Source organism: Mercenaria mercenaria, chromosome 7 (genome assembly GCF_021730395.1).
Source record: "Mercenaria mercenaria strain notata chromosome 7, MADL_Memer_1, whole genome shotgun sequence".
NCBI lineage: Eukaryota > Metazoa > Mollusca > Bivalvia > Venerida > Veneridae > Mercenaria > Mercenaria mercenaria.
In genome coordinates, this window is record NC_069367.1 from 87,931,148 (window position 1) to 87,998,325 (window position 67,178).

A 67,178-nucleotide genomic window follows, 5' to 3' on the forward strand; every position below is an offset into this window, starting at 1 on the left:
CCCTTTGGCCAAAAAACAAATTTATTGCGCTTTGTTTTTATGATTGGCAGGTTACCAAGTTGCGTAACATCCACAAAAGGACAAATATATTTCCCAGAACTATGCTAGTATTTTTTGATCGGGTCCTCCGAAAGCTTCCCAATGCCCTTTAAAAAGATTTTACCACATCGATGAAATTAAATTTGACATTTTCTTTTTAAATGACCAAAAGATAGGCAGACTTTAAATTTTTCCCGCGGGGATTCGGGATGTCCTAATACTTCTGGAATTTTTGGCGAACCGCCTGACCTTTTTTCCCAAAAACGTTCAGTTTTGCGGGGGTTTAATTTTTTGCAGTCATAAGGTAAATTAGGGAAGAAGAGCTTTTACTGGTTTGCTTATTATTTTTTTATTTTAAAAATATTTTATTTCTTTTTTTTCGAAAATAAACAAATCGGCGAAACTTTAAATTTTGTATTTTTTGTATTTTAAAAAATCGAAAGTGGGAATTTTTTTTTTTCCCTGTTTTCCCCCCCCCCCCCGAAACCCCCCTTTTTTAGAAAGATTTAAAAAGGTAATTAACCAAAAATTCAATGTCGATACTCCCAAATTGCTGTAAAGCTTTGTACCACCCAATTTTTGTAAAACATATTGTTGAAACTGGAGATTTGAAAATGAATGTATCCAAATATAATTTTTTGGGTTTCGATGTGAAAGGATTTTTTAAAAAATTTCAAGTAACAGACATGAAGATATTATTGAAAAACTTTTCCCAGAATTTATTTTTAAACACCTAATAGAACTTATCAGATCATATTTGCCTGAGGCTGTCTGAGAAAAAAAGATGAAGTGAAGTCATTTTTTTGGATATTGTAATAAAAAAGAATCAAAGTAATATTTAGAAATTGAAACAAAAATTTCTTTAAAATCGCACCAAAGGCTGTTCAAGGGTCTACTATTCAAAAATTTCTTTGTGTCCCCAAAACCCTTTTCTTGCAGGAGGAGGTTTCCCCCCACCCCCCTTTCCCCCCATTTTGCCTTTTTCTTTTGATACTTTCCCCCTTTTCCCACCGCCCAATGCGTTTTCAAAATTGACTGCTTTTTAAAGCGGGAAGAAAACCCCTCTCCCAACCCATGCTACCGCCCCACAAAAAAAGGGCTCAAAATTTTTCAGTCCAGACTGGGCCTGTTTTCTCATAAATAAAAAAGGGAAAATTTAAAGTGGGGACTTGGGGATTACAGACTGTTTTTAAAGGGGGTACCAGGTCTGAAATAGAATAAAGAGGGTTTTTAACAAAAAAGAACTGCATTTATTTATCGGTTACACTATATTTTGACATCAGAACTTTTAATACATTTTTTAAACGCAAAAGAAAGTATACTTTAAATTGAATCACTTATTATTTTGAACAATCCCTAATATAGAAGGGTTTTATCCCCAGGTTATTTTTTAAAATATCTGAAAGTTCTTTCGCCCCAACCCCGTTCAAATGTATGTGGAACCCCTGAAAATTTTTAATATATAAATTTTATTCAAATTTTTCATGTGGAATAATCACCCGAAAATTCCCTTTTTGGCAATGCCGGGGGCAGATTTTTATGGAAAAATATATAGTCGGGAGTATCTTAGTGTAGCTGTCAAATTTTTAGTTTTTTTCTTTCAAAAAATTTTGGTCGGGTAACATGAAATCGTTTTGCGAGTCCTTTTATCCCAGCGATTCTCTAATCTAAATGGACCAAATAACACAGTAAAGGGGAGTTCCATTTGATTTCTCAAAAATTCAAAAAAGTTCACTGCATAATGAGTTTAAATTGTGTGAATTCCCCTTTTCTATACCAAATCATGTAATCTGTCTATTTATGCTTGTAATTGTTTTCAATACCGAAGTACTCTTTGCTAAATGTGCTTTTTGAATTGGCAGGCTTTCAAAACTTGGTAACATCCAGCGAAGAAAAAAATAGTTCCACGGGGTCCAAAAAGTGCGTATTTGCGTAATTTTTTATAGAAATAAAGCAAATACGATGTCTAAAAAATTCAAGCGTATAAAACGATATTTAAAAAATTTAAAAAATGCCCAATGCTTTTTTAAAAAAAAATTGAATCGTCTTGGTGCGTTAAAGGAAAAAGCCCCCCCCGAAACAGCTTAAGTCCCCAATTTAACGTTTAAAGCCCCCGTTTTTTTTTATAAACTTTGCGTGGGTTTTTAAAACCAACAGAATTTTTCGTCAGTAAAAAGGATAATTATCGGGAAAAAAAGCTCTTACGGTTGTTTTGTTTTACAGTATAAAAAAGATTTTAAATTTTTATTTTTCGAGAATAAAAAAATCGGCGAAACATTAAAATTTTATTTTCGTAGTTTTTGAAATCAAGTGTCGCTATTTGGTGCTTCCGAAACGAAACATTTTTACGCAAAAATTTAAATAAAAGGGAAATTTTCGGGGAAAAATTCAAAGTCAGTATGCCAAAATTTCTGTAATGTCTTGTATCATCACAATTTTTAAATATATTGTTGAAATGGAGAAAAAGTGAAAGTATCCGGATTAATATTTTGGGAAATATCGAGCTGTGTTTTGAAATTTTAAATTTCATGTCTCAGGTAGTATTATGTAAAGAAACATTTTAGAATTAATTTTATTTCACCCACTTAAATTTTTCGATGGTTTTTAGTCCCTGGGATGACTGAAAGTAAAAGATGAAGTGAGTATACTTGGATATGTTTAATTTTTTTTTTAAAAAATTAACGTAACCTTCTGGATTTTGATGGTTTGGATAAATTTTCTTACGATTTGGTTTCGCAAAAAAAAGAAACCGTCACCCATTGCTTTTCATGATGAACCTGCTTTTGATTTTTTCGTCAGTAAACGGAAAAATTTCCCGGAAAAAAGAGCTCTTTTACTGATTTTGTTTAATTATACTATTTTAAAAAAAGATTTTTTTTCTTTTTTTTCGAGAAATAAACAAATCGGCAAAAATTAAATTTTATTTTCTTTTAGTTTTGAAAACGAAAATAGATCGTCTAGTAGAGTGTTTGGGGAAAGAAACAATTTTTTTATGAAAGATTTAAATAAATTTCCCGAAATTCAATGTAGATCTCCCAATTGCTGCTAAACGTCTTCATACATCACATTTGTAAAAAAATTGTTTAAAAAAGGAGTTTTGGCGGATAAAAGAAAGGTAAAACTATCCGGGTATAAAATTTTGGGTAAAATGGGGTGTGTATGAATTTAAACCTTAAAGTAACAGACTGTAGATTTATTGAACGAAAGATTCAGTTTATTTTTATAACATACTAGAAAACAAAATAGATTATATTTTTATTTCGAGGATGACCTGAAAGTAAAAATTTAAAGGCGTCATTCTCTTGAATCTGTAAAACTAAAAAGAATTGAGGTTAATTTAGAAAATTTTTAGTTGAAATCACCCAAAGGGGTGTTCAAGGGGCCATTTTTAAAATTTTTCCCTTTTGTGATACCCCAAAACCCTAATTGCGGAGGGGGTTTCCCCCCAACCTCCCCATATTTCCACTTTTCGTTTGATACATTTGCCCTTTTTTCCCCCGCCACAAGCCCCTTTCAAAATCTGACTGCGTTCAAACGGGAAGGAAAAACCTCCCCAAACCCACCCCGTCCGCCCACGAAAAGGGCCAAAATTTTTTCAGGCCCCCTCTGGGGTCTTCAATGAATCAAAACGGTAATTGAAAAACATGACACTATATTTGACCTCAGAAAAAATTTTCATATCTTTTTAAAAGCAAAAATAAAATTTTAAATTACACCCTTTTAATATGATTGAAAATACCTAGGTGTGCACGGTTATTGCGGCCCCATCTTTAAATATCTACGTTCTTTGCCCTCCCTTCAAAGTATTTGACAATCCGCCTATAAAATTTTCAGTAATAAATTTTTTATTAAATTTTATCATGTGCGAAAATATACCAGCCCCAAAATTGATGTTTTGGTAATGCCGGGGGCAAAAGTTTTCTGAAAATATTTTTGTCATGGGCAGTAAACTTTGTGTAAAGTCAAATTGTAGTTTAACTTTCAAATTTTTTTTTTTGCGAAAACCACTCTTCTTTTTTGAGAATTTAAATTTGGGGTTTTTAAAACTTTTATATGTCAACAAATTTTTTTCAGGATCGATTGAATTCATTATTATTTTAACAAAATCTCTGTTCAGTTGGGGAAAAAAACAAAACCAACCGAAACTGGTGCTTACTACCATCCAATCATTGCCGCTCTAGGCCTTAGGCTTTGATTATTTCTGCGAACCATCCCTTTAATTTTTTGAGAAAATATTGGGTTTAAATATTGTTTTGATGGCAAACAAAAATTTGTAGGCATGACTGAATGTTTATTTTTTTTATTTTAACAAAATCTTTGTTTTGTTGGGGGAAAAAAAACTAAAAAAAAAAGAAAATGGTAAATCACCCGACACAATCAGCCCACTCTCAGGCCTTCAGGCTTTGATTTTTACTTACAAGCTATGGAATTTAAAGTAAATAAAGTTCAAATAGAAAATAATGGGTTTTTGGAAAATGTTAAGTGTAAAGGGGTTGATTTATTTGTTTTATAACTAAAAGCAAGGAATGGGACTGGGATGTTTATCAGTTTCTTTGATATCCAAGATGCAGTTTGGGTTTCAAAACTTACATAAATGTGTGGGCAATAGATGTAGTCTATGTAGTTTTTTATAGGTTTCCGGGAGTGAACAGAGTTTTTCGTAAGTCGAAACCGTGCTAAAAAATGGTAGTTTCACTGCAAAAATTTTCCAAATAAAATGTGAAGGGGTTTATGGAGTCTGCATGTTCACCTGTTGGTCCCTGCTCAGCGGCCATCCTTCGTTTTAGTTTTGCTCCTATTTTCTTAAAAACAGGGAAGAAATTTTTTAAAAAGTAGCATCATTTGCCTTGGTGTGCGACGTGGAAAATTTGGCCCTAGGTAAAGGGCTGGTCAACTTGGAAGTAAATTAAAAAAACTTAATTTGTTTTGCCCTTTTTTTCTTAACCGCTACAAGATTTTCATTAAAATAATATAAATTGTTTTAATCATCTGAGAGTCAAAAAGCACAAACCAGGTTAAATATCTGAAAAAATTGAAATGTCCCAAAGCAATTAAGAAAATAATGATGGATCAAATTGAAAATATTCAAAACAAAACTACTGGTTAGAACTGGTGATTGCAACGGAACGAAACTGGTATTTTTCCGTTTCAGCTTTTTTTTGTTGGGCCTTTTTTGCAAATGCGTGGGTTGAGGCTGTGTTTGTGGTGTTGTGTTCCGAAAATCTACCCCCACCTATATCTTTGAAGTCACTTGGGAAAAGGCGAAAAAATTAGCATACCCTCCTTTAAAGGCAGCTATTTATTTTTTTTACATGGTTTTGTCGCTATGAAAAGAATTGCGGGGAAAAAAATATTGGAAAAACCCAGTAAGGTTTTCCCCCATTTTGAGGTAAAAAAAGGGATGAAGGTAGATAAAAATGAGTTGGGGGAGAGTTGGGGGGAGGGCATTGGGGTAGCGGGGCAGCGGGGGGGCAGCGGGCGGGGGCATAATCCGAAATTTAAACCAATCCGGTTAATCCCCCGATCGGGGGGGGCAGGGGGGGGGTTTGGGGCAGCAGAAGGGTTTAGTTTAGGCATCGGAAGGGGGATTTGGGGTCACCACTTCGTTTGGGTCAACCTACTAATCCCCGGAAACCCCATCCGGGGGAAAAGCAAAAGCTTGAAGCGAAGACCAACAAAAATTTTTCCAAGACGAAAAGACCAAAACCTTTCTTTTAGTTATACGGATTTAGAGGACTAAATGGAATTCAGAAAACAAAAAAGTTTTTGCAAAGCTCGAAAACCGTTTTTTGAAGACAGATTGAAACTTTTTAAGTGGGCTAAGCAATCGACCGGTAAGTATTCTTTTTTTCAAAAGGTGGATTTTATTATTTTGGAATTCCGACAAAGTGTTTTGTTTTAGTCGGCTAAATTTTGGGGGGTTGGGAGTCTAAAGCGACCCTTGGGGGCACAAAGTGGTCTCCGGACCTTTTAATACTTGAAAATCATAACTGAGTTGGGGGGTTGGGTTGGGGGCATTGGTGGCATTGGGCAGCGGGGCCGGGGGGGATTTTAATCCGAATTTAAACCCTAAAAGAATAATCCCTAATCCGGTAAACCCCTTCAATGCGTAATCGTTGTGGAGTGTGGTCCGAATTCAAGATCTATATAGCAATAATATAGAATATGTTTAATTCTTGCAAAATTGTCTAAACTACAACCTAAGGTGCTGCGACCCTTTGTTCCATTATAATAAACTTATACGTCACCTTATATAATGCTAACAAAGTAATGTTATCCACTATGATTCATTTTAGGGAGATTAAAATTATCTACGACCGTTCTTAATTTCATTTTCAGTTCTGATTTGTGTGAAGACAGCGCGGTCTTAAAAATTATTTGAAAATTAGAAAAAAAATACAAAACGGAATATTCTGTATAATATAAACGAAAGCGATAAGCGCATTTTACTTTATTATTATTTGCACGTTTATCATTATCTTATTTATTTCCCATTATTTTAAGTGACTGAAAATAACACCCGCAGCCGGTTTTACAAATGCAATGATTATATCTTTTTCTTTTCATTTTATGACTATGATACAGAGCACAAACATATGCGCTTAGTCTTCAACAATATCCAGTCAACCGGAGCATTTAAAAAATTAATTTGAAAGTTAAATGTTTAAAAATCAGATAAAGCAAATGTCTGTTTAGATGTTATACATAATTACACGAACAGAAAATCTCTACCTTCAATATCACACATGAACTTTTTAGTAATAGCGATAAAGGGCGGTAATCACAAACAATAAATTCACTAATATTTTCCACTTTTGTAAATAACATTCAAGTCTTTGGCTGCTTCATCAGAAAAGTAAACATTTGACTTTCCATGTACATATTTTTCATTATTTTCAACCGACACTTTATTGATCTTTCTATGGCTATAGTAGACAACGGAAATCTTCCTAATTCACCATAAACTGCACAAGTCGGCGTTTGTTTCCGGTCCCCTCATGCATATTTGCAAAATCTTAGATGTAGTTTAACAAAAACTTTATGACTATAGATACCCAATATTTCAGATCCGTACAATAATAAGGAAACATCCAGAAAGACAAACAGTAAAAGTTTTGTTTTCATATTCAGTTTTATAAATACAAGGGGTTTTGTTTTATTTGCTTTTATTCTATGATACTTAATCCCCTTCAATGCGCAATCGTCGACAATCGGGATTAAAGTACAAAACGCCACCGAAGTACCGAAAACTAATCTCTATTGTAGAAAAAATAAAACAATAAGTAACATTCTATTGTAGGATGATACACTACCTCTATTGTAACGTTAATCGTAAGGAATAACACCGGCATTTATGGGCAAATAAGTGCAATATAAGCAATAAGTATTTACAGGATTATAATGATAGAACGAATATTGTTGGAATCCTTGTTTTTTTTTTCATCCCACACTGTCCGTCGGATAGGAAAAAAAGCCCAAACAACTTGTGTTACACAGGCGGGTATTTAAGATCCTCATAGTCACTATCTTCTCAATATTCTCTGTCTATATACAACAAAAATATTTTTAAAATCATCGCATGATCCTTTATCGAAATTGTATAATTTTCCCACAGGAATGGTCAAATGTCTTAAGTGTGTACCCATCTGTAAGCAAAGGTTCCTAATTGATTTGCCTCTATTGCTTTTCAATTAATTGCAGGAGCTGTTTTATTAAAGTTTTCTCATGACAAGGCACAAAAAAAATTCACAAATTAAATGACGCACCGCTTATCAGAATAGCAAGTTACAACGACCTGCCATTGTGCTGTTTAAGTCATTTCAGGATATAGTTTCTTACATTCGCATTACTAGGCAGAAACAAAATGGCGTGTATAATCACTTGATGTTTTTATATTTAATAATGTAATGATAGTTAAACAAATTGAAGGTATTGCATTATCCACTTTTTCTACATTTATTGAAACAATTAGACGGACGTTCTGGAGGACGGACATTAAGCCACCTAACAGAAGTTTTAGTCACAGATTAATAATTAACAACTTATGTACCGATTCATATTAAAGCATGGGCTATAAAACCCTCTGGTACAACGTTTAATCTTATCAAATAAGCATTTATGAACAGAACCTTAAATTGATCACTTTTGCATATATATTAAGAAAATTATACGCATGAGTAACAGCATCCAAACGGGGTTAATCTGCTCCATTCCAGTCTGGGGATTACAGTGAAATGACTGCGGGGCCCCCTTGAAACCCGATTCTGGATGAGTGTAATCAAAGACCTATAATATACAAAGAAATGCAGCTTTTCTAAATCTTACCAACTCACGCGGCAGATGGGCCAAATCTCACAAAGTCACGTTTGCAAATATCTCGTGTTTTATTAAAGATAGAAAAAATGAAAAATATCATGCAATAGATCAGGAATTTATCTACAAAATGATACCTTACTTTTCAAAATCCGACAACAAACAAAAAAAAAAGTTTTTATGCAAAATACAAAAGCCCTTACATTAACAGCAGTATATATAATTTGCCATTAAATCGCTATACTGGCAAAGTTTAAGTGCACATTTCTTAAATTAATCACTTTTGCATATATCAAGAAAATTATACTCATGAATAACAACATTCAAACGCAGTTAATCTGTTCCATTCCAGTCTGGGGATTACAGTGGAATGACTGTGGGGTCCCTTGAAACCCTATTCCGGATGAGTGCAATCAAAGACCTATAATATACAAAGATTTATGATTATAGATACCCAATATCTCAGATTCGTACAATAATACTGAAACATCCAGAGGGTCAAACAATTAATGTTTTGTTTTCATATTCAATTTTACTTATACACGGATTTTTGTTTTATTTGCTTTTATTCTAAGATACTTAATCCACTTTAATGCGCAGTCGTTGACAATCGGGTTTAAAGTAAAACCTGCCACCGGAGTAACGTAAAACTAATCTCTATTGTAAAAAACAGTAAGTGGCATTCTATATATATAGGATAATACACTACCTCTATTGTAACGTTAACCCGATATATATGGGAGAAAAGTGTAAACATAAGTAAAAAACATTATAAAGTTGTTACTGTAGAACGAAATTATGTATTAGTATTATAAAAACAAAACGAAAAGTTTAATAATAAAAGCGTTGAAGGGTACTAAATTAACTGAAAATGTTATACGTTAAAAATCAAAGCGCTAAACGTACTGAAGAAATTTAAAGGTACGTTAAAATTAATGTTCTTAAAATTGTAAAACTAAAACGGTGGCTGGTTGTAATCAAAGAGTTGAAAGTACTTTTATCATTTCAGACGGAGAAGACCTTCCTCGTTATTCAGGGGAAGATCATTATAACCAGATACCAAAGGTTTTAACGCGTTATACTAGACAATTTTATAACAAGTTAATTCAATCTCTCAATGATTGTATCATAAAGAAGGAAAGTCTTCTATCAAACTAACTTTAATTTCTGTCATTTCTGCCAAAGAGATTATGTATAAAGAAGAAGAAATTATCATAAAAGTCACATTAAACATCTCCTCCTTTATAAATTAGCATAAATTACTAAAACTGAAGAAAACTATTAGCCCGTCTTAATATTTAATCTGACAATCGGAATTAAGTTAAAAAGAGTCAGCGGAGTAACAAAGACTTATCTCTATTGTAGAAAGACAACACGTGACATTCCATTATAGGATGATACATACCTCTATTGTTGTTACTTTAATTGTGAAGAATAACACCGACGTTTGTAAACTAAAACTTTGAGTGGTTTTAATCAAAGCGTTGAAAGTACTTTATTATTTCAGTCGGAGAACACAAAAACTTCCTGAGAGTTTACAAAAACTGACTCGATTAATACGAAAAAATCGATCGACATTGACAAAAACTTACCAGAATGCAACAAAAACTCGATTTTTTACACTATATAATTTAACGGGATTTAACATTTTTTGAGGCTGTGTAGTATATAAATAACTATTTATCTCTTAATTTAAAATACGAACGTATATTATAATGGACGAAGCAAATGTTTTGTCTCGACAACATCAAAGTGTGTGTATACTCGAGTTCTCTTTACAATTAAAGTATGCTAGGTACGTCGTAGATACGCTAGAATCTGTCGCATTTCATCACACTTGTCTCGGGTGTAGCAGAGGTTGGCTGTCACAAAGGGATCATACTTGTTTGAATAATAAACCGAGCGTGCAAGCCAAAGACGCTTATATCGATAACAAAATTTGTACTCAGAAGAGAGTAAGTAAGCTGTTTACTTATTATGGCGATATCATAGATGGTATTGACGACGAAAAGCTGTTGTTTGACTGGGGGACGGAAATGAGAGGTTTTGGACATGTATGCACGAGCATTATAGACATGTTCATGTTACAAGTGAAATGTAAAGACTATCCAGAATCTCGCATGAAAAACAATCCCGCCTGAAGGAGAAACGTTTTGAGGGCAGCCAGAAGCATTCTAACGCAGCACGCATGCTAAAAATAAACGAACACGTAAATTAACTACCATGTTGACAATTTTCTTTCCTCACTGGCGAAAATGACGGAGGAACTTCAGTTTAAAAGTAGAAAAATTGATCAACCTATCTACGAAGTTTAAAAACGAAGATTGTCATTTATAGAATCATGTAATTGTACTTGGAAAATGAAAAGCTGTTGTTTGCCTGGGAGACGGAAATGAAAGGTTTTGGACATGTATGCACGAGCATTATAGACATGTTCATGTTACAAGTGAAATGTAAAGACTATCGAGAATCTCGCATGAAAAACAATCAATCCCGCCTGGAGGAGAAGCGTTTTGAGGGTAGCCAGAAGCGTTCTAACGCAGCACGCATGCTTAAAATAGACGAATACGTAAATAAACTAATACGTAGACATTTTTTTTCTCACTGGCAAAAATGACGGAGAAACTTCAGTTTAAAAGTAGAAAGAGTGATCACCACACGGAGGAAGAAGAGATCTATCAAGTAGAACCTTTTACCTAACAATTCAGGGCAGACTCCTCCAACAATTTTTTTTTATCCAATATGGTCTTTTACCTTCATTCATACTAGTATACATCATTTACAGTTTCCATATAAACGCATTTACTTGAACACGAAGATACAACTGTGTCTTTCTATCAATATATCTGTAACGAAATTTGAATTATAGCCCAGATTTTTATAGAGTTACATATGCATGTGGAGTTAAATGATACTGAAAAAAAATATAAAAAATAGTGTCGATCTAAATATCAGATAGATCTATATAGAACCTGTTCGTTCTAATGTAGCGATATATTTTGGGTCGTTAATGTTAAAAGTATTTTCAACTTATTTTCTTTTCATGCAAAATTTATATAAGAAACAAGTAAATAGTTTGAATTTAGGATCGCTAAACAGCTTTCTGTAATATTTTAATGAACCGTATTTCTTTAACTGGACATTCATGGTTGACAAAATGCGCAAGCTAATTCTATATTGATACATATTTGTAAAAGTTTGAATGGTTTTAGTCAAAAGCGTTGAAATTACTTTTTTTATTATTTATTTCAGTCGGAGAAGATCTTTCTTGTTATTTGAAGAACATTAATATACCTTTGTGTTATAAAACCCATAAATTTGAATTTGTTTTGACAGAAACGATGAATCTTTGGTTGACGTATTGGTGTACACAAATAAAATAATCGTATTCCTTTATCGTATTTTATTTCTTCAACATCGTTTTACAAATTGATATCATGCTTTTCAATAAGCGTCTCTAACAGTTCTAAATGAAGAATTGCATCAACGATATCTACAGTTTTCGTAAGCAGAATAAGATTTTGTTTATTATCCTTCTCTAAGACTGGAAACCAATTATATTGAAGTTCTTGGCCACCACCTCGTATCACATCTTTGACATAAAGCGCTATTTCCTCATTCTCAGGAATATAAGTCATCCAGTCACTTTCACTGATTGCCTCAATATTCAAATTCATCTTATGAAAACGAATCATATCGATCAAAGTGTCTTTAAAAGATATAAAAGTGCTCTTTTTCTTAAGCCACTGTTTTATGCTTCCGTGGGAAAATGTTTGTGGCGTTATTTTGCCAAGAGCCAGTTTATACGGCTCATAGTCCAACACGTAATATAACGGTATGTATGGTCTTTCAACACAGTCAGAAAATATTTTTCCACATAAGGTTTTTCTTTGATTTGACCTAGTGACCTAGTTTTTGACCCCAGACTACCCATATTCGAAATTGACCTAGATTTCATCAAGGCAACCATTCTGACCAAATTTTATGAAATCCAGTGTAAAATGCAGTCCCTATTGCATACACAAGGTTTTTCCTCGATTTGACTTAGTGACCTAGTTTTTAATCCCAGATGACCCATATTCAAACTTGACCTAGATTTCATTAAGGCTATCATTCTGACAAAATTTCATGAAGATCAGTTGAAAAATACAGCCTCTATCGCATACACAAGGTTTTTCTTTGATTTAACCTAGTGACCTACTTTTTGACCCAGATGAACCATATTTAAACTTGACCTAGATTTCATCAAGGTTATCATTCTGACCAAATTTCATGAAGATTAACTGAAAAATACAGCCTCTATCGCATACAGAAGGGTTTTCTTTGATTTGACCTAGTGACCTACTTTTTTAGTCCAATGACCAATAATCAAACTCAACGTAGATTTTATCAAGGCAATCATTCTGAGGAAATTTCATGAATATGAATTGAAAAATACAGCCTCTATCGCATACATAAGGTTTTTCTTTAATTTGACCTAGTGACCTAGTTTTTGACCTCAGATGACCCATATTCAAACTTGACCTATATTTCATCATTGCAATCATTTTGACCAAATGTCATGAAGATCAATTGAAAAATACAGCCTCTATCGCATACACAAGGTTTTTCTTTGATTTGACCTGGTGACCTAGTTTTTGACCCCAGATAACCCATTTTCGAACTCGGCCTAGATTTCATCAAGGCAATCATTTTGACTAATATTCATGAAGATCAATTGAAAAATACAGCCTCTATCGCATACACAAGGTTTTTCTTTGATTTGACCTAGTGACTTAGTTTTTGACCCGAGATGATCCATTTTCAAACTCGGCCTAGATTTCATCAAGGTTATCATTCTGACCAATATTCATGAAGATTAATTGAAAAATACAGCCTCTATCGCATACACAAAGTTTTTCTTTGATTTGACCTAGTGACATAGTTTTTGACCCGAGATGACCCATTTTCAAACTCGGCCTAGATTTCATCAAGGTAATCATTCTGACCAAATTTCATGAAGATCAGTTGAAAAAAATACAGCCTCCATCGCATACACGAGCTAAATGTTGACCGACAGACGACAGACGCCGGACATCGAGCGATCAGAAAATCTCACCTGAGCATAAAAAGAAGTCTTTGTTTTTGAGAGCTAGTACAAATGATCACAAGTTTTGGCTCAACAAGAAAGCATCGTGACAACAATACAGATGTACTTTGATTTTTTTCTTCAGAATTTTTTTTAATTTTAATGTTGGAGTATCAAAATGAAACTCTTGCAACTAACATCTATTATTGACAAGAACTGAAATACCAGCTAAGCGAATTGTGTTAACGAGAAAAGGGCATATTGAGTAAAAAATCACAAGCAATAAGATATTGCACTTCATTAATAAAATTTATTTGTTTTATTTTGTTGGGTTTAACGCTGCACCAACACAGTTATAGGTCATATGGTGACTTTTCAGCTTTGATGGTGACGGAAGACCCAGGGTGCCCATCCTTTTATTATTATATCACAAGCATGCAGCCAGTTGGGATGGCTTCCTCACATGTAGAATTCACCGCGGGGGGTTACGCCTCGAGTGAGGCTCGAACCAACATCGGTGAGGGGCAAGTGATTTGAAGTCAGCGACCTTAACCAGTTGGCCACGGAGGCCCTCTCATTAATAACAAGAGGACCATGATGGTCCTGAATTGCTCACCTCTTCCCACATGACCCAGTTTTGAGTATGACGTCGTTTTTTCTATTATTTGACATAGTAACCTGTTTTTGAGCTCATGTGACCCAGTTTTGAACTTGACCTATATATTATCAAGATAAAAATGCTGACCAATTTTCATGAAGATCCATTGAAAAATATGGTCTCTAAAGAGGTCACAAGGTTTTTCTATTATCTGACCTATTGACCTAGTTTTCGAAGGTACGTGACCCTGTTTTAAATTTTACCTAGATATCATCAAGGTGAACATTCTCACTAATTTTCATGAAGATCTCATAAAAAATATGGCCTCTAGAGAGGTCACAAGGTTTTTCTATTTTTATACCTACTGGCCTAGTTTTTGACTGCAGGTGACCAAGTTTCTAAACTGACCTAGATATCATCAAAGTGAACATTCAGATCAATTTTTATGAAGATCCATTGAAAAATATGGCCTCTAGAGAGGTCAAAAGATTTTTCTAATTTTAGACCTACTGACCTAGTTTTTGACAGCAGTTGACCCAATTTCAAACTTGGCCTAGATATCATCAAGAAGAACATTCAGACCAACTTTCATACAGATCCCATGAAAGGTATGGCCTCTAGAGAGGTCACAAGGTTTTTTTATTATTTGACCTACTGACCTAGTTTTTTAAGGCACGTGACTCATTTCAGACTTGACCAAGACATCATCAAGGTGAACATTCTGACCAATTTTCATGAAGATCCATTCAAGGGTATGGCCTCTAAAGAGGTCACAAGGTTTTTCTATTTCAAGACCTACCGACCTAGTTTTTGATCACAGTTGACCCAGTTTCAAACTTGACCTATATATCATCAAGATCAACATTCAGACCGACTTTCATACAGATCCCATGAAAAATATGGCCTCTAGAGAGGTCACAACGTTTTTTCATTACTTGACCTACTGACCTACTTTTTGATGGCACATGACCCACTTTCAAACTTGACCTAGATATCATCAAGATGAACATTCTGACCAATTTTTATGGAGATCCATTCACAAGTATGGCCTCTAGAGAAGTCACAAGGTTTTTCTATTTTTATACCTACTGACCTAGTTTTTGACTGCACATGACCCTGTTTCGAACCTGACCTAGATATCATCAAGATGAACATTCAGACCAACTTTCATACAGATCCCATGTAAATATAGCCTCTAGAGAGGTCATAAGGTTTTTCTATTATTTGACCTACTGTCCTAGTTTTTAAAGGCACGTGCCCCACTTTCGAACTTGACCTAGACATCATCAAGATGAATATTCAGACAAAATTTCATACAGATCCCATGAAAAATATGGCCTCTAGAGAGGTCACAATGTTTTTCTATTATTTGACCTACTGACCTAGTTTTTGATGGCACGTGACCCATTTTTGAACTTGATCTAGATAAAATCAAGGTGAACATTCTGACCAATTTTCATGAAGATCTCATGAAATATGTGGCCTCTAGAGAGGTCACAAGGTTTTTCTATTTTTAGACCTACTGACCTAGTTTTTGAAGGCACGTGACCCAGTTTCGAACTTGACCTAGATATCATCAAGGTGAACATTCAGACCAACTTTCATACAGATCCCATGAAAAATATGGCCTTTAGAGGGGTCACAAGGTTTTTCTATTATTTGCCCTACTGACCGAGTTTTTGATGCCATGTGACCCAGTTTCGAACTTGACCTAGATATCATCAAGGTGAACGTTCGGACCAATTTTCATGAAGATCTTGTGAAATATATGGCCTCTAGAGAGGTCACAAGGTTTTTCTAATTTAAGACCTACTGACCTAGTTTTTGATGGCACGTGACCCAGTTTCGAACTTGACCTAGATATCATCAAGGTGAACATTCTGACCAATTTTCATGAAGATCTTGTGAAATATATGGCCTCTAGAGAGGTCAAAAGGTTTTTCTATTTTTAGACCTACTGACCTCGTTTTTGATGGCACGTGACCCAGTTTCGAACTTGACCTAGATATCATCAAGATGAACATTCTGACCAATTTTCATAAAGATCCCACAAAAAATGTGACCTCTAGAGTGGTCACAAGCAAAAGTTTATGGACGCACGGACTGACGGACGACGGACACCGCGCGATCACAAAAGCTCACCTTGTCACTTTGTGACAGGTGAGCTTAAAAGTAAAGCAACTAAGGGAACATGAACTGGCTTGAGAAACTGATGTAGGATAACAGAATGTTACTTTCTAATCATGTGTTTTCTCTTTCATGATTTATGAAAAGACTCGCGTTTTTTCTGTAGTTTTTTGTCTCTATGTGCCACATAATCTTTCCTGACTGGGCTAAGCCTAATATATTGTTCATCTTATGTACTATCTCATTACACATATCCGTGTCAGCCTCGAAGTCATGATGTTTGTAGTCGTGCCCAAAATAGGTCAGCTGGAATACAGATTTACCTGTAAAATATGGGAAAATTTAGTTAGTTTACAAAGTGTGTACAAAGTTTTTGAACTTTATCAGGATGTTTTAAAATTTATGGCAGAATCCATTATATATGACTTAATGACAAATAACAGATGGACAAAGTCAAACTGAGAAATGGAATAACACACATATTCTCTTCTACATATATTGCAAGGTTTAGGAAACAAGAGCTGTCACAGGAGACAACAAGCTGGACTATTTCGATGCTGGATACTGAAATTGGGCACATCTGAGGAAGCTGAAGCTGTCATTGGAGTGTTTAATGACTCAAATGTGGATGAAGATATTGGACAATAGCTTAAGTCTAAAAACATTAAATCAGTTTATTAAAAGGAACATAATTTGTGGAAATCTTCTGCAAAAGTAATGTACCATGTGTCATACCATAACCAGAAATTCTAAGTAAAAAGAGGACATAATTCATGAAATATTGATGCAAGAGTTATGGCCCTTGTATCATATAATGATGGTGATGATGTGGTACAACTATTTTAAGTTTAAATCAAATCAATTTGGTAATAACAGAGATAAAGTGAAAGTGCATCAACAAGTTAACCAGAAATTTAAAGCAAAAATGGGGGATAATAAAAAAAATATTGTGCAAGAGTTATTGTCCTTGTGTCATATGATGTGGATGATGACGTGGTAAACTGTTTAAAGTTTGAATCAAATCTGTTTCGTAATAACACAGATAGAGTGAAAGTGCATACAAGAGGGCCATGATGGCCCTATATCGCTCACCTGTTATCATTGGTCCTCAGAAAAAATATCTAAGTCCACAAAGGACAGGAACAACAAAGAGAAGAAATTTAACCAAAAAGAAAAAAAATTCTTACAAGGTACAGATATGTCAAAATACACCTAAAATTGGAGGTACCATCCATGTTGTACCACAGAAAAGTGGTCTCGGTTTTTCCCTACGACCAATAATAAAAAAGTTACTAAAAATAAGCTATTTATAGTAACGTAAAAGGGAAGTAATTAAAAAAAAAAATTATTGTAAGTGAACAAAAGAAGGATCTGCCAAATAAATCTGTTGACATAAATGAAATTTCAGATCAGTATCTTCATTAGTTACGGAGATATACCCATTTTAATTTGAAATAAAGGGAGGTAATTTGACATAAAATCAGTCCATAGTTACCTACCCTGATTGGCTCAGTCCAACTGATGACAATAATGAAATTTCAAATAAGTCCTATAAGTACTTACTGATATAAATCCATTTTGATTACAATCAGGGGAGGTAATCAGATATAAAATAACTCTGGAACCTACGATTGGATCTGATTTGTCATGGAATCCAAGATTTATTGTTGTTGAAGATATTTTGGAAGTTTGTATCAAATAAAACCATAAATGAAGTATCTATATGGCTGCAAAAGCCAAAATAGCCAATTTTGGACCTTTAAGGGGCCATAACTCTGGAACCCATGATGGAATCTGGCCAGTTCAAGAAAGAAACCAAGATCTTGTGGAGATACAAGTTGTGTGCAAGTTTGGTTAAAATCAAATCATAAATGAAGCTGCTATTGTGCAGACAAGGTCAAAATAGCTAATTTTGGCCCTTTCTGGGGCCATAACTCTGGAACCCATTAAGGGATCTGGCCAGTTTAAAAAAGGAACCGAGATCTTATGATGAACAAGTTTTGTGCAAGTTTGATTAAATTCAAATCATAAATGAAGCTGCTATTGCGCAGACAAGATCAAAATAGCTAATTCTGGCCCTTTCAGGGGCCATAACTCTGGAACCCATAATGGAATTTCACCAGTTCAAGAAAGGAACCAAGATCTTATAGTGATACAAGTTGTGTGCAAGTTTGGTTAAAATAAAATCATAAATGAAGCTGCTATTGTGCAGACAAGGTTAAAATAGCTAATTTTGGCCCTTTCAGGGGCCATAACTCTGGAGCCCATAATGGGATCTGGCTGGTTCAAGAAAGGAACCAAGATCTTATGGTGACACAAGTTTTGTGTAAGTTTGATTAAATTCAAATCATAAATGAAGCTGCTATTGTGCAGACAAGGTCAAAATAGCTAATTTTGGCCCTTTCAGGGGCCATAACTCTGGAACCCATAATGGGATCTAGCCAGTTCAAGAAAGGAACCGAGATCTCATGGAGATACAAGTTGTGTGCAAGTTTGGTTACAATAAAATCATAAATGAAACCACTATCGTGCAGACACGAAATTGTTGACGGACGCACGGACTGACGACGGACGACGGACGAAGGGTGATCACAAAAGCTCACCTTGTCACTATGTGACAGGTGAGCTAAAAAACTACAACCTGAAATTTTAAGTAAAAAGGGGGATAACTCATAAAATACAGGCGTCATAGTTATGGTCCTTGTGTCAAATGATGTAGGCGATGATGATGAACAATAATTTTAAAAGTCTGAATCAAATCCCTTTGGAAATAAAAGAGATATAGTGAAAAATTAACATAAAATTCTAAGTAAAAAGGGGGCATAATTCATGAAAAATTGGTGCCAGACTTATGACCCTTAAGCCATATGATGTGGGTGATGATGAGGATTAACTATTTTAAGTTATAAGCAAATCCATCAAGTAAGAAATAAGATAAAGAGAAAGTGCATCAAAACTTTAACCAAGACAGGGACACAGAAAGACGCCAACCCTAGGTCAAGTAGGATAGCTCTCCATCCTTTGTACAGTCAAGCTAAAATTCGTTTGTACTTTGTACAAATTATCCAAGGATCTATGTTTGTTGCCATAGAAACAAAGTTTGTGTCCACAACAACAGAATAACAAGAGGGCCATGATGGCCCTATATCGCTCACCTGTTATCATTGCACTTGAGGACAAGAAGGTCCTCAGAAAAAGTATCTAAGTCCAAAGGACAGTAACAACAAAGGGAAGAAATTTAACCGAAAAGAAAAAAAAAATTCTTACAAGGTACAGATATGTCAAAATACACCTAACAATTGGAGGTACCATCCATAATGTACGACAGAAAAGTGGTCTCGGTTTTTCCCTACGGCCAATAATAAAAAAGTTACTAAAAATAAGCTATTTATAGTAATGTAAAAGGGAAGTAATAAAAAAAAAATTTAACTCTGGAACCCATTATGGGATCTGGCCGGTTTGACAAAAGAACCAAGATCTTATGGTGACACAAGTTTTGTGCAAGTTTCATTAAATTCAAATCATAAATGAAGCTGCTATTGTGCAGACAAGGACAAGGTCAAAATAGCTAATTTTGGCCCTTTCAGGGGCCATCACTCTGGAACCCATAATAGAATCTCGCCAGTTCAAGAAAGGAACCAAGATCTTATGGTGATGCAAGTTGTGTGCAAGTTTGGTTAAAATAAAATCATATATGAAGCTGCTATTGTGCAGACAAGGTAAAAATAGCTAATTCTGGCCCTTTCAGGGGCCATAACTCTGGAACCCATAATGGAATCTGACCAGTTTAAAAAAAGAACCAAGATCTTATGGTGATACAAGTTGTGTGCCAGTTTGGTAAAAATCAAATCATAAATAAAGCTGCTATTGTGCAGACAAGGTCAAAATAGCTAATTTTGGCCCTTTCAGGGGCCATAACTCTGGAACCAATAATGGGATCTGGCCAGTTCAAAAAAGGAACCGGGATCTTATGGTGATACAAGTTGTGTGCAAGTTTGGTTAAAATAAAATCATAAATGAAACCACTATCGTGCAGACAAAAAATTGTTGACGCACGGATGGACGCACGGACTGACGATGGATGAAGGGTGATCACAAAAGCTCACCTCGTTACTATGTGACAGGTGAGCTAAAAATATGTATATTTTCATCTTGTAATTTTCAAAGTTATGGCAGGATCTCAATTAGTGTGACAACTAAATGACTGACAGATGGGGATCAAACCAGAAGTCTCCTACAGTTGCAAGAGAAAGAGGCTTTGACTAAAATACCTATTCCAAGGGTACATAAATTTATAAATGTCCATTTTTAAAGATAAAATATTTCTTCCTCTAAACATAATTTCATGGATTGACACTGCTGTCACACAACCACAAAATTAATTAAGTCCGCCAGTATAATGACTTAACAGTAAAAGACCCTACTTAAAGAAATATAATTATGACCACAAAACAATTTTTAATACAGTCATGGAATAGTTCTTATGGATTTTGTTTTTGTTTCAATCCATGAAATTTCCTCCCATTAAACAAAGAAAATTCCTATTTATTTTTCAACTTTCAAATCCACAAATTTAAGCCCCTATGGCAAAACAGCACAATCTTGTACCACTTTTACTTGCCACTGGATCTATCTCAACCTTCTCTCCACTTATACCTGGTGCCAGTGTGGAAATAAAAACACATAACTTTCGGAAATTAAAGAACAATATGAAAATATAAAAAATACAACTTCGCACTTTAATGTCAAGTGACATAAAGGTCAAATTTCAGACTCGGGTTTCAGGTAAAATCAAAATGTGTGCAAATCTGACCAGTGTCAAAAAACAACAAGGAATGCATACTAAATGTAAAGTAAGAAATATATGGAATGTCCATCAAACAAAGTAAAAGTTATGGGGAAAAGTATGCAAAAGACCTGTCTAAAAACCACAGAATGAATAAGCAACCTGTAAAAATATTTACCTAACTGCACCTCTGTCTTAGTTCTAATTTTATATATCATGTTTACAATATAAGACTTGTACTGGTGACTTGTCAGAGATTCCGCCATATTGGAGGACTTGTTATCATCACTTTCAACAAAATCTCCATGGGAACCTACGATACAGAAGATTCACAATCATTTAATATCAGTAATAATTATTTAATACTCTAATACTAAAACTTCAATTTTCACATAAAACTATGCTGTTACTTTCAAATTTTAGAACCACATTCAGTTCAAATTTAAAAACTACATTCAGTATCATGCAGATCTGTTGTCCAGGAAACTGTAATTTAAACAGCAATATTTCATTTCCCACATAAAAACTGCAGAACCTGGTCAACCGAAATATATATACACTACATCCTGCTGCTGCTTATTCATTTGATTTATTGTATTGTTCATTCAGAATATAAATAACATGTTAATGCCAACTACAGCAAATAAGTCTTGTGTTTTATAAGATGTGCAATCATTATACATTCATTCCAAAATTTACATGAAATATTTGCCACTTTTATTCACAATCTAAATATAAAACACAGTATTTACTTTGCTGCAAGAAAAAAAAACTGACTAAAAATTTCCACATGTGAAATATCTGTTGTCAAGGCTTTCTGCAACAATAGCACTCAAATATAATCTATTCTAACACAACCCAATTTGTTTTACCATTAAACAAAGAAGGCCGAAAACTGTGTGTAATTATTCAATAATTAATTTTTCTGACGTCACAATTATTATGTCATATAGCATCAGATGGCAAAGCTGCGCATTGGAAAAAAGTCAACAAAAAAACAGGCAAATATTTGATGGATATCTTCAAGGACGTACATAATAATCCTTGATAACGTGTTAGAATCGTAATAATATATCTCAAACAGTGATTTGGTAAAATCATTGTTTGTCGTTTAGATGGGCATTATCATAACACGAGGGTGCAGCATCTCAACTCCAAACGATGACTTTATTCAATGACGAAGCACTGTTTGGGATTATATTATTTCAAACATAAATCAAACATATCCAGATAATAATAATTAAGTATACAAGCATTTGCAATAAAAACAAGAGCAGAGCAATATAGGCCTGGCAACAGCTCAGAAAGAGATGGTGATGAAGAAAACTCTCGAGAATTCAGCAGATATGACCTTCTATCTGACCTCTTGTCAAGACAGTAACCAAAACCTTTGACAAAGAAATCTCAAAATCAAGAATGGTTCATGGTAAATGTGTTTTTTGTGCTATATGGTTACTGTGCCCTTGACTTCTTACCCACCAACCGCAGAATCAATGGACATTCCATTTCATACATGCAATGTGCCTGCCATGTTTGAGACTCGAAGACATTCTGAAGATATTGAACAGTTACTAACAGTTACTGTGACCTTGACCTTATATCCACTGACCTCAAAATCATTAGGTGTTATCTACTGGAAACTAGAAATTGCTTTTGTAAACAAGAGCTGTCAGTGGACAGCGCGCTCGACTATTCTCAGTGCTTGATAGTATAATATAAGCTATGAGTAAAACTTTAACATTACAATAAGCATATTCTAAGTTGAAAAGGGGCCATAATTCAGTCAAAATGCTTAATAGAGTTGCCTCCTCCTTTTTACAGACTGGGGTCCAGTCATCCCGCTAACTTTCAACACTCTTGGCCTAGTGGTTCTCAAGTCACTGTTCAGGCTCCTGTGACCTTGACCTTTGATCAAGTGACCTCAAAATAAACAGGGGTCATCTACTCTGCATGTCCAATCATCCTATTAAGTTTCAACATTCTAGGTCAAGTGGTTCTCAAGTTATTTTCCAGAAATGATTTTACATGACCAGGCCCCTGTGACCTTGACCTTTAATAAACTGACCCCAAAATCAATAGGGTCATCTACTCTGCATGTTCAATCATCCTATTAAGTTTCAACATTCTGGGTCAAGTGGTTCTCAAGTTATTGATCGGAAATTGTTTTCCATGTTCAGGCTCCTGAGACCTTGACCTTTAACAGAGTGAACCCAAAATCGATAGGGGTCATCTACTCTGCATGTTCAATCATCCTATGAAGTTTCAACATTCTGGATCAAGAGGTTCTCAAATTATTGATCGGAAATGGTTATCAATGTTCAGGCCCCTGTGACCTTGACCTTTAACGGAGTGACCCCAAAAACAATAGGGGTCATTTACTCTGCAAGAACAACCATCCTATGAAGTTTCAACATTCTGGATCGAGAGATTCTCAGGTTATTGACTGGAACGGTTTTCCATGTTCAGGCCCCTGTGACCTTGACCTTTAATGGAGTGACCCAAAATCGATAGGGGTCATCTACTTTGCATGTACAATCATCCTATGAAGTTTCAACATTCTGGGTCAGGTGGTTCTCTAGTTATTGATCGGAAATGGTTTTCAATGTTCAGGCCCCTGTGACCTTGACCTTTGACGGAGTGACCCCAAAATCAATAGGGGTCATCTACTCTTCATGACCAATCATCCTATGAAGTTTCAACATTCTGGGTCAAGTGGTTCTCTAGTTATTGATCGGAAATGGTTTTTCAATGTTCAGGCCCCTGTGACCTTGACCTTTGACGGAGTGACCCCAAAAACTATAGGGGTCGTCTACTCCAGCAGCCCTACAATCCTATGAAGTTTGAAGGTTCTAGGTCAACTGGTTCTCCAGTTATTGCTCGGAAATGAAGTGTGACGTACGGACGGATGGACGGACCTGGCAAAAACAGTATGTCTCCCCCAGAGTGGGGAGACATAATAAGCAATGTGTCACATATACAACAATATTATATGAACCACGTCATGAGAAAACCAAAATAGTGCGTTTGAGACCAGCATGGATCCAGACCAGCCTACGCATCCGCGCAGTCTGGTCAGGATCCATGTTGTTTGCTAACACTTTCTCTAATTGCAATAAATAGGCTTTGAAAGCAAACAGCATGGATCCTGACCAGACTGCACAGATGCGCAGGCTGGTCTGGATCCATGCTGGTTGCAAATGCACTATGTTGGTTTTCTCATGGCGCTGCTCAATTATTACACTTACTATGTTCTCTGACCAGACAGAACTCTAGTGTATCCATGCTGGACAGATTGGCATCAAGGTCCACTGGTAACCCTGGTTCAACCTGCTTCTCTAAGTTGTACGACTGGCCTAAAACAATTAATTCACATTTGAAGTTCTACATTTTTTTCAAAACACAATTAAGTCTACTCCAGATGATGTGTGAGACAATTACACAATGAGAAATTTAAATACATTTCTATGATTTACATTTGAGTGCATTATGCCACAAAATTAGCACAGGAAAGTCAACAGTACTTTTAGCTAGTCCATTTTCCTTCAACTGCTTCAGTCCTACACCTGTTATCATTTTCCAACAAAATTCTAAAACATTCTATGATTCTTTTATCATTAACTTTAAAATTTGTGAATTACTCTTAAGTTTAATTTTATTTGTTTCTGCTGGATTCCAGGAAAAGCCAGTACTAAAGTTTAGTGTCATATGAGGTGTGACCATTATCCCAGTGGAGCTTGAACAAAATGTTTTAATGAACTCATGTTGAGCAGGTGGCTATTTTAATCTTTAGCCTGCTGCCGGCAAGTGATTCTGCCTTTGCGACCAGTGCAGACCAAGATCTGCCTGCACATCCGTGCAGTCTGATCATGGTCTGCACTGTTCGTTATTCTGTCAGTAAACTTTCATTGAACACCCCTTCGAATAATAAATGGTATCGCTGAAATTGAATGATGGACAAGTCCATTTAAGAAATTAAGCAGGCTAAGGGTTAACATCCGGACCACCACTCTCCTTTGTTTTCTGTAGTATTCACTGACAACTACATAAATTTTGTAAACCAAACAAGTACGGCTTCAATTTTCTGTCTATCTAATTGTAAACTTACCTGGCCTGACTTTGATTTTCCTTCTCTTGAGAACTTTATCAAGAATTTCCCTCATAGGAATGTTCATAGCTTCTACTTGAAACTTGTTTAAGCCTCGGTGTGGCACACTCCTGTCATTAAAATAAACAAGATGAATCAGTATATATATATATATATATATATATATATATATATATATATATATATATATAATAGAAAATATTAAAAGTTACTCCTGGACAAGTATATAATAAATAAAAAAGAAAAACATCCAATGGGTTTCCTCTATCTGTATTTCTGTCTACCTACCGGTTTCATGTCATAATCATCAGGGCAGACATATAAAAAATGTGTAGTTGCTACGCAACGTCACATGTGTACACATGTGTACGCAACGTTATTTTATGACGTCATCAATATTTGTTTAGTTTTGGCTTAAATATATCAAAAAAGTAACGTTCCTTAGACAACCTAGCTGAAACATTATTATTATGAAATTTATAAAAAGGAAAAATTAAATACTGTGGGTCCATTTTGGAGCATAGATCTAAATGTTCACTTACAGGCAATTGTCTTGTTGATGGGTCTCTTATTTGCTGATCATGAACTGTTCTTCTGTTTCTTAATTTATCACCTGTTTGACCAATATAAAACTCTTTGCACCCATTGCAAATCAAAACATACAGAACATTTTGAACAGTACAATCCATGTTTTCTTTTACATGAAAAATTGTGTTATTTAATTTTAAAGTAGAACCTTCTACAATGTGTTTACATAACCCGCAACGTGGCTCATTACATTTTTTAACTGAAGGTGGGGTGACATTTTCATTAAATTCTGATTTAACAAGAATACGTTTAAGGTTGGGTAATTGTCTTTTGCACTTAATTAATTTGGTATTATCTATTATTTTCTTCATGGTGGAATCAGAATTTAAAATTTCCATGTTATTTTTTATAATTCCAAATAATTCTCTATTTTTAGGATTAAATGTAGAAATATATGGCATGATTTTTTCTTCTTTATTTTCCTTTACTGATAATAAAGTACTTTTAGGTATTTGCATAGCTTTTATGATTCCTGTTTTTATAACTTGTACTGGGTATTTATTTTTAATCAGATTAGAAGCTAATTCTATTAATCTTGTGTTAAGTAAATTTTTGTCCGAAATAATAGTACACAGTCTACGAGCTAAAGAAAAAGGAATATTAGTTTTAGTGTGCTTAGGGTGACAAGACTTAAAATTTAAGAGTTGTTTAGAATCAGTAACTTTAAAGTAAATATCTGTGGAAATTACTGTCCCTTCTTTTATAACTAAAATATCTAGAAATGGCAGACTACCGGCACTCTGTTGCTTTATCAAGCCTGATAACTATCGTTCTTTTCTAGAGGCGGACCACAACTGGAGAAGCCAATCATAAAAGACGGTAACCTAGCTGAAACAAATAAAAGTTTTACAAAAATTTACAATCTTTCTAATCTTAAACTTAATGATGTTGAAAAAAGTGTCTTGTTGATGGGTCTTAAATTTACCCCTACATCTGAAAAACATAATTCTGCTGAATTAATTAATGACATGGAGGAATTTTTTCGTAAAATTAGATTAAATGAATATTTTGAGAATGAAGTATGTACAAACAATTCTTTAGTTAAAAATAAGTCAAATTTTATGCCTCCAAGTGGACGCAATGAAAAACTAGATACATATATAACAACAACCAAAACAATGTGTTTAAATATCTCTACCGAAAATAAACAAATCAAACATAACATTACTTTAGCCCAAAGAAAAGCAATTCAGTCATTAGCGCAAGATAAATCTATTATTATTAAAGAAGCTGATAAAGGAGGTGGTATTGTATTAATGAATATAGATTTTTATAAAAGCAAAATTATGGAAATGTTAACTGATGAGTCGTATTATAAATCTATACCAAGTGGTAATCAAAAAGAAATATTTTCTAAAATAAGAAGTCTTGTTAATAAAACTACAAATCTTACTAAACATGAAATTCATTTCCTATTAGATTTTGACTGCAGATCTAGCACATTTTATGGTTTACCAAAAATTCACAAAAGCACTTTAATTCAAAACATTTGTAAAAATATTAATTCTGAATACATTGAGGTGGTAGATCCTCAAGATTTAAAATTTCGTCCAATAGTAGCTGGCCCTAACTGTGAAACAAGTCGCCTTAGCTGCTTTTTAGATATTTTACTTAAACCATTTCTAAATAAAGTACAAAGTTATTTAAGGGATAATATAGAATTCCTTAATTTTTTACCTGAAACAGTGCCAAAAGACACTATATTAGTTTCATTCGATGTTGTTAGTTTATATACTAACATTCCACATGAATTAGGTCTAGAAGCCATATCATTTTGGTTGAATAAACACCCTCATTTACTCCATGAGAGGTTCAATAAACACTTTATTCTTGATGGTTTGAAAATTGTTTTAAGTAATAACAATTTTTCTTTTAATTCTTTGTTTTTTAATCAAACTAAAGGCACAGCTATGGGCACAAAAGTTGCACCTACATATGCCACTTTGGTCCTTGGTTTTTTGGAAGAACAATTATATGAAAAAGCGAAACAGGTAAAGGATGAACAATTTGCTTATTATATCATGGAACAGTGGAAAAGATACTTGGATGATTGTTTTATATTTTGGAAACTATCATTTGATGATTTAGAACTTTTTGAAAAAATGCTGAATTCACTTCATAAAGATATAAGTTTTAAAAAGCAACAGAGTGCCGGTAGTCTGCCATTTCTAGATATTTTAGTTATAAAAGAAGGGACAGTAATTTCCACAGATATTTACTTTAAAGTTACTGATTCTAAACAACTCTTAAATTTTAAGTCTTGTCACCCTAAGCACACTAAAACTAATATTCCTTTTTCTTTAGCTCGTAGACTGTGTACTATTATTTCGGACAAAAATTTACTTAACACAAGATTAATAGAATTAGCTTCTAATCTGATTAAAAATAAATACCCAGTACAAGTTATAAAAACAGGAATCATAAAAGCTATGCAAATACCTAAAAGTACTTTATTATCAGTAAAGGAAAATAAAGAAGAAAAAATCATGCCATATATTTCTACATTTAATCCTAAAAATAGAGAATTATTTGGAATTATAAAAAATAACATGGAAATTTTAAATTCTGATTCCACCATGAAGAAAATAATAGATAATACCAAATTAATTAAGTGCAAAAGACAATTACCCAACCTTAAACGTATTCTTGTTAAATCAGAATTTAATGAAAATGTCACCCCACCTTCAGTTAAAAAATGTAATGAGCCACGTTGTTGGGTTATGTAAACACATTGTAGAAGGTTCTACTTTAAAATTAAATAACACAATTTTTCATGTAAAAGAAAACATGGATTGTACTGTTCAAAATGTTCTGTATGTTTTGATTTGCAATGGGTGCAAAGAGTTTTATATTGGTCAAACAGGTGATAAATTAAGAAACAGAAGAACAGTTCATGATCAGCAAATAAGAGACCCATCAACAAGACAATTGCCTGTAAGTGAACATTTAGATCTATGCTCCAAAATGGACCCACAGTATTTAATTTTTCCTTTTTATAAATTTCATAATAATAATGTTTCAGCTAGGTTGTCTAAGGAACGTTACTTTTTTGATATATTTAAGCCAAAACTAAACAAATATTGATGACGTCATAAAATAACGTTGCGTACACATGTGTACACATGTGACGTTGCGTAGCAACTACACATTTTTTATATGTCTGCCCTGATGATTATGACATGAAACCGGTAGGTAGACAGAAATACAGATAGAGGAAACCCATTGGATGTTTTTCTTTTTTATTTATATATATATATATATATATATATATATATATATATATGACATAGATCAGACTGAAAAATTAAATGTCAATGACTAGCGGTTCAAAGGGAAGTCATTCAAAAATATTTCTATTTTAAGCTCTAGTGGTCCCTCCCAGATATGAGGAAATTTAATATATGACTTTATAAGAATTCTACATAGCACATTTGATGAAGATCTATTCAAGGCTTCATAAGAAGAAGCTGTTCAAACATATTTCGATTTTTAGCTCTAGACTAGTGCTTTAGGGGCAATTGACCCCTTTTTGGAGAAATCTATTTTTAAATAAGGACTTTGTAAAAGTTGCTACAGGAAAGTTTGATGAAGATCCATTATATGGTTCATGAAAAGAAGATCTTTAAAAGTATTTCTACTTTACACTCTAGTGGTCAAAAAAGGCAGGGTTGCCACTTAGTTGAGAAAATGAAATTCCCTGACTTTTTCCTGACTAAACCATTCTTTTCACTGACCAATACCACCATATGTTTTCAACCTTCCCTACAGAAAACCAATCCACCCTTTTATATTTATTTTGTTTTAGATAAAACAAATTTTCATCAACAAATACCAAAAATATATGAGTGTAAACATAATGATGATAATTTAGTCAGTGATAATAAATGACTTGACTCGACTATAAACACACTCCTCACAAATGTGTTTAGAAATACTTATAAATACTGCTTGAAGGCTGCCATAGCCACTGACCATTTTAAACATCAATCTTCACTGATCATTATCAAGATTTCTCTTACAATTCACTGACCCTGAGAAAAAAAATCATTTTTCCCTGACTTTTCAAGGTAAGTGGTAACCCTGTTTGAATAAATTTGGAAGAAGACCTCATACTGATGTTACACATAAGTCTAATGAAGATTCACCCAGCAGTTCACAAGAAGAAGTCATTTACAGGATTTTCTAGTTTCAGCTCTAACCCATAAAAGAAGTACCCCCATCTGAACAAAACTTGGAGAGAACCTTAAAGTGATGCTACAGACCAAGTTTAATGAAGATCCATCAAGCCGTTCAGGAGAAGAAGTTGTTTGAACATTTTTCTATTTTTCACTCTTGTGGGGCCTTAAAACTATTGAACATATTTGACAAAGGACCTTGTCAAGATGATACAGGCCAGTTTTGGTGTTCTTCTCACCAGTTGTTTCAGAAGAAAAGAATCCTTACAAAGGACACTGGAAATCTGCCTTTACTAATAGCTCGTTGTGAACCTGTGGTTCAGGTGAGCTAAAAAAGGAAAGCTTCTCTGGTTAAACAAGGACCCTCTACCCAAAGTCAATTCCTTATGTAGGGATATATCAACAGCAGGTCAGAGGAGAACAGCCTTTTTATGAAATATTTGCTGATTATAATTGTGTGTAAACAATATTGCTAATGATTCAATTGATTTGTTTTATTCAAAGATTTTCACTTTGAATATAAGCCAAACAGTTGAATGTAAATACAGTCAGATATATTCAAGTAATTACCCCGAAATATGTAAATTTGTAAATGTACCCAGTACTTACACAGTAACAATAATAGAAGGCTTGTTGGTGTTTGCAGGAACATATTTCTGTACGAGAGCAAGCTTGGTGAAGCCAAACTTTGACACTGGTTCCTTACTGTCCTAACTTGGAAGGTCTGTGTCAACCTCGCCATCATCTTCAGCAATATGTAAACAGTACAAATCTGTGTTCTCTCTGAAATATTTGTAAACAACATACATCTGTGTTCCCTCTGAAATATATGTAAACAACATGCATCTGTGTTCACAAAATATATGTAAAAATATACATCTGTGTTCATTTCGGAAATATATTTAAACAACATGCATCTGTGTTCCCTCTGAAATATATGAAAGCAATACACATCTATGTTCCCTCTGAAATATATGTAAACATACACATCTGTGTTCCCTCTGAAATACATGTAAACAATATACATCTGTGTTCTCTCTGAATTATATGTAAACAATATACATCTGTGTTCCTTCTGAAATAGATGTAAACAAAATACACGTACATCTTTTACCTGTCCTAGGTAATATGGCAGTGCTTAGGGTCGAGCCCTGATGAGTAGTTCTATTGCAACAGTTGGTTACACAATGATAACCCCATAAAAAAGTTTGATAAAATGTATGTTCTCCTCATTAGCAATAAAATTACAACACTAACTTCAACATTACTGAAATGCTCACTTGAATGTAATAAAAACATTCTGAATGTATATTATTGTCTAACGCGCTTAACTTTTCTCAGTGCTTGACTCTGAATTAGAGCTTTGCCAGTAAAAAAACATCCAAGTTAAAAAGGGACATAACTCTGACAAAATTCAAATCAGAGTTATGGGGATTGTTTCTCCTGGAGTAGACTTTGATGGTAAACAAGTATTTTAAGTTTCAAGTCAAAAGCTTTGATAGTAACAGAGATATTTGACTTTATCAAAAACTTTAACCAAAAATTCTAAGTTAAAAAGGGGCATAATTCTGTCAAAATTCTAATCAGAGTTATGGGGATTGTTTCTCCTGGTGTAGACTGTTATAGTAAATAACTATTTTAAGTTTCAATCAATAGCTTTGGTAGTAACAGAGATATCTGACTTTATCAAAAACTTTAACCAACGGCGATGCTGATGCTGGGTTAAGTACAATAGCTCTACTTTTTCTTTGAAAAGTCGAGCTAAAAACCAAATTGCACAACTTCACATGCTTTTTTGAGATCAACTAAATGAAGCAGTTTTTACTACATCAAGGGCCAAAACTCTGGTCTTACCTGTGAAAACCCAAATTGCACAAATAACAATCCTATGGTGTTTGTGAACTTTTGGCCAAACACTTTATAAGAAATGCACAACACACTTGAAATTTCTCTTAAAATAATATTATGTACATGTGTTTTCACGACGGGACTTGATTATGTCTTCGAATTCTGAGATAAGTGTGTTGAGACATCAATTTTCAACTGTATTTGGACAAATTAATCTAAAGGAGGTATGTTACCTTCATATTTGTATGTGCCCATGTCCAACCGGAAGCTAATGTGACATTTACGATGACGTTTACGCCAAACCAAATGTGTTTGTATAACCATTCTTTAGAAAAAAAATCATGAACCCGTCTCCGATCTGATGCTTAATTGTTTAATAATGCAGAAATAATTAATAAATTGTCGCAGAAACGCTTCAAAACATTGTTGCTTTAAAATGACGTCATTGACGTCATGACGTTATGTGTCAGTTACCGCGCAAAATAAATAGCTTTTATTTTGAAAGTACGTAATTCTGTGCATTTTCTTTATTTGAACTATTAATTTTTAAACAGACATTATTTACTGAAATATTTTTATGTGTCTTTCGCTCTGGATAATAATCAGTATTTTGCTTCTTTTATATAGTTATACTGAAATGTTATGCGGAATGTAAGAAAATGGATGATGGTAACCAATGTTATTGTGAAGATAGCTGAGTGAAAGGTTACTTAATACGGCCATTTTCAAATAAAAATTGGGCAGTTTGATTTCTAATACCTATTTTTCCGTTTCCGTTGATAATTTGTTACTTATATATTAAAACTAAGCTCTAAAATTGTCCAAATTTCACTAGGAAATTGTGGTTTCTTGAATTAAAATGATGTTACCATGGAAACAAAGCCCGTTACCTATATATCTAATTGTAAAATTCAAAAGCGTTGATACTGATCTATTTAAGGAACACAGCTTCAGCATTTTATTTTCATTTCAACAATATCCATAATAACAATAGCAGCATGCAGAACGATTTTTCCATAAAAATGTCAGACGAGGGGTGCTGCTGTAAGTATCTTAAGCTGTGAAGTTTGTTTAAATAATATAAATTATTTCTTTAAAATAATTTCATTTATTCCTCGAGACTTAAAATGTTTGTTAGTTGGTAAGGATTCGGGATTAATCGGCCTTTATTATTCAGTTGAACTGGTTCTCGTTTTATCAATACAGTACTGATGTGCATGTTCAGCAAGCCGAGAACACAGCCAGTTGTTCGATATAAAAGCAAAAAGCCCGTGCAGATTTCTCACATTGCGTCTGAAAGGGCGAATAGACCGTTATTATACACTGACTGACAGAATCTACAGTTCTTCTACATGTCGTTCAGTAAAGATAAACTTACCCTCCCGCCACACCCCTAAAGTTGCTAATGCAGTAGTTTTTTATGGTTAACTTATTTTTTTTTTTTTTTTTTTTTTGGTGAAAGACCTGACATTCTGGAGAAATTTGTGTCAGATTTGCTGCGTTTTGTATTATACTTTCAGGGTACAGATTTCTTATATGGCGTTTATTGAAGATGTCAGTGAGCTGTTAGTGCAACGTACACTGTGAAGTCTCCGATATCCCAATTATAATCATACTCAAAGAAGTTACGAATGAATGTTCTGTGATAGAAGCCAAGTCGAAGGAACTTCAAAGTACCGTAGATACTTCCTGGGAATTAACTTTTGGATAGTTCCCGATTTATGGAATTCAGGTGTATTGTGTTGATAAATAACAGCATTCGTTAGAATGTTTTTAACTGGAACTGTCTGCTTTTTTAGGATATCGGAAATTAAATTAATGTTTAAGACATTTTCTGTAAAAGAATATATAGGAAAGAAATTACATGAACTTGTGTATTACTTTGGCTTAGGTATTTTCATTTATATCTTAGCTTCTAGATAAAAGATAAGGCTCACTGGCAGTTATTTATGTGTTTTGTAATTTTAATGAATCGGTAATTATACCTTAAATGTTAGGACTGTCGCTCAAATAATGTTGAATGGAGGGGATCAGGCGAGATATCGAGTTAATTAGATTGCTAAACAATAACCGGTTGGGTGTTTGTTTTGTGGCGATTTATACGGTAGACGCCGAACTAGAGATATATCTATGCGTTTGGTGTGATGAATTTTATTCGGAACAGTTCAGTGTAATTTGCGTTGTCGTCTGTCAGTTATGGACACGGTCCGCTCAGTTTGGTGAAGCTATGTTTGCCTTTACCGGGCCTATCACAAGGGCATTATTGTCTTAAACAGTGCACCAAAGGTTGTTCATTGCAAAAGATGCACCTTGCTATTTAAGGTTGGTTGACCTGAATTTGCTTCGGGTCACTAGGATTTCGTCCTTATAGTACTGGCGAGTCCTAGATTGCATTGCGTTGCGTTGCATTGCTTGCTTGTGAAGTGGTTGTAGTGCACCACTATAGGTTCTGGTGATGCCTAGGTTGCTTTGCTTTTTTGCGTAGTGAAGCTTCTATAGTGAATAATTACAGTATTGGCGAAACCTAGGTTGTGTCTGTAATGTATCACTATGGTACTGGTGAAGCCCAAGTTGCATTCCGTTGTCCGTAGTGCTTCACTATAGTGTTGGTAATGCCTATGTTGCGTTGTTTCTTGCGATATGAAGTGTCTGTAATGCATCACAATGGTACTGGTGAGGCCCTGTTTGCATTCCGTTGTCTGTAATGCTTCACTATAATGTTGTGTGGTGCTTATGTTGCGTTGCTTCTTGCAAGGTGAAGTGTGTCTGGGGTGCATCAGTTGATGTTTTGTGTGGTAGGCCCGGTCAGTCCGTATTTTAGTTTTACTAGCTGAAGAAATGGGCTGTCTCATGAATATTTAACGCGTGCCGTTTTCGTGGACAATAATGTCAATATTGTCGTTCTTGTTTTAGCACAGACATATATCAGACAGCTTTCTAGCACTGAGTGTTTGGTAACAGCTCTTGACTTGCTTCGTGGCATCGTTCTGGTGCGGAGCCGTGGTGAGCTGAGGTCTGCTGTCATACATTCGGGTGTGGTCCGTGTGCTGGGTGCCGTCTGCGGTTTTTAGGGGTCATCGCATCGCGTGTTGTCTCATGCTTGCGCCTGGTCTCCTCTCGCTTGAAGATAGAGCGGCCAAAAACATGCCAACTTAACTTTTCAATGTTTTTCTCAGATCTATTGATGCATTTACCTTAGCAGATGTAGAATATATTAATTTAGAAATCAAGTATTTTAAGTCATTTGTTCGTCATAATGTGTTATCTGATCTTAAAACATTTAACAGTATAACAATGAGATAAATAAAAGACAAAGAATGGTACATGTTCTTATTTTATGTCGAGTAATATGGAATAAATGTAAATAACACGAAAATATTACCTACGTTAGAATTAAAACGTTTTAAAGCTACATTAACAAGAAAGATATCTTATTGAATATTTTTTTTTATAAGAAATTATGATAAAAAGCAAGATATAAGCTATTTTAAACATCTCTGTTGCCATGGTTACTTTAAACTTTAAGAAAAATAGGGTACCATGTAAAGTGCTTGGTATTTTACTAATAATATTACCCCAATATTCCATGTTGGTCATTAACAGAATGGCACTGAAGCCGTCGGAAAACCCGTTTTCATACATAGTTGTTTAACAAGAGGGCCATGATGGCCCTATATCGCTCACCTGTTATCACTGCACTTGAGGACAAGAAGGCCCTCAGAAAAAATATCTAAGTCCAAAGGACAGGAACAACAAAGGGAAGAAATTTAACAAAAAACAAAAAAAAATTCTTACAAGGTATAGATATGTCAAAATACACCTAAAAATTGAAAGTACCATCTATGTTCCCTATGGCCAATAATAAAAAAGTTACTAAAAATAAGCTATTTATAGTAAATTAAAAGGGAAGTAATTAAAAAAAATACTGTAAGTGAACAAAAGAAGGATCTGCCAAATACATCTGTTGACATAAATGAAATTTCAGACCAGTATCTTCATTAGTTATGGAGATATACCCATTTTAATTTAAAATAAAGGGAGGTAATTTGACATAAAATCAGTCAACAGTTATCTACCCTGATTGTCTCAGTCCAACCAATAACAATAATGAAATTTCAAATAAGTCCTGTAAGTACTTACTGATATAAATCCATTTTGATTACAATCAGGGGAGGTAATCAGATATAAAACAACTCTGGAACCTACGATTGGATCTGATTTGTCATGGAATCCAAGATTTATTGTTGCTGAAGATATTTTGGAAGTTTGTATCAAATAAAACTAAAAATGAAGTCTCTATCTGGCTGCAAAAGCCAAAATAACCAATTTTGGACCTTTAAGGGGCCATAACTCTGGAACCCATGAAGGAATCTGACCAGTTCAAGAAAAGAAGCAAGATCTTGTGATGATACAAGTTGTGTGCAAGTTTGGTTAAAATCAAATCATAAATGAAGCTTCTATTGTGCAGACAAGGTCAAAATAGCTAATTTTGGCCCTTTCAGGGGCCATAACTCTGGAACCCATTATGGGATCTGGCCGGTTCAAGAAAGGAACCAAGATCTTATGGTGACACAAGTTTTGTGCGAGATTGATTAAATGCAAATCATAAATGAAGCTGCTATTGTGCAGACAAGGTCAAAATAGCTAATTCTGGCCCTTTCAGGGGCCATAACTCTGGAACCCATAATGGAATCTGGACAGTTCAAGAAAGGAACCAAGATCTTATGGTCATACAAGTTGTGTGCAAGTTTGGTAAAATCCAAATCATAAATAAAGCTGCTATTGTGCAGACAAGGTCAAAATAGCTAATTTTGGCCCTTTCAGGGGCCATAACTCTGGAACCCATAATGGAATCTGGCCAGTTCAAGAAAGGAACCAAGATCTTATGGTGATACAAGTTGTGTGCCAGTTTGGTAAAAATCAAATCATAAATAAAGCTGCTATTGTGCAGACAAGGTTAAAATAGCTAATTTTGGCCCTTTCAGGGGCCATAACTCTGGAACCCATAATGGGATCTGGCCAGTTCAAGAAAGGAACCGTGATCTTATGGTGATACAAGTTGTGTGCAAGTTTGGTTAAAATAAAATCATAAATGAAACCACTATCTTGCAGACAAGAAATTGTTGACGGACGCACAAACGGACGGACGGATTGACGACAGACGATGGACTAAGGGTGATCACAAAAGCTCACCTTGTCACTATGTGACAGGTGAGCTAACAAGAGCTGTCTGATGACAGCGCGCTCGACTATTCGAAGAACTGATTGAAGAATGGTGTCAAAATATTTCCACGGATATTCAGACAAAAGAAATAAATAGATTAGACAAACAATGTTCCTGTATTACTTTGATTTCGGTAAGTCTTGCACTAAATGGCAATATATGAGCCAATTTCAAAGTCCAAAAAGGGCCATAATTCAGTCAAAATAGTTATGTACTCTTGCCTACAGATGGAAATCATAATGATAAACAAGTGTTCAAAGTTTAAAAGCCATATGTCAAATAGTTTTGACAAAACATGGACTTGTATGGAAACAGAACAAATTTCAAAGTCCAAAATGGGCCATAATTCAGCCAAAATAGATGACAGAGTTATGTTCTCTTTCCTACAGATAGAGACTATTATACTAAACAAGTGATAAAAGTTTCAAAGCCATATGTCAAACACTTTACAAAAAATATGAACTGGTACGAAAAACTTTACCAAGATTTCTCAGTAAAAAGGGCCATAATTCAGCCAAAATCCTTGATGGAGTTATGTACTCTTGCCTATAACTGGACAAGCTGATGGTAAACAGGTGTTGAAAGTTTCAAAGCTTTATCTTAAAAGATTTTGTCAAAATATGAACTGGTACGAAATATTAACCCAGATTTCTAAGTCAAAAAGGGCCATAATTCAGCCAAAATCCTTGATGGAGTTATGTACTCTTGCCTATAACTGGACATGATGATGGTTAACAAGTGTTGAAAGTTTCAAAGCTTTATCTCAAAAGATATTGTCAAAATATGAACTGGTACGAAAAACTTAACCATGATTTCTAAGTCAAAAGGGGCCATAATTCAGTCAAAATCCTTGATGGAGTTATGTGCTCTTGCCTATAACTGGACATGGTGATGGTAAACAAGTGTTGAAAGTTTCAAAGCTTTATCTCAAAAGACTTTGTCAAGATGTGGACTGGTACGAAATATTAACCCAGATTTCTAAGTCAAAAAGGACCATAATTCAGCCAAAATCCTTGATGGAGTTATGTGCTCTTGCCTATGTCGTAAACCCCCGTCCCGGGGTTAAATTGTTCAACGAGGACCTAAAATATGGTTGTTTGCAATTTTCTGATTGCTCGAGTTTTGGGGGTAAATGTTCAGGATGACCGACACCACTGGCTTAATTAATTTAAGGAAAAGCCAGATTCCTTTTGAAGCCACTTTCTGGGCTATTTCAAAGTTATTATAATGCCAAGTGCTGTAATAATAAGTTCAATTGTTATAACATCACTTAGATTATAATTTGGAAAAAGTCAACACATTATGTAGAATTAAATGAAGACACAAGAGTAAGTCCAGTTTTATAAATCTATTAAATCAAAACAGGAAGGTCTAATACGGGGAGTAGAAACTCCGTATAAATCAATACATTTATCTGTATTATGCTGTCGTCCATACCTGTAAATATCGACCAGTCGTTAGCGATCGATATTTTGTTTTCGCCACTATCGATTAGCGTGTAATTAGCATATTACCTCATGTTAATCATGGAGCTATAACACTTTTTGTTCAAAGGGTTTACCAGTCACATGTTAAGTGGCGATAATTAGATGATCAGAGATTGATCTAAAGGGATTCCGAAGGAAAAACAGCATGCGGCTGCATGTGGTGTTATGCTTAATTATTATGAATTAACTCGAGCTCACTTCCCTGAAGAAATATTTTACCACGTAACTTCAAACCTTTATCAAAGGACCAATTTTTGTTGGATTTGAATAAATAAAATGGAAAAAACCAGAAAGCTGACACTTGTCTTAATCTTGTAGAGCCATAATTATAATTATTGTTTATAATGTCAGATTTCTACATACAGAAACAAACATTCTTCTTGAACGCAGAGAATGTTTCAAACGAAATTGTTGTTTAAACTCCAAAAATTAGTTTAATAATTTAATCTTAAAACTGATGTGTGAAAAATACAATGTATTTAAATTAAAATAACAATATTTTTTTTTTTTAAAAAGGCCGACAACGAAGTTACATTTAGTATTTTGAACTTTTAGATACAACTGCAGAAAATCATCTAGGTTTAACACGCATTTAAATGGTGAAGAACAAAGCAATATCATAAACAAATATTTTCAGGCAACAGTTTACAGTTTCGACTTGCTATTTTCATTAGAATATGTCCTAATTTTATTGTTCTAAATACTCTGAATCAACAAGGCAAATATCATGTAAAAAACGACATCTTTCTTTCTGGGTAAGACAAGCCTAGATTTAGCCAGTTTCACAGGGCGAAAAGTAACAATAATGTAGATATTTTCCATTTAAAAACAGATGCAGGCAATAATTTCATGGCAGAACTATTGTTTTCAACAAAAAATTCAACAAATGCTTTCCCAGATTTTCACTGAAAGGACAAGTTAAACTGTAAGGCGTAAGTGTTTGAGTAATAGCAGAATAACCTACGGCATACGCTTCAATCGGACGACAGCATAAGATAAGATAAATGCCGGTTTCCAGTCCCCGTATCAGTTGTTCCAGATCAAAAGTACACTCATAACCACACATTCACAACTGCAAAGATATAAATTATGTCTACAAATAAGCTTCTACAATTACTATATACACCAGTTATGCAGTTTAGTTCCTTTAAGAACATGTCAAAATTATCAGAAAAGTCCAAATAAAATGCATGTAATAATTCCAGTAATTTTCTTAAGCAAATGAATTAAACTCCAAATTTCTAAATTATTCCCCAATAAAAATAAGTCCAAAGTTCCTAAAATTGGCTCCAAATTTCCAATATTTTCCTAACAAAGTGAAGTGTTTAATCCAAAAGTGTAAACTAGAAGAGCCCAGAAATAACTGATAAGCCCATATTTATAGAGAAGCACCAAAAATGCTGCAATCTGATTGGTCAATGACATTTTCCCAAATATGTAAAACTTTTCTCACCAAATGCAAGAAACAGAATAAATGTCATCAAAAACCAATTACATAAACACAAACTAGAAGAAAAACTGCACCTTATCAGTATATTTCAAATTACAAATAATGCTTTAAAAGCACTAAAATCAAGTGTCAAAGAGTTGACACACAAATTCTCCCAAAGATATCCAATATGGCTGCCAAAATCAGTCTTCACATCTAAGGGCCATTTTTAAAGGATTGCAACAGAACAGGGCTTCTAAAAAATCTACAAAATTTCACATAACTAAAAATTAATATCCCTGACATGACAGTTAAGTTTCAGACCTGAACAATATCTCTAAATATTTTTAATAAATAATTTCATTGGTCAGCTCTAGTCTGTAAGAAGTGGACTAGCAAAAATGTAAGCAAAGTAGATTTTTCATAATTACTTTAAAGCTACATAATGTCATGTCCTCAAACTTTACATAAATATTAAGACATATATTTATAATATATTGAAAGTGGATATACCATGGCAAAATATAAAATATGTATTTAGGAGCATTTAATGGTTTCTGCTGATAAACTTTCTCGAAGTCGGGAGTTTTTTAGGTATATTTTTGGGAATAACTCGACCAATATTTACTCAATAAGGGTCAAACTTTCAGCAAAGCTCTGTCATAATGTATTCTTTAATGTACGGTAAAAGAACATGGTAACTAAAACTATTTATTTAGATATTTACAAAAAGCAAAATATTTCTGAGCCAAAACCCAGGTTTACCACACCTATAACTGGACATGGTGATGGTAAAAAGTGCTGAAAGTTTCAAAGCTTTATCTCAAAAGACTTTGTCAAAATATGAACTGGTACGAAAAACTTAACCATGATTTCTAAGTCAAAAGGGGCCATAATTCAGCCAAAATCGTTGATGGAGTTATGTGCTCTTGCCTATAACTGGCCATGATGATGGTAAACAAGTGTTGAAAGTTTCAAAGCTTTATCTCAAAAGACTTTGTCAAAATGTGGACTGGTACGAAAAACTTAACCCAAGGTGTGACGCCGACGCCGTGGTGAGTAGGATAGCTCTACTTATTCTTCGAATAGTCGAGCTAAAAATGAGAGAAAATGTGTTACCATGGAAACATGAGCCCCGGGACATATATATTTCAAGCTTATATTAGAAAGCTAACGTGCATACTAGAAAAAATATTAATTATGCAGACTTCTACGGATAACAATAAAACCAAAATGCACTGAAAACTGTTAAATATACGTATTTTCCTTCTCCTTTCTATATAAAATACCTTCAGAGGATCATGTTCCTCAAACCTGTATAAAAATTGTACTTGAAGGGCCAGAGATAAAAGAAATTGAGATTATAACAGTCAAAACATTAAATTACACGAAATACAAAAAAATGCTGCGGTTAAACTAATCTGAATTTACCCTGGTAACAAGGTAACCTACCTCCTTAACACCCAGGTATCCTGTTAGACATTTCGCTGAATGTGTTGAATGTAAACATAGCTACTACATTTTAGCCCTAGAACAGTTTTGTCTTATTTCTCAAAAGAAACTAAGGGTAACTCACTGTAGAGAAGGCTCCCTCATTTCTATCGTATACTGCCAACATATCAAGCCAACAAGGTCCTGTATCTTGGCTGTTGCTATCACCACTACTGTCATAGGTTATGGCCGATCCTCTGGTGGGACCATTGTCAGGAAAATATCTATCTTCTTTGTGGATACACCAACACTGGCCTATAACAAATACATAATCTACTTGTCATTCACAACAAAACACCTTTAATTTCTGTTCAGAAACTATATTAACAAGAGCTGTCCGTAAGACAGCCAAGCTCGACTATTCGAAATATTGTCCCAGAAGCAGGAAAATATTACCCAAAATGTTAAAATATCACAAGAGTTTTAAGTTCAAAAGGGGACATAATTTGACCAAAATGCATATCAGAGTTATGGTACTTGATGATATCAACTACTGTAAACCTAGAAATGTTTTCGCGCTTTTTAAATTAGCGCCTTTCGTGGATAGTATATTTCCGTGACATTAAATAGCCGCGAAAAACTCTGATCTAACAAAAACGCGAAAGATTCTAGCTTCAGCTTAAATAGATCGCTATAAAATTGTTCTGTACTTAAACATACCTGGATATTAATGACTCAAATTCCAGAACCATAACTGTATAAAATGAGTGCACAAGTCCACATTAACTCAATTTATTGACAAGTTATTTCTGTATGATGTAACAGCCTTTTCAATATCGATCCGTCAGGCAAACAGGGGATAAAAACAGAAACAATATGCATCTATCGAACGACATATACATGTAATTTGTAGTCGGCAGGCAATGCGATATATTATTTGTAAGTAAAATATTGTGTCTATTTCTGCTAAGTGTGGTTTAATCGCCTAACAAATGATACTGCTTTATAGCCTTTAAATGGCAAACAAATGACAGTGTGATAACAGCAATTTACTGACTGTCAATAATCGGGTGTGTGAAAAAGTCCGTATCTAAAAAGGATTTCTTTCTATCTGTTCTGGGGGTTTTATCTCACGCTGTATGTCTGGTCAGATCGCTCTGTGTCTGTACTAGTAGAGGATGATTTTCGAGCCCTGTGTGGCTACGTTTCCTATTTGTAAACCGCCTTTGAACGCGTTTATTGTGAAAAGGGCGCTATATAAATCTGGTATAATAATAACCGTTGATATGGACGAAATTGATTGGGGTACATTTATAATTAAAGGGTACAAAAACTGAACGTTTTCGAGAATACTATCAATGCAACTATGCCGTGACACTTACCCTAGTATACTAAATATGTTCACTTGCGACTTCATTTTCGCGGGATTCGCAATGGATATGGTTCCGCGAATATTTGTATCCGCGAAAATGTCCACGTTTTGAAAAACGTGAAACATAGTTTCCGCGAACATTTCTAGGTTTACAGTAGTTTTATAACCCCGAAGACGCAAGTGAAGTTTCAATTCAACATCTGCATTAGTTTAGGTGATAGTAAGTTGCATGTAAAACTTAAACCAAAATTTTTTAAGTCCAAAAGGGGGCATAATTTGCCCAAAATACATGTCAGAGTTATGAGACTTGACCCAGTGAGGTTGTTAAATTATCTAGAAAAAGAAAAAAGAAATTTCAAATCTATATGCTTTAAGTAATAGCTGTATGTACTTGCACACAAAACTTGAACCAGAATTTTCCAAGTCCAAAAGGGGGCATAATTTGGCCAAAATGAAGGTCAGAGTTATGGGACTTGATGCTATCAACTAGTTTTATATCCCCCAAAGACACATGTGAAGTTTCAATTCAATATCTATCTGCATTAGTTTTGGAGATAGTAACTTGCATGTAAAATTTTAACCAGAATTTTCTAAGTCCAAACGGGGGCATAATTTGCCCAAAATACATGTCAGAGTAATGAGACTTGACCCAGTGAGGTTGGTAATTGATCTAGAAAAAGAAAAAATAAATTTCAAAGCTATATGCCTTTTAGTAAGAGCTGTATGTACTTGCATGCAAAACTTTAACCAGGATTTTTTAAGTCCAAAAAGGGGCATAATTTGACCAAAATGAAGGTCAGAGTAATGGGACTTGGTGCTATCAACTAGTTTTATAACCCCGAAGACACAAGTGAAGTTTCAATTCAATATCTGCATTAGTTTTGGAGATAGTAACTTGCATGTAAAACTTTAACCAGAATTTTCTATTAAGTCCAAAAAGGCATAATTTGTTCAAAATACATGTCAGAGTTATGGAACTTGACCCAGTGAGGTTGGTAATTGACATAGAAAAAGAAAAAGTAAGTTCCAAAGCTATATGTCTTTAAATGATAGCTGTATGTACTTGCATGCAAAAACTTAACCAAGGTGTGACGCTGATGCCAGGGTGAGTAGAATAGCTGGACTATTCTTCTACTAGCAAAACTTGGAAAAATATAACCGGACATTTAAGCACTCTTAAGATATCAAATAAATAAGTAACCAATCTTTGTAACTACAAAAGTAACTAGAGCTATCACTAAAGGTGATGAATGTACCCCCCGCATGCTTTGACACAGTACATTGCAATTTGAAGCACACAAGATTGCATAGTTATGTGGACTGTATGTATATAGACTGTATGTATACAGTATAGTAACAAAAAACAAAGTCCCATAACTATGCAGAATATTTATCTAAAAGAATGTAACATGCACCATGCACAACTAGGGTTGGTACTGATCACTTGTGTGAAGTTTCATTAAATTGTGTGCAAGGGTTTGGTAGATTAGGCACGCACAAGATTGCATATGCAGACTGTATGTACATAGTATGTTAACAAGAAACAAAGTCCCATAACTGTGCAATTTTTGTTGCTGAAAGAACCTAACATGCCCCATGCACAACTACTGTTGTTACTGATCACTTGTGTGAAGTTTCATTAAATTGTGTCAAGGGGATGAGGAGAGATGGTGCGCACAAGATTGTGTCTATGTATATAGTATAGTAACAAAAATAAAGTCCCATAACTCTGCAAAATTTTTTTCTTAAAGAACCTAATATGCCCCATGCACAACTACTGTTGGTACTGATCAGTTGTGTGAAGTTTCATTAAATTGTGTCAAGGGGATGAGGAGAGATGGTGCGCACAAGATTGTGTCTATGTATATAGTATAGTAACAAAAAAACAAAGTCCCATAACTCTGCAAAATTTTTTTCTAAAAGAACCTAACATGCCCCATGCACAACTACTGTTGGTACTGATCACTTGTGTGAAGTTTCATTAAATTCTGTCAAGGGGATAAGGAGAGATGGTGCGCACAAGATTGCGTCTACGGACAGACGGACAGACAGACAGACGGACGGACAGACAACCTGAAACCAGTACCCCCCCTTACAACTTTGTTGTCGGGGGGTACAATAAATATTCCTAACTCACATTCTGGGTTAACTGACTGTTCTACACACAAGAAACAAGCAAAGAAGCTGTTTCAAATAGCTCAGATGATAATTACAGTTATTTGCGATAAGGGTATGTTAACTAGCATTCCGCTGGTATTTACACTTTTCCTGCCATGTCTATAAAACAGAATGGGTTCTGCATCAATTGTATTGATACATACAATCTTGTTACATGCTGAATACAACAGACTGCCTTTGAAAAAACATATGTACCTGATTATGCCTGTTTAGGTTACCATAAAAACACAGTAAGTTAATAATTTTTGGATCTTAATCGGGGCAATAAATAGAAAGACTGGATTCCTTTACTGGGTCAACTTAAATCATGAATCAACATTATGTGACACATACATCTTGAAACAGGCCTGAAGTAATGTGGATTGCTACACTGCACAAATCAACATCAACCTGTAATTCAAGTTTTAAGTCAATATCTTGAATAGTTTGGAAGTTCTGCTCTGTACACTAAATACAAAAGATCTGAACTCAGTTTGTGACCTTGACCTTTGATCTAGAGACCAGGTTCATGTGCTGTGTGATCTCATCACTGCCTCTGTTATCTTATTGCTGCCTATGTATATGCCAAGTCTGAAATGGTTATCAAGTTCTGCTTTGCACACAAAATATGACAGACAGATTTGACCTTGTTGTGACATTGACTGTTGACCTGCAGATCTTGTTCATGCACTCTGTACATCATCTCATTGCCACATACAAGATTGAAGTCAGTACCTTGAATGGTTATTATGTTATGGTCCAGACACGAAATATGAAGCGCAAATTTAACCTTAGAGCTCCATGTACGACCTAAAACTTTGAAAAACTGACCTGTTTTATCAGCTCTACACTTCACCTCATCGCCACCTACTTGTATGCTAAGTTTAAGTCAATACCTTGAACATTTCTCAAATTATGCTCCGGACACCTACCTGATTAATGTGCTCTGCATATCGCTTCATTTCCATTTACCAATACATCAAAAACTCAATACCTTGAAGGCTTGAATTGTTCTTGAATTATGCTCTGGACACAAATATGAAGGATGGATGCACAGATGCACATGCCATTACACAATACGTCCCTTTTTTTAAAACAGCCGTATAAAATGGTGCATACTTTTTACAATCAAAATTTCGAGGTTAAGATCACTTTCACAATCTGCATATAAAAAGTTACGTATCTATAATTACACAATTACCTTGCCATCAAACTTGGCGTATTCTAGGAAGGGGTTTTCTCCCATACTGGCACTGCTATCCAACTGCTCGGACAACCTGGAGATCAGAGAAGTATCACTCCACTTCAGTGGTGATAAATCTTTCTTCTCAAACAAATGACCTTTCTGCTCCGCTGAAAGTACAACAACTCAACTGTGCAACCCATGTTCTAATTTCTATATTAATAGCAGAAATGTTACATATACAAAGAAACAAATAATCAATACAGTCAATATTCCAAATTAAAAGCCGCCGTGGTTCTTTTGGTAAGTTGTTTTGATCGTGGGGTAGTGTTATTACTAGGAAATTCAGGCATGGCTTTCATAAGGTCTTAGTGACATTCTTAAATTGAAGACTCATTTCAAAACTTGGTCTCAACATTAAATGCATTCCCGAGATGCAGACAAGGGCATGTTCATTTGAAAAAGTACGGTAATTGATGAAATTGATGATTATTTTGCTTTTTTTATAACTGATTACTTCATGATACAGCAAAATTTATTAATTATGGTTACTATGATCCTTGCCTTTAATCAATTAAATTATGATTAAAGTAATCAGCAAAATACATGATTAACAAGCAAATTCGATGAATTGGTATCCCCAGCCGAAAGGGTTTGTGGTCAGGAATGGCAAAAAAATATATCCGGCAAAAAGTTAAGGATGTTACTAAGAAGCAAAAGAAGCAAATAATTTCATTTGTCAAAGTCAATTTAACAAAAAAAATGAATGCTATTTTTTGGTTGGGGGAGTGGGGGCTGTGGGGGTGACTGGGTGAGGGTACAAAACATCGATTATTGTCATTGATTATCGATGTTGATTATAAATATTGAAATATGGATGGTAAATTTTAAAAAAGAAAAAAAAAGTGGGGGTTGGGGGTGAGGTGGGGGAACAGTACAACTTTGCATGTTGATAAATATTCATGGAAGGTTTGAAAAAAATAATAAAAAAAAGGAAATAATTTTTTTTTGGGGGTGGGGTTGGGAGGGGGAGGGTGTGTGACAAAGGCAAGGGTGGTGACCAGGTGTGGGTACACAACTTCACATGTTTATAATAAATGTTCATGGAAAAGAATGAAATAAGTTTTATGAAATTCTACCAATTGGTTGGTTTGTTATGTACAAATCTGTAGATTTTCAAACAATTAAAGGGCAATAACTCTTAGGAAAATTGACCAATTGAAAAAAAAAAAAATGACAGACATCACCGAAGTATGTTGATTCATATTTATTTTAAGTTTCATGAAATTCTACCAGCTTGTTACTGAGAAATGGCTGCAGACGTGGATTTTTCATTAAATCAAGGGCAATAACTCTAAGGGAAATTGACCAATCCAAAACAAAACTTGATGGGCATCATTACAGTATGTTGGTTGATATTTATTTGAAGTTTTATGAAATTCTACCTGCTAGTTACTGAGAAATGGCTGCGGACGGATATTTTTGGGCATTTTTCATTAAATCAAGGGGAATAACTCTAAGGGAAATTGACCAATCCCAAAAAAAACTTGACGGGCATCATCGCAGTATGTTGGTTCATGTTTATTTCAAGTTTCATGAAATTCTACCTGTTAGTTACTGAGAAATGGCTGCGGACGGACGGACGGACGCACGCAAGCACGGATGTGATGGACGGACAACGCCATTTCAATACCCCCCTCCCGATTTCATCGGCGGGGGATAATAACTAAGTCTGATTACAGAGAATTATTAACTGATCATTAATCATTATGATTACATATATCTGCTGAGATGTTGATTGTAAATAAGAGTTTGATCCTTTTTTTACACTTGAAATTAAAAGCACTTTAAGTATTGAAATCTGATTGCCATGCCATGTACTATGTTGTATCAATTTACTGTTAAATCTTTTTCAGTAATTCAGTAAATGTCAACATTTAGACAGATTTTGCCAAGTCAGTAAGAGGAAAGTCTTATTAAATATTTATTTTACTAGTATTTTTTAAAATGATAATCACTTTATATGACTTCAACATACACATCCAGGTGGAAATTACATATTAATATATTTGAAAACATACCGTTATACTGTAAGTTGGCATCTTTCCAGGGTATATTCTTCACTTTGCTCTGGTTTCTCTTTTCTTTCTTCATTCTTTCCAGCCTCTGTGCTGTGTTAGATCTTCGTCGATGTGCTCCTACAAGTAAAGTAAATACAGCAATTACCCAAAACATAAATACAGTACATAACAACATTATAAACTCACTGCCTCAGGACGGTTTCAATGCTCTTACTGTCACAGTTCCGTCCAGAATGATTCAGACTTCAACTACGGACATGAATTCTTTCTTTTTATAATGGTATACTGGTTTGCACTTCATACATCATGTTACATTCAACACATATAATAAAACCTCATTAAATACACCAACAAATGCAAAGAACTCCCTATAAAGGCTAATATTTTTCTTTCTTTTTAAGTCTGTTCTTAGTGAATTACTGTGGCATAAAATACAGGAGTTCCAATTTACATGAAAAGAAGAGTGAACAGTAATCAAATCATCTTCAACCCTTAGCCTGATAAATTTCTAAAATGGACTGGTCCATCATTCAGTCTGGGCAAAACCATTTAACATTCAAAGGGGTGTTCACTGAAAATATACTGACTGTATAGCAAACAGTGCAGACAATGATCAGCCATGGATGTGCAGTCTGCACCAGGGCTCCGGAAATTTTGAGAACTCAATCGGTCCGAAACGAAAATCATAACATCGGCGCTACCCCACCCACCGCATTACCAATAAATAGGCACAAGACCACAGTTATTTGCCCTTGGTTGACCACAATACGGAAGTGCATGGTTACGCGGAAAATAGTTCCTCTGTTTGATGGTAAATATTGGTGAATTTTTGAGTGAAAGACCTGCAATAAATGGCATGATTTAATAGAGGAGATATGAAACAGTAGGTACATGTACAACAATTTGACAGAATGAGAATGTCAGAATACGCATAACATGACTTTTTGATAGAGCCTGTTTTGCCTGTTTGCGGCCATCTAGAGAGTATTCTTCATACGCATGTAATTTGGTTCAAAATGGTGGAAAAAAGAGCCGGTCAACCCAATGTTTACTGTGGCTGGAATTTTTTCTCTTGAATAGTTCAGTTGAGTTCAGATATTTTTATGGGGGTTGGAATGCATGCAAAATTGCTATAGTGTCCAGTGCCTATATAGAACATATAGTAAAAATAACTGTGGTCTTAGGCCTGATATAGTGGAAAATGTCAGAAAGTAAATTGTCAATATTTTTGTTATTTTTCAATCTACATGGCTGAAATTTTGACAGTGAATGGCTGGTAGGCATAGAAATCTGGTAAATATTTAGATTAATCATTACATTTGCTGAAATTGCTTCAGTTTGGGTAAAAAGTATACATGCACTTGAAACTTGTGAAAAATCCTACTTTCAGTTAATACATATTTCTGGATTTTTTCTAATTTTGCAGGTTTTCATGCATGAAATGCATTTTTATAAGTTCTTTGTTTGAAACCGGCATATTGAAAACAAAATGGGGTATTACAAATGCCGCGATGTGATATTTTTTTGATTTTTTAGAAATTTGAGCTGCGACTGAGGAAATCTGACCTAAAGTCAGATATGTATTTTTTCTATTCTTGTTTACATAAAACTGCTCGTTTGGTTACTTGAATTTACACAGTACACACAGTCTGAATAGAAAAATATGTGTAATCATAATCTGTGCAAGAAAAATCAGTTCAAGGGCTTGAAAATTGAACAGATTAGGCCTGAAATTGGCATATTTTAATTGATTTTGAAGGAAAACAGGCAGATTTTCACACACTAGACTTGCATATTGGTTTCCTTAATGCTTAATTGAGCATAAATCATCATATCTGAGGTCCTGAATTGTATATTTACTTATTCTGTTGGATTTCTTACACTTTTAGTACCTAAAAACCTGAAATGAGAGCGCTCGGACAATGTGAAGTTTTTCGCATAGATGGGGATTGACCGCCTTTGTACATATATGTCTACAGCTTCTCAGATTTGACCGAAGACAGTTGTTCGGTGTTGTGAATGGGTAAATAATTCCATTTTAGATGCTTTTAATCAAGATCAGGTACTTTCTGTGATTTTGTAAAATTTAATAGACTTCGTTAAATTGCACCGGCAAGTGGAAAAAAAGCTAGAAAATAGAATTGTAGTGGAATAACATTATTTCAGCCAGTTTTGCCATAATGACTACTTTCTAAATCATATGTAGTAGTGAGATTACATTTATAATCAGTTACCATGAAATTGGACAGGAATTTGTTCATAATAGTTGATGCAGTAAGCTGTATTCCCAGTGTGAATACTCAGTTCAGATTGTAGCTAATTTTACCTGAAAATAGTGAACATTGCTTCAGATCTAGCAGTCAGTAAAGCAAGGAAACTGGACAGACTGCTTTGTGATTGATAGTTTTGTTATTCAGACTGTTTGTTATGACAAATTTTACATACATAAGACTTGAATTTGAGGTTTTATATTACATTATGACAGTTTCAGTATGGGGAAAGGAGATTGTGATATAAATATTCATAGAAAAGTTGCTTTGAGGAGCACTTTTTAGCATTTCACACTTTCTTTGCAGTCAGATTGTTTTGAAATATAGTTTGCAAATACATACAATCATGTAAACTGATTAAGTATTCAATCTAAGAAATTATGACTAGCTTGACTCATATTTCTGATGTTGTTCAGCCGCAGGCCTTCCAATCACACAGAAGATCCTGGTTCGGTCACACGAAGGGTCACTTCCATTGATATTAGTCACCGGAAAAATTAGGAGCACCAGTTGTAGTTTCTCAGGTTGATATTTATTAAGGTTTTTGCTGAAATTTAGCCAGTTTGGAACATTCAGCAGGCAGTGATGTACATTAAAATCATTCTTTATAGAGAAGCCTATCTGTTGTCAGCTGGACGAGTACACTAGCTGGGCAGATTAGACATTCAAATGTCAGTAAGCCAAGTGGTCTGGTTTGCAGTAGAGACAGTGTACTGTTGTTTTGTTGATGTTCTAAACCTGGTTTGTTCATGTTTTTAACTTAATCTTTTATGTGCTTTAAACGTTGTCTTTTATGTGCTTTCTTTTATACTATCTAGAGGAAGGTGCTAAGGGCTACATCAACCTTAGTAAATTTACTACTAGCATTCACCAAATCTTAAAAAGCCTTTAAATTTCATTTGCCTTTTAATTGTCTTTATATATAGCTGCTGCCAAGATTAGCACCTTCTATGCAATAAACTCACTATGTAGTGTATTATATGTATGTCATTCCCCTTTTATTTATGTACCTTTTTTACAGGTTTGTGCTTATATGTGCTATGTATGTAAGTTTCTTTTAATTATGTAACCATGCCATTCTTAACCGCTGTCATTTAATTTATGTTTTAATATGCATAACTTTCGCTTATCTTTCTTTTTAGCCGCTTTATTTTTTTATTACCTTCTGTTTTCTTTGTTTGTCGGGAAATAGCTCATGAGCTAATGTTTTTTGTTATACTTTATCCGAAGTAAAATAAAGATTCTTGTATCTTGTATCTTGTATTGGAGCTGTTTTTGCCAGAAAGCTCAGCTGTGATACACAGTGTAAGATTTTGTGCAGTGTAACTGGTCATGGTGTGCATGTTTCATTTACAGAGTGCACTGAATGCCTGTAAACTGTAAGATTTGAGTGAAATATTCATTCCAGAAAGACTCATAAGCTTTTTAGTAAGCTCACATATTGGACTTTTCAGAGCTGTTTGGCTCATTTTACCTAGGGTAGCCATAAATGAATGATCACTGAAAAGTATATGACACATATATGTACAAAAGCTATTCATTCTCATATTTGCCACATACTGGGCTACTTAAAAAGGGCAAATTTGACAGCTACAGGACTTTTCTTAGTTCACATTTTACTTTTTCGTGCGAGTAGACTACGCTTTTCGACGTGCTTTTTGTAATATGAATAGTTTTCCTAAAATTGGAACAGTGATATTGTAATCAGACTTGAAGTGGCTCTCAATTTGGATAGATATATAATAAGGAAACATGCTGTTTTTTACTTTGGGTGAAAATCTCATCAAACAAGAAAGTTATAGAATTTTGCGTTTTTTTTCATCTGAAAAGTACGAGAATTTTTTTTTGCTCAGATATGACCAATAGCATGTGTAACATTGGAAGCTGTCAAATTTTAGTGCATAGTTCAACAAAGGTGTAACTTTCAGATTTAATTTGCTATACATCTGAGATTGTACTGGTAAAATATCTTTTAGTTTGAAGAGAAAAATAGGTCTAAATAGGCACAAGACCACAGTTATTTGCCCTTGGTTGACCACAATACGGAAGTGGTTACGTGGAAAATAGTTCCTCTGTTTGATGGTGAATATTGGTGAATTTTTGAGTGAAAGACCGGGCAAAAAAAGGGCCCTGTTTTAAAATAGAGGATCTATAAAAAATAGTGGGTACATGTAAAAATTTTGGGACAGAATGAAAGGTCAGAATATGCATACCATGATTTTTTGACAGAGCCTGTTTAGCTTTTTTGGGGCCCATTAAGACGATTTTTCCCTACGCTGTGATTCGTTCAAAATGGGGGAAAAAAGGGGCCCCAGTAAACCCCAATTTTTACTGGGGGGGGGAAATTTTTTCTCTGGAATATTTCTTTTAAATTTCAGGTATTTTTTTTGGGGGTTGGAATGATGCAAAATTGTTATAGTGCCCAGGCCATATAGAAAAATTAAAAAAAAAACCCTTTGGCCCTTGGGCCTTTGATAAAACCATTTTTTAAAATGTGATAGAGTAAGATATGGCAGTCATCATTAAAAATGATTTACCGGTCACCACGATTACCATACAAGAAGACAGTTATTCGGGGGTTTTGGTGATTTACTTTATTTAAATTTTAAATGTTTTCCCGAAAAAAATACTTGCAAGGAAAAAATTTTGCAGAGGCATTGACATGTGTACCTAACTAGTCAAAACCCAAACGCACGTGCCCTTCGGTACTGAAATACATGGCAAAACCCATGTTTCCTCTTTCCCTTTGAGGGAAATTTTTATAAAATCCCCAATGCTTCAGTGTTTTACTCACACATATTCTCTCCCAAAAACATACCATTTTTTTTAAGAAAACCCCTGCCGGGACCGAAGTGTATGTTATGTGATGGCTGAGATTAAATTTTTCCGAAATTTGTAGTACCAAAAGGCCCCGGGGGTTGGGCCACAGATATTTCATCACGCTGGCAATGTTTTTAAACAACAACTAAAAATTTATAAATTTCCTTCGATTTTAAAAAAATTTTTTCTTTTTGAAAAAATTTTTAAAAAAGCCCCCCAAAAAAATTTGTTTAAACAGCGCCTTTTCCGGTTTTTTTATCAGGGTTTTTGGGCCAAATTTCCATTTTTTCTTTTTTTTTTTTTTTTTTATGAAAAGGGCGGTTGCATAACGTTTTTTCAAAATGGAGCCCCCAAAAAATGAATCGGTAATTTTTACAAATAAAGTTTTTATAAAAATTTTAAAATCGGTTTTTCGGTGATGTCTAAAAAAATCGTGACCATTTGTTTTTTACCCGTGAAAAAAACAGCCAAAAAACACCGTGGGATTCTATATAAAAGAAGTGGATCCATTAAACCTTTGGGAAACCAGTCAAAAATTTTTTAATACTTTGGCATTTGGGCTGTCTGCAAACATTAAAGGATGTCCGCGCTAAACTGATTGGCACGTGCAAATTGGGGGAAACCGTTATAAAGGGGACAACCCGGACTTTTTGGAACGTTTTTTGTTTATCGGAGGGTGCGAAAAACTTTTTCCCTGTTTTGGCGGGTAATCGGGGTTTTTTGGATTTCAGCCCCGAATTTTATTTTTTTCTTCTTTTTTTAGGGGACCGTTTTTTTCACTTCACAAAGGGGTTCTAAAAAGTAAAAAACGGTCCAAAACCGAAAAAACCGGGGAAAAATTTTCCGGACCCCGGTCGCCGGGGCCCCCAAAAGGGTGAATCATTTTCCCGGGCAGCAGGCCCAGAAAGGAAAAAGGGTTTTTAAAAAATAAAATGGTTTTCCCAAAAATTTCCATGTCTGGCAGATATCTTTACAAATGAGAGAGTTCTTTAAACCGGGGTTTCCCATCCCTTGGATTTTAAATGGCTAAACCATTTCCTGTAAAAAAAACCAGAGTAAATATGTTTTTTAAAGGCATTTTTTCCCACAAAATTTCAAAACTAAATGTGTTTTTACTTTTAAAAAAAGCATTGTTATTAAAATGAGATATTCTGTCTTTTAAACCCTTTACCGTTAAATTTCAAAATAAATTTGGGCCCCTCATTCAAGGGGGCAGTACACTTTTTTTATAAAAGGGGGTTTTCCCACTAAATAAAATTTCCTAAATAATACCATTGAAAATTTACGGACTGTTACGAACGGGGGCGGGACCATGGGGGCTGATCTTGGTTGCACTGGTTGCATTTAAAGAATCACTTCCCGCCAGCAGGAAAAAGGGTTTAAGCCCATACCCAAAAATTTTTTTAAGTCGCCGGGGAAAAATTACTGCATGAACTTTGTATTACAGCTGGCCCCTTGTACCTTTTTAGCAGAATTAAACCTAGGGAAGTTTTAACTTTGTTTAACAAAATTTAAAATAAAAACTATCAAGAAAATTAAAAAATGTCAAAAATTAAATAATATACCTTTTTTTAACATTTTTAATAAAAATACACCAAAATTTTTAAACATGTTTAACAGAATAAATTTATGCTGTAAAATTTTTTAACGAATACACCAGGGAAAACTTTAAAAAACATTTTTACCCCTATGCTGTAAACATTTTAAAAAAATAGTTCCCTTTTTTAACAAAATACACCTTGCGAAAAGAGGTTTAATAAAATTAAAAACATGCTGTAAAATTTTAATAAAATACACCTATTGAAAACATGTTTAATAGAAAACACTTAGGCTGTAAACATTTTTAAAAATAGAAAAACCCCCTGGGCTGTAAACTTTTTTTTAATAAAACCCAAAAATATGCTGTAAACATTTTTAATAAAATACACCTTGCTTTTAAACATGTTAAAAATACATTGGGCTGAAACATGTTTAATAGAATAAAACCTAGGCTGAAAAAACATTTTTAAAAAGAATACTTTCTAGGCTATAAACTTTTTTTAAAATTAGAATACACTAGGCTGGAAACATTTTTAACAAATAACCTTGCTGAAAACATTTTAAAAAAGAATAAAAAAACATTTTTAACAGAATACCCCTATGCGGGAAAACATTTTTTAATTAAAAATACCCTAGGGGTAAACATTTTTTAAAAAATACCCCTAACTGAAAAATTTTTAATAAAATATTTATCCCTATGCTGTTCATGACCCATCCACATCAAAAAATCACTCACACATTCCAGTGTAAATTTGTAATAAATGATTTCCTTATGGAGATATTAGGATTTTATTGTCCATAATCACCATGTTGCCCTTTTTTTTTCAGCTGTAAACCCTCACCAAAAAATCAAACTTTTAAAAAGGGAAACAAAAACATGAAATAACAAAGGAAATAGTGTATTTTTTGGGGTGCATGTTAAAAACCAAAATTTTTATTTTCCTGTATCTTTTTTTAATGTAAAATTTATTAAGTGAAGCCCTAAAAAATCAATGAAAATGATCAAACCCTTTTTTAATTAAACCTTTAATTAAACTAAAAGGTAAGTTACGGGATTTTAAATTAATGGAATGGCATATAACAAAACCATCTGTTAACTTATCTATTATTTTATATTCATTGGGACTACTTTAAAGGAAGGAAAAATTGTATGCCCGGTTACCTACTATGTTCCAAGACCCCAAATTAGTTAGATCAGATTGTACCAGTTGGTGAGCTGTTTTGTATTGCCAAAATGGCTCTAGGGTTATAATCCCCAAATGAAACCCTTTAAGCCTGTCGGGAAAATGCTATATTAATTTTTTTTGAAAGAGAAACAAAAGTACTTTTTGCTTCCCGACTTTGTTACAAATGTTGGGGTTAAATCAATCAATAAGGGAAAGCCCCGTGTTTCTTCACGTCAAAAATTTAAACCCCCAATTTGGGTTGCTGATTTTTATAATTTATTAAATTTGGTATAATTTTTCCCCATTTCTGAGGGTTTTGGACAAGAGCTGTCAACACTTTAAAAACAGCAGAAATTTTCCCAAAGCACCATCCACGGGTTTGGGCATATATTTATAAAAAAACCCCTACAGACTGTACATTTGTGCCTTAGATTATAAAAAATTTTCCTTTAAATAGTGTTTCTTTTTTCAATACCAGAGGAATGTGATAGGGTCTGTTTTAACAACATACAAATGTTCACTAAAAAAATTTTTTTAAAGTTGTTTCTTGTGTTTTAAATGGTAGGGTTTTTTAAAATATGTACAAAAAAAAACCTTTTGGGTTTTGGGGGGAAAATGTAAAAAAAAAAATTTAAATTTTTAAAAATTCGGGGGGGAAATTTTGTAAAAAAATTTGGGAAAAAACACAAAATTTTGGGGAGTAAAAATTAAGGGGGGCCAAAATTTTAAAATCCTAAAATCATAGAAAAAAGGCCCCAAAATAGAAAATGTTTTTAGCAAAGCTCAAAAAATACAATGTTTGAAATCTTTTAAAAAGCTTCATCAAGACCTAAAACGTTTATATGTGGGGGTGCAAAATCCCAAACAAAAAAAAAATTTAAAGTTTATAAAAGTAAAAAAAAATTTTCAAACCCCCAAAAGTTTTTATTTTTAAAAAAAATTTTATTTTAAAATTTTGCGGGCAAGGGCCCCAAATTTCGAAAACCCCTAAATTTTTTAAAACCCCTAACGGGAAAACCCTTGTCACTATTCTTGGGGGCTGTGCCTTTTATCTGTGTTTATTCCCGATAATTTACATTTCTACTAAAAATATACAATGCTTAATCATAAATTTTTTATTTTGATAAAAAAAAGGGAATTGGAGGGGGGTTTTTTTTTCGATCAAATTGTTTAATTTGGATTGAATTGTTTTTTATAACATGGAATGAAAAATATATGACTCTACTTTTTTAAAGCGGAAACTCCATATTTTATGAAAAAAATTTTTTCTCTATGAAAAGTGAAAAAGGGTTAATCTTTAAATAAAAGGGGGGTTTTTTGACAAAAACCCGGCAAATCTCAACCGAAAAATTTAAAAATTTTATTTGGGGTTGGGCCCGGGAGGTTTTGGGATCCTAAATTTTCCCCTGTAAACCAAAATATTTCCACGGGAGCCCTGGCTTTGCCAGGCAAGGAAAATATCAATCTAGCACTGTCAGACCCCTGTTGCAATTTTGAGAAAAATTACCAAACCCAAAAAGAGTAAAAGTCACAAGAGAGAAAAAAACCAAAAAATCTATAATTGATCATAAAGGGAAATCACTTAATAAATATAAAAAAAAGAAATTCCCAAATTTTTTGATAGAGTTGGCTATTTTTACACACATAAATTTTTTTTCCCCCTTGTGACAGTACTATCAAAATAAAACAATACTTGTACCCCTTAAACAAAGAACCCGAAAAAATTCTCCTTTTTGGGGAAAAACATGGTCACTATAACATAGAAAACCCTTTTAATTTTTTGTTGGGTATGAAAATATCAGAAACGGAATTTTCTGTAGGTTGACAAAATGTCTAGGGGTTGGTAACCCAAAAAACTTTTTTTTTAATTTTTTAATTTTTTAATGACTTTTACCAGGTATTAGATAATTGCCGGGGGAAAGCTTTTAAGGGTTGTCTTTAAAGGGTTGCTGGTTTTACATAAAAAATCTAGGGTAGAAAATTTATTTTGGAAAAAATTTTTTTTTAAGAAATATCTCTCACTCGGGTTGGAGTATATTGAAATAAAAATTTTATGGGGCACTTTCCATTAGCCCACGTTTACTTTAGCTGAAAAAGGGTTTTAAAAAATTTCAGCAAAAAATTTGCAAAAACCCAAAATTTAAGATCGTTTTTTTTTCTCAATTAAGAATTAAAAATACTTAAATTGAAATCCCCCCCACTTGCAGTGTGTTTTTTTTTTGGGGGCTCCCCCATTTCCCCTCTAAAAAACCCAATTCAACTTTTTGTTTAAAAACCTCTAGTTTAGCCACTAAACGGTTGTTTTAGGGGTCCTTAAACCAGAACCAAAATTTCCCAGATTACCCGGGGGTTAGCCACCCCCCAAAAAAAAAATTTACAACACCCATACATTATGACTATGAAAGGGTAATAAATTTACGAATAAAAAAGGGGAGTTTCCTTAATATGAAATTTGTAAACCTGTAAATTGTCTTTGGGAGAAAAAGGGATGGAAAAAGGGAGCATAAATAAAATTTGATGATGAGCAAAAGTTTTTTTCATGACGGTTTTGTGTTGAGGTCGGTGGGGATCCCAATTAACAGGGAACTAAAATTTTTACAGAAATTTGGATGGACAACTATAGCCCTGCCTCCCCTATATAAATGAGTTTTTTGGGTTTAAATATTCAGAATTCCAAAACAAAAAAAGGGCATCCATTTTTCCCTTTTTACATTTTTTCCCCTATCCGGGAACTAAACTCTTTTTTTACATTTAAAATCGCCAACAGAGAATCAAAAATAGGGGCCCATTTTAAAAAAAAAATTTGGGAAATCCCCTTTTAAAACATATTAGGTATACAATTTTTAAGTGTCCAGTTATAAAAAACTTTCTTTTAGCAATTATTAGACAAAAGAAGATGGATCTAATTAATATTTTTGAGTTCCATGGGGAGAAAAACTTTTTGCAACCATTTTTCCTGATTTGGTTTTTACCCACTCTTGAATTTTTAAAAAGTAGCATTTTTTTTAAAGAATCCCTAAAATTTTCCCTTAGATAAAACCACCAAATCGGGCCCCAATTTGAAGAGTAAAACGCACACTTTCCTAGGAATAATATGATTATAAATTTTTGGATTGATTCAATAAAAAGAGCCAAAAGAAGGGGGGGCCTTTCACCCCTTAGGAATCACCCTTTAACGGGGATAATCAAAGGGGTTTTATTTTTGCTTAAAAAAAAAATAAAAAGGTTGTTTTGATTTGTACGGGTTTTGAACTGGAAAATTTCTAGTAAATGAAAAAGGGTTTCCCGTAAATTTAAATTTTTGGGATTTTTTTTTTAGAAAAAGGGGGTTTTTTTGGCAAAAAAATTATGCATAGAAATACAACTGTGAAAACTATATTCTTTGAAATAAAATCTCCTGTTTGAAATTAAACATACGTCTCTCATTAATTTCTGTTTGAAATGTTTTTTTTCTAAACCACAGTCATTTTTTGTCAAAAAAAATAAAAATTTTAAAATGGAAAAAAAAAATGAAAATAGGTGCCCCCCCAAAAGGGAAAAAGTGCCCCCCCTTTTGGAAATCAACAGGTAAAAAATATTTCACCCATAACTTCAGACATACATTAAAAAAAGGATTCAAAAAAAATAAAATTTATTGAAAAATGTGAAAAAAATTTTTAAGCATTAGTAGTTTAGATATCTAAAAGTCTAAACATTCTTCACTATTGCTAAAAGTTAATAGATAGTGACCCGTATTGGGAGTTATTGATTGGAACGGGGATTCTTATGGTCCGTAGGAAAGCCCTCCCGGCTAAATTTTTACGGCCTTTAAAGTTTAAAATAGTTTAAAAAACCCCCCCGGTGGCTTTTCCCAGGGCCCCCTCCAGAAATTTTTCGAAGTGAATACTTATTTAACCAAAAATTTTTCAAAAACGACTGTTTGGGTTTTAAGAAAGTGATTTTTTACAACGCTTTTAATATTGAAACACTAAAAAAATTAATGCTTTAAAATAAAACCCGTTGAAAAAGATTGATCTAGTTTCGTTTTTATATACATCAAATTTTTTTACAAAAATATATATCTCTTAACCCCTCTAAACATGTTTGTTATCTTTTAAAATTTGTTTTTTACTTGAGTTTTTCACACCGCTTGCATGTTTTGCAAACAATGTTGACCAGACATTTATTTGAACACCCTGAAAAAAGGGGGTGTTAACATTCCCTTTCCGAAATCGGTTTTAGAAAAATTTCAGTTGAATGACTTCAGTACAAGTATTTAATAAAAAACGCCGTAGGAAAAAAACCCCCGGGGGGCTTTTTCCCCATTTCTTTCGGGCCGTGAGGATATTCCTACGTGACCCTAAGAATTAAACCACTTCCTACTGGATCTAACTAAACCCATCTTCCCCTAACCGTTTGAAAAACCCCCCTTTTGGGGGCGTAGAAAGTTTTTTTCGCGTCAAAATCATAAAAAGAAAGAAAATTAAGTGATAAAAATTTGGAAAATGGGGAAAAAACAAAAAAAAAAACTTTGGTGAAATAAAAAGGTTAAAAAATTGAAGCAGGATAATAGGGCAGACATGTTCCAAAGGGTGCAAACGGGCACTGAAATGCCCAGGGAGGGCGAAAATGGGGGGAAGTGGTTCCAATGGTACACAGTTCTCGGAAAAAAAAGAGAATTGTAATAGTCAGTGGTTGCAGTAATTAACCTATAAGTTAAGGAATGGCCAAAAAGCGGGCCCCAACAGGTTTATTGGGGGTTAAAAGGGAAATACGATTTGGGGTTTCGCCAAAACCCGATCATGAAAAACTTATAGAAAAAGGGGTAACCCAAAATCTATAAACCCCTTTAAAACCAGCGACGAAGGTTTTTGGGAGTGAGCCTATTGTTTTCAATGGAAATACGGGCCCTAGTGTCTTTTCCAACAGGGGGGCTCCCCCTTGGGCACTTTCAATTTTGGGGGATTTGGTTTGGGGGTGGGGCGGAAACCCCCCCCCCCCCTTAAACCCCGGGGGCATATTCCCAAAACTGGGGTCGGACTAGAGTCTTGGGAAGCAATGGGCTTAAAAGGGTTTGGGGTTTGACCCCAATGTTTTTTCGTAAGAATTAGGGTTTTGGGTTTCCTTTTTTTTGGGTTTAACCTATTTAAGTTGGGGATTGTCCCCTGATAAAACGGGGGGAAAAGGGCAATTTTAGTATCCGGGGCCCAAAGGGTTAAAACCCCTGGAGCCCTCCAATTTCAAGTTGGACCAGGGGGGTAAAATACCTTTTGGGTTGGGAAAAAAGGAAGTTTCCCTTTAGTGGGGGGGTTGGGGGAATGACCACTTTGGGGGGGTTTTTAACCCATATCCAAATCCAAATCCCCCTTTTTTAGAAGTTTTTTGGGCAAATTTTTGGGAAATGAAGATTTGGCTGCAGATGACAGGTTAGATTTTAATTTTAGTGATCTGCAAAAAAGACGGAACCGGGGAATGAGGGTTTTGGGGGGGGTCATTTTAAAAGTAATAGGGAAAAGCAGGGGGCCAAGACAACCCCTGCGGGGCCCGGGAAAATAATGGGATGGCTTCAGAGGGATGCCATTTAGGGGGTAACCCGATTGGGTCCCATTATCTAAGAAGCCCTTTGGGCCCATCTTAGTGTGTTTCCCCCGGGCTCCTATTCAGCATTTTTTGTAGGGTTTCTCCTGGATAAACCCGGGCGAAACCTTAAATAAAAACTAGAAGTATAAGATTCAAATTTTTTTTATTGTAGACTGAAAGGGGACCAGATATTTTTCAAAATTTCCTAACTAACTGCTAACGCATGACCTTTTTTCCCTTTAAAACCCTGTGTATGTCATTTCAGAAATACCAAAGTTGGTGAAGTGCTCAACAATGATGGGGGGGAAACCCAAAGGGTTTAAGAACCCTTTAAAAAGGACACAGTTTAAAAAAAATTAGCCATATTTTTCTGGATTCGGGCCCATCACCTTTTTTTAAAAAGGGGGGGAACAATTTGGGGTTTTCCCCGGGGGGGGGAAGTGAACCTTCCCCCAGGGAAATTTTTGGGAATATGACCCAAAGGGTGGGGGGATAGTTCTACAGAGAATGTTTTTAAATATTATAGGCTTGATTTTTTTCAGGGGCCACTGGCCTTAAAAGGGGGGTTTAGGTTGCCCAGAAGTTTTCAAACCTTTTTTCCTATCCTAATATCTCATAGTAGGGACTGAATTACCATCTGGGGTTAGTTTTATTTTAAAGGGGCGAGGCGGGGGTTTTTTAAGGGGGGATTTTGGGGCCCAAAAGCAGGGCCTTTAAAGGGTTTTTTAAGGGGGGTTGGGTTTTGGGGCCCTTAGGGGGTTGGGTATCCAGATGGGGGGGGGTTTTTTTTTTCCCAATTTGGGGGGGGCCATAGAAGGAAGGGGGGGCTGTTGTGGTTTTTTGGCAGGGGTTTTTTAGGGTTTTGGGGGATTTGGGGGGGGGGAGGGGGGGGAATTAGTTTTTTTTTAAATTCCCGGTTTTAGGGTTTGGCCCCAAGGGTGGGTATGGGGGTTTTTTCCTTTTTTGGGAAAATTTGGGGGGGGTTAAAGGGGCCCAGGGGAAAGGGTTTTTTTATGGGGGGGGAATTTTTTTTAAAACCAGGGGTTTGAAAGGGGGGGGTTTGGGGTTGGGAAATTTTTTGGGGGGGGGTTTTTTTTAAACGGGGTTTAAAAACAAATTTTTCCAAAGGGCCCCTTTTTTGGGTTTTAAATTTTTTGAAAAATTCCTTTTATTTTTAAAATTTTTTTTTTAAATTAATCCTTTTGGGGGTTTTGGGGGAAAAAATGGTTTTTGGGAAATTTTGGGGGGGACGGGGGGTTTAAAAATTTTCCAGGGGGGTAGGTTTTCCACTGGTTTGGGGGGGGGTTTTTTTATTTTTCTTGGGGGGAAGGTTTGGGTTTTTCACCAAAAATTTAAAGATTTTGGGAAGTGGGGGGAGGGGGGGGTTTTTTTTAAGGGGGGGGTTTGGGGGAATTTAATTTTTTTTTTTTTTTTTTAAAATTTATCCTTGGGGGGCAAGGGGTAATTTTGGGGGAATTTAATTTTTAAATTTTTTTTTAAAAAGTGGTATTTGGGGGAAAAATGCCTTTTTTTCAGGCGTTCCAGGTTAGGGAGATTTGCCCCAAAGGGGACATAAAGGGAAATAATTTAAGGAAGGGGGAAAAACAATTTTTTAAATTTAAGTGAAACAATTATTTTAAGTTTACAAACCCCCCTTATTTTGCATGTCCTTACAATTTTTTATATTTGATTCCTCCTTTTTAAATTTTTTTCCATTTTTTAAACCCAAAACCTATTCTCATTAAAAAGGGTTTTTAGAAAAAAAAGAATTTCCTTTTTAATTCCTAGAAAAACCCGGGGAAAAGGTAGGGGTTTAAAACCGGTAGAAAACCCCACACACTCCATTTTGAAGGATAAAAAAAATCCTTTTTAAGGTTTTAATTGTTAATTTTTTTAAACCTCCTTTTTTGAAGATTTTATTTTCAAAAATCCTTAACCCTAAACCAACTTTTAAAGGCAATTTTTGGGGGGGCCTAAAAGGTTCCCTTTTACGGAAAACCTATTTTTTGGAAAAAAAATTTTTTTTTCCCTTTTTTTAAATTCCCTTTTTATTCCCAGTTTTTTAATTTTTTAAAATTCTTTGGAAAGGACTTTTCTATTGATTTTTGTAAAAAAAAAATTTGGGGAAAAGAATTAATTTTTAAAAAGCCATTTTTTGGGGGGGGTTTCAAAGGTTGGGAAAAATTTTAACCCAAACCCCTTAAAAATAAAGGGGAAGGGGTTTTTTGGGAAAGGTTTCCACAAAAAGGGGGGGGTTAAAAAAAATTTGAGTTAAAACCCCCGGTGAAAATTCTCGGTTTTGCTTTCACTCTTAGAAATTTTAAAATTGTGGGGAAAAAAAATTTGGGGAGGTTTTGCCCCTGCCCCCCCTTATTTTAAATGGAGTAAGACAAATTTTAAAAAAAAACACAGCCTTTTAAACCCTTTTTTTTTCAATGTTAAGTATGAAATTTGTCTCATTAAACCATTTACTTGAAAGGGACCCTAGAAAAATGATAATTTACATTTTTTTTTTTGTTTTATAATTTTTTTACCAAAAAGTTTGTGTTTCTTTTATTAAAATAAATGGGAAAAAGGGGTTCTCTGTAAAAAGTTTTGGATAGTGGCTTTTCCCTTTTAAAATTTTTCCTACCTTTTAGTTTGAGGAGATACCATAAGTTAGGGTAATTTGCCCCCGGGGAAACGGTCCTATGCCCGAATCGGCCATTTTTGATTGATTTACTTATAAAAACGTCAAACCTCGGGGATTTTTTTCTAAGACGAACCCAAAGGGTATAAAAATTTGTATTTCACTGTTTTAAACCTTCCATACAGACCCCCGTTTGGGATGTTCCCTTTTTAAACAATACTTCCCCGTTTACCCTCAGGTTTAATAGTTTTTGGGGAGCGGGAAAATTTTAAAAAATAAACGGTAAAACCCTTTTAATTTCAAATTAAAAATCCTGTTGGTTTAAAACGAAAAAAAAATAGGGTTTAACCTAAACCAAAATTTCCTTTATATGTTTTTCCTTTTCATTTCCCCTTTTAATTTGTAAAGATTGTCATGCAATATATTGCTTAAATTCAGTATTTTTTCGGGCATGCAATTTGCCCCCCGAGTGGGGGCATGATTTTCCTTTAACTCGGACCCGTGGGCCGACTTTAGGGCGATAGGTTTTTCTACTTGGGTTTTTTGCCTATTTTGCATTTAAAAAGGTAAATCCCTAAATATTCAATTTTTAAGGGACGACAAAACACGGGTTTTTTTACGATACCCCGGCCAAAACCTGCATGAGTCCCTGCTTTAAAAAGCAAAACCCGCATCAATAAAAAAAATTTAAGGGAAACCCCATTAAGGTCCAATTAAAACAAAAAAAACAATTACGTTAAAAAAATTATGTCTAATTTCAAATATTTGTATTTCTCGGATATGAAAAAGTAATATTGAAAAGGGGTGTTTGCTGAAGGGATCATCCCCCCATGGTCCCAAAGGGGGCTTGAAATTGGCGAAGGATTTCAGGGCAGACCTTTATCATCCCAAAAAATTTGATAGAAATGGGAAATTTTCCGTTCTTTCACACCCCAATGAAGTTGTTTGTTGCATATTTACAAAGCAAGGACCAAGTTCATTTCAAAACATACACCGCATGGATTATTGAAGGACGATCATTATCAAAACCAAAATTTTAGCCTAATTTTTAAACTCAGAGCGACCCCCGCAACGCTTTTTAACTTGGATTTATTCCAAAATCTAAATGTAAACAAATCGAACCCCTTAGGGAAATAGGATGGAGAATGTGCGATTCATTTTTGTTAAATCAAGTTGTAAAAATGATATATGTAACCTAACCCAAAAAAACATTAAAAAACATTGTTTTTACTTCATTTCACTTTTATTTTAAATCGCCTACCCTTCATTTTTGCCCGTTTACCCATTAACATGTAAAACTCTTTAGTTTTCCTCAAGGTCTAAAATTTGTAGGTTTACCCTTTTTTGAAATGCTGGGGTGTCCCTTTTTTCTAGTACGATTTAAACGATTTACCCATATATAATAAAGCCCCCGCATTTTCGTTTACCATAATGTCCCTTTCCCTTTTAAAAGAAATTTTGTAAAAACCCAAAATTTTAGGCTTTCAGTCCAAAAGTTTTTTAAATGACGAGGGGAATGGCAGGGGGACGGCGGGTTTTTTGAAAACCCAAAAAACCCTTTTTTGAGAGCCGCAAACCAAAAAAAATAGGAGTCCCTAGATCCCGTCTAGCAGATCCCCAAATTAAGGGTACATGAGGGGGCAAAAGGGGGGGAAAAACAAGAAAAACGCATTCAAAAAAAAGGAACTGATTGGGCCATGCAATTTAAAAAAGGGCCCATCTAGGGGTTGGCTTTTCAAAAAACTTTAACCCTTCCCGAAAAATTTGCAGGGGAAAACGCCTTGACAGGGGTGTAAATTTTAAAGGGGGTGTAGCCACCCCAAAAAATGGTGGGGGGGACTGAAACAGAGACAAACCCCGACTTGAATTCGGGCGCGATCACCTGAAGTACAAATGCTGGTCCCCCACTTTCGAAAGAACCCGGGAGCGAATCTTAAAGTATTTTGTTTCGCTCAAAAGTGAGCTTGACAAATTTAGTCTTATGGGCCAGGCCCTTTCCCCAAAAACGGAAAAATGGGGTGAGACAGGGTTGCGTTGTGTAAAAAAACCAAACAAAGTAAAAATTTCAAAAAAAGGGACAAAATTTTGGTACATTGCAAAATGTGAATTTAGAGAGTTGGGAAAGGTTGTTTCATTTCGCAAATGGGAAATGGACCCCATGCCCCCCACACTTTACTGTCCCCGGGAAAAAGCCAAAAAGGGACTTCAAGGATATGACAATGAAAAGCTTTCCCGAAAACCCCAACTTAAATGTAAAGTAACCCTGGATGGAAACCCAAAAAGGGAAAAAGCCAATTTTGGTTACAGGGCACCTTTTACCAAAAAATTTGGGAGTGAAAGACCCCCCAATGGTTTTAAAATTAATGGACTGACTCGCACAAACCAAATACGAGTTTTAAAATTGCAAAGGGATGGAACAAATACATTAAATAATACCAAGGGAAAAAAAAGTAAGGGGCTCAGCCCCTGGACGGGCCCGTATTCAAATTTATTAAATTCCCCAAAAGGAAATGACGCTAAACCAAAATTTCAAAGGGCAAAAGGCATGGGTTTTTTGGACATGCACAGTTTTTTAGAGTTTTTAAGAAGGCATGGGAAAACCTCAAAGACCCCTGGAAAAAAATCAAAAAGCGGGTTGTCACAAAGGGATAGTCCATAAATCCGGGAGCAATCCCCAAATTTTGCATTTACACCAAACGGAAAAGTATGTTGATGATAATCATAAAAATGAACCTTAGTGGGCTGGGTTTTACCCCGTTTGGGAGAAACCCACCAAAACAAACTACAACTCTTTTCCCAAAAATCCCCCGTAACCCTAGATAGTTACGTTTCCCCCAGTTTTGTATCCCGGGAAAAAGAGTGGTCCATCCTGCCAATGAAACCCCACCCCCATCCCCCCCTCCAAAAGAAACGTTGAAACTTCTGACGTGCACCTGTAATTTAAAGATATAGGGATTCCCAAAAGGCAGGACCTAGTGGATCTGCCGTTAAAAAATTTGGGAGATGGGGCCGGTCTCTGTTTGATTTGCCCCCCCCCAAGACGCAATTCTAGCAAAAAAACAACGGGTTTTGCAGTTCTACCCCATCCCGTACCGAAAGTGACAACAACACTGCCCCTCCAAAATTGTAGAATCCAAATTTACGATGGGGATGAAAACCAAAAATTTCCCAAATTGCATTTGAA

The 67,178-nt window shown here is 34.6% G+C and overlaps 1 pseudogene; it reads right to left on the reverse strand.

The window, feature by feature from the left end:
* Positions 1–15,782: 15,782 nt before the first annotated feature.
* On the reverse strand, positions 15,783–48,510 carry LOC128546225 (target of rapamycin complex 2 subunit MAPKAP1-like; annotated as a pseudogene).
* Positions 48,511–67,178: the final 18,668 nt, after the last annotated feature.